The sequence below is a fragment of the Hibiscus syriacus genome, unplaced genomic scaffold (genome assembly GCF_006381635.1).
Source record: "Hibiscus syriacus cultivar Baekdansim isolate YM2019G1 unplaced genomic scaffold, ASM638163v2 tig00111105_pilon, whole genome shotgun sequence".
NCBI lineage: Eukaryota > Viridiplantae > Streptophyta > Magnoliopsida > Malvales > Malvaceae > Hibiscus > Hibiscus syriacus.
This window is the reverse complement of record NW_024062987.1, coordinates 2702756-2774844: the sequence shown is the minus strand read 5'-3', so window position 1 is coordinate 2774844 and position 72089 is coordinate 2702756. Positions and strand designations below refer to the sequence as shown.

Genomic DNA, 72089 nt, shown 5'->3' with positions numbered 1-72089 from the left:
TTGCTCGTGCAAAAAATTCGAGACCGTTGGACTTCCGTGTCGCCATCAACTTCACATTTTGAAGCAATTGGACTACACATATTTGCCCGAGACTTTGATTCAAAGTAGGTGGACTAATGATGCGAAGGCTTCTGCACCCAGCTATGTTGATTTGAATGTGTCTCCAGAAGTGATGCAAATGGAAAGGTTCGCTGCTCTACGTTCAACGTCAAGTAGGTTATGCTACATTGCATCAAAGACAGACGAGTCTTTCAAAACCGCAAGAGATGAGATGAAAAAACTAATAGAAGAATTAGAAAACTCGTTTGGTTTGAATGATTCAGTCAACCAGAGCATTGTAGTAAACAATGTTCGTGACCCTCAACGAAAACAACGCAAGCGAAAAGAAGTGCCGAAGAACAAGGTAGAGAAGAAAATTAGGCGATATGGGTACTGCAACGGTGAGGGACATAACAAACTAACATGTCCTCAAGTCAAGCTCAGTTTGAGTACAAGCACACAGCCTACATCAACTGATTTTTTCGAAGACGGAATGGAATGACAACGATCTCCATATATCATAAGTATCAACATGACTCCTATTGTATGTACATATAAATATTTTGAATGAAGGAAGAAAAAACGCGTTACTTAAAATTATCTATTACATTATAATTCTGGGTTCCAATGTTTTTCAATCGACACTTTTTTAAATGGTATCGACACATTTTTCTTCCATTCTAGACATAAAGTACAGACACAATATTAAAAAGTGTGAAAACTTTGTTGTGGATATCATCGAAAACAATGCTATAGTCATGTGTTTCGATACATTTGCAAGCAGATGTAAAATACATTAGTATTGATATTTCAACAATCCTCAAATGTATATGTACACATAGAAGCAAATATGGAATAATTAATGAAAATATACACACAATATAATCACACCAAAATATAAATACACAAGAATGTTCAAATAATGTACAGACAAACAAAATTAATCCGATGAAAAAAGGGTTATTTCTAACGAAGTCCGGAACATTAGAGGCCTTCAACAAATTTTCCAAATACTCTCGTATGTTTCCGCCTTTTTCTGAGGACATACATAAATAATTTCAATTATCAAACTAATGAGGTGCAATTTTACTAACAATAAACTAAATTCGCATAAGCATGAATAAATTTGTGTCATACCTAGAGAATTGTCGTTCGAATGGGAAGCAACGTCAAAGGTATGTGGACATATGTAATTGTATTTCTATATAAACACATAAGTTGTTAAAATAATCAATGTCTGAACACCTGTTCAACTGGAAAAACATATTGTATAAATGCAACTTACCGGATTATAAATCATTTTTTCCGCTGAATCATCGACCAAAAGTGTATTTAGCTCGTTAAAATCTGGACACGTGTTCCAAACATCATTGAGATCTTTACAGTAGGTAACATAATCGTATGTTTTGCATTTTTTTTGATCCTGTTCACAAACAGTCGAACATAAATATGTAGGAATCATAGACAACGAAAAGTCAACAAACTGTAATGACATTCATCTTACCCACACGAATAGAAAATGCTCGGAAAATACAGGTAGTTTCTCAAGTACACGGTCGACGTTATGCCTGAGATTGTAATCAAGTTTGAATGTTAACATTCAAATGTATATTAACGATTTTGACTACAGTAATTCAATTGCTTCAAACATGTTCTAACCTCATCTTTGAAGACCAAAGGGCAACAACAAAATTGTCGACACAAAATTGCATAAATTCAAATAATCATTTTCTGAGGACAAAATCTACAACATGGAGAAAATGAGATTAAAGTTCTACGCTTATATGTTAAAATAATGGATACAAAAGAATAGAATTAAAACCTGCAGGCAGTCTTGGGATGTAGGCAAGGACACCATTGAGATCAAAAATTAAAAGTTTTCTTGAAGGCGGCGTTGCAGACACGATATACTTGTTTGGATCATCATCATCATCATCATCATCGTCGTCATCATCTTCATCGTCAGCTTCATCGTCATCATCATCATCATCTTCATCGTCAGCTTCATCTTCATTGACCGCTTGATTGTCCACATCTGTTAAAAGAAAATAAAATATAGTTCAGAACTTGTAAATGTTAAGAAACATAGATAATGAATTACCTAACTCGTTTGATGTCGTTGACGTAATTTGTTACGCAACATGGAGACTTCATGTTGCAATGATGAAATATCGGATCGCATTCCACTTACAAGGGAATCAATATGCTCCCGAAAATTGACGATGTATTCCATCACGGTCTTAATTGTGACATCCTTTGCAACTGGAGCTTCTTCCATCATTGCGTCTCCACTTGGTTGCTCTTCTTCATAGCCAACGGGGTCCATTTCCTCCCTCTCTTGATCTAATCCGACCTCCTTGACACGCTTCCAACTGAGTTTTTCAACAAAATCATATCCCGCTTTTTTAATAAATACCATGTCAATCTTGAGGGTTAATCGAACAGGGGCGTCATGCGAAAAATCAACTTCCTTCTTCTTCAACAGATGGGTGATGACACATCCATATGGTAGTGTAGTTGAAATTGTTGCTCCCTTTGTGACCATATATACAATTGTATTAAATATGAGTTTTGCAATGTTTGGAGCCGTTTTGGATTTATACTTTGATATCCACCAATAATCGCTGTCTCGAAGCGTTGAATGTTTTCCCCCACTAGGCCGGATATACCATGTGAGCATTTTGTGAAACACTCTCGACTCTACATCGAGGTGAATTGGGCTATTTCTAGCAACCCGTTTAATTGTAGACCAATCTACACCATTTTCATCTGAATCCCCTGTATTCGCTACACCTAAACCCTCCGCAATAGTTTCTGGAGATATATATATATCCTTCCCCATGACATGTGTATTAATTCCTATTATATTAGTCTTATTAGGCTCGTGCTGTAAGGAAGCATTGTTGTAGAAGACTCTAACTAGGTTGGGATAATATCTTGGTTCTACACCAAGGAATTCAAGCCAACCCCAAGATGTAAATGTGGATTTAAAACTAAATGCATATTTATCATCAAACAAGAAACCCAAGTCAATGACACGTTCGGGACGAATCTTTCTTACTTTAAAACTCGTCTGCCATCTTTGTTTCTCCATATCGGATCTAAAGTTCAGAGTTTCGAAGGACCTGATTTCCTCAGAAGAATCGTTTGTTATAGAAGGAGGTTGTGGTTGAGAAGAACTGGGTTGAGAAGAGCTTTGAGAAAGACCGCGCTTCTGACGCTGACGTTTTGGAGCCATTTTGGTTGGATGCTATTACAATGGAACACAAACACATTCAGGAAAAAAACTCCAATATAGAAATCAATCAAACCCATAAAATATCGATAAATTTACCTAAATATCTGATCGTCACTTATGATAACGCTAGAAGAAAGAGGAAGAGTTATCTTCTGTCTGCTTGCCTTTATGTTTAGGGTTTCTCGTTTTAGAGTACTATATATAGTGAACGGTGGAAAAACACTTGATATTTAAATTAGTATCGACACAAATTAAAAAAATGTCGACACATTATTTAGACATATTCTCTCATAAAACCGGTATACTTGTACCAGTTAGATTGAAAAATTATATATTACATTATACTTTTGGTTTTCGATGTTTTTGGGATCGACACTTTTTATATATGGATCGACACTTTATGGTTGCACCCTGTTTTCCATTCATTCTGGACCAACAATATCGACACAAACTAAAAAAGTGTCGACACATTATTTAGACATATTCTCTCATAAAATCGGTATACTTGTACCGGTTAGATTGAAAAATTACATATTACATTATACTTTTGTTTTTCGATGTTTTTGGGATCGACACTTTTTATATATGGATCGACACTTTATGGTTGCACCATGTTCTCCATTCATTCTGGACCAAAAATATCGACACAAACTAAAAAAGTGTCGACACATTATTTAGACATATTCTCTCATAAAACCGGTATACTTGTACCGGTTAGATTGAAAAATTACATATTACATTATACTTTTGGTTTTCGATGTTTTTGGGATCGACACTTTGTATATATGGATCGACACTTTATGGTTGCACCCTGTTTTCCATTCATTCTGGACCAAAAATATCGACACAAACTAAAAAAGTGTCGACACATTATTTAGACATATTCTCTCATAAAACCAGTATACTTGTACCGGTTAGATTGAAAAATTACATATTACATTATACTTTTGTTTTTCGATGTTTTTGGGATTGACACTTTTTATATATGGATCGACACTTTATGGTTGCACCCTGTTCTCCATTCATTCTGGACCAAAAATATCGACACAAACTAAAAAAGTGTCGACACATTATTTAGACATATTCTCTCATAAAACCGATATACTTGTACCGGTTAGATTGAAAAATTACATATTACATTATACTTTTGGTTTTTGATGTTTTTGGGATCGACACTTTTTTATATATGGATCGACACTTTATGGTTGTACCCTGTTTTCCATTTATTCTGGACCAAAAATATCGACACAAACTAAAAAAGTGTCGACACATTATTTAGACATATTCTCTCATAAAACCGATATACTTGTATCGGTTAGATTGAAAAATTACATATTACATTATACTTTTGGTTTTCGATGTTTTTGGGATCGACACTTTTTTATATATGGTTCGACACTTTATGGTTGCACCCTTAATGTGTATCAACATGACCCTTAATGTGTATAAGAAACATGTACAACAACATACTGCTAACTTTTCTCATCTCATTCATAATTATATTCACATACAAAATTATAAATCGTATACAAAATTATAAATCTTATACAAAATTAACCCTACATTTACATCATTGCATCCTTTTGTTATTCTTATGTATCATGGCAGCTTTTGTTATCTCCTGTCTTCGTTCATTTTGATTGTGGCTTACGAGATCGTTTAATATTCGCGATCGATCCCAGTCTCCAACAACCTATATTCAAATTGTCAGAACGTTAAGTATTGTCAACTACATCATTCAATCTACGACTTTTAACAATTTTACCACAAACGAATTTTTCTTTCCACTTACAAAATCACCAGTTGCCCCTGTAGAACCGATCGATTCCATCCACATCATCACATACATGCCGCAATCATGTCTGTTACAAAATTTGAAAACCACACATGTCAATTATGATGAATACTGCATAAATTAAGCTTTCTATTTGTGATAACATCTCATACCCATTCAATTGCTTATTCTTCTTATGCTCCACAAATTTGAAATTTTTCAAGGGATACTTTCCTAGAGATCCACAGGATTCAACCCAAATGTGTTTCTTATTATAAGAATCTAATATTTTAATCTGCATTAAAATAGAAGAAGTTATGATCCAACAAAATTATGCATTATAATTTACATAATGTCCTTTCATACATACATACATACCAATCTCTTAGTATCCTTCACTCTCTGTTTAGCTGCTTCAGTTGTAAACATACTATCATATATTGTTGCAACACGATCTACCATATCCAACACCAACAGATACCAATGTGAATTATGGTAGTTTATTGTGATCATGATCTGCAACAAATTTCACACCCAATTTGACAAAATTCAACATTCTATATCCGAAAACATCATTTGCAATTGGTATGGTGTCTTACCTTCTCACAGTCGGTGAATTTCACATAGTTATTCAGTATGGGACCCCAGAAGGTAGCAATACCCTCAACACTTTCTTTGTTGTTGGCATCCAACGCCTGCTGCTGCAATTACGCAACAAACATTATTAATTTACCGTCTATAACACTACTTATCTCCATTTATTAATTTAACTCACCGCTAAGTGGTATGGAAGGTAGCCAATCCTCCGGAGTGACTTCTGAGAATCGTAGCATACTGTCCAGGCGAGGAAATCAATAACCTAACAAAATTAATTACACAATCAGAACATATTCAATAAGTTTTAACATTTTCTACTTTCTACTTACCACACCGCCAACCCATTCCGTAGGCTTTAACGTTGCAACGTCGTATACACTAGCGAATTGATTTCCCATTGAGATTACAGAATATCTGTATGAATCATTAGGATTAATATGTTGTCATGAAATATTTAAATATAACTCACAAAGCAATATATTTCACTTACTCCGATTCTAACTCACTATTCCATAAATAATCACAAATTGCAGCTTCGATGTCATCAATTCCGCTTGGAATATCCGCTTTTTCAACCTACAATTTTGCATACAAATTTTTGTCACAACAACATAATAAAAATCAAATTCCGCTTCTTCTTCTGGGGTGCAGGACATTCCGAATCCAAATCTGCTGCTATAACACTCTCCGATGTATAAATGACATCGACTTCCTTCCTCCTCATTTCTTCAATCTCTTCTTCTTCCTCCTCCCTATTTTCTTCTTCATATTTTTTCAGTTCATCGTATTTTTTTTCTACATAGCTCTTCATCTCTTTTATTTCACCCTTCAATTGATCTCTTTCATCCAAGTATTTATCAACCACCCCCTTCACCCCCGTAAGTTCACTCCTCAATTCCACAACCTCCTTCACCACTCCCTCAAATTTTTCACCCGTCACCATCTTAATATCACCCCTTAACACCCCAACTTCTTTCACCACTTCACCCCTCAACACCTCTACTTCTTTCACCACTCCATCTATTTTTCCTTCCACTACCCCCTTATGCCTCTCAAGTGTATCTTCGACTCTCTCAAGTTTCTCTTCGACTCTATCAAGTTTCTCTTCGACTCTTGATTGTCTTTGCATGATTTCAAATTGGATTTTTTTGATATCAGCCAATTCAGACATCAAAATGTCGAAGTTACTCTGTTTTCCCTCACCGTCGTCCCACTCACCGTCATCCCCCAATACAACCATCCCTCCTTTCTTCTCCTCTGCCTCCACTGCCTCCTCTACATCCTTGCCAATAACCTTCAAAATTAAATTACAATATTAAGACATTGATTATATTCTTAATATTATTTAATTACATTTATTACCCTTTCTTGCTTCTTCGCTCTATCCAACTTCAACTTCACCATCACTCTAACCACATCTTCCTTCCCCCATGCACGGATGCGTGCCACTCCGGTTCTTTCATAAGCCGGCACTGCCTCACAGCCCGACCAAAAATCGAACAGTGCAACCTGCATTTATAATAAAATTTATATTTTTATATAAAAACTTACAAAAAGTTCTTCAACTCATTTACCTCTAAGATTGCTATGCACCCTTTGAGGTATCTCTGGCTGCCCTTTTTAAAGGTGATTATTGATTCAATCAATCTCGAATGGATATATTCAGCCCAATTGAATTCACCCTTCAAGCCTTCATCACAAATGAGCTTCATATGTTCTTTGTTCGTTGACGTATTACCCGTTGGACAAAGAAAGATACCGACAAGGTATAATAGAACTCTGGCATTCAGCTCATCCCCAACGTAAGATCCACTTTTTATTTCCTCTTCAATTTCAGCATATGTCACCTTATGCTTCAAACCATATTTGGAGGCAAGTGCTTTCCAGTCCTTACTCTTACAGACTTCTACAATACTTTTTCCTTCAATTTCTACCCCTAATACGGCTGCAACACATGGGATCCCGAGAGGAAATAAAAAATCACCATATTTAGCAATACATTGTCTGACATCAAATTGCGCCATCAAGGATCGACACAATTCCCTCCGAATAGGTCGATCCCTTACTCCTACCAACGATCCAAAACCTATTTCTCCCAGCACATTCAACTGACCCTTCTCCTTAAGGTGTTTAATTAATAAATTCACCCTTTTAATGCTGCATCTTGTCGACACTTCCTACATTTTTTAACAATATATAATGTTATAGTTCTTATATATTTTGTATCAACGTATTTACAAGTTTAATGAATACCTTATTTTCATGTGCTTTCCTCCGTTCTTTGTATTCTTTACTATCATTCCTTGACTGTGTGATATAAGGTTCCTTTTCAGCATCACTCATTGAATTCCATTTGGACCTCACATCTTTTGTCACCTAATATAAAACATAAACGTTTCTTAATCAATACATTAACACTAAATACTACTCAATGTCAATTTCATTTTACATACCGAACCGCTCTGTGTGCCATCTTCCTTTATCCTTTTGCATTCGGCCATACTGTCAACATTTAAAATTTGTAATCAATTTAAAGTTTATCGATACTTTAATCCAATTACCGTTTCAACAATAATAACAAAAAGACATTGATACTTACTAGAAGTACATATATCCACCATTTGGTTGCTTTCGAGTCTCGACCTCAATTTCAAAGTCATCTGCTCCACCAACAATTTTCCAACCCATTGACTCTATTTTTCCTTCATATATTAGTTTACGCAAATCAAATTATTTTGTTACATACACTTTATTCAATATACAAATATAGATAACTACTCTTGTGGTAAAACGGTTTTCTTCAAAAGAATTTGAATGGCCACACCAAAATGTGTCGGCACATTTATACAACCTATAATATCATTTTCTACCTATAATATTTAATAAAAGTATCGACATTTATATTTTTCCTTGAATACCACTTTCTACCTGCAATCGGTCACAAATGCTTCTTTACTCCAAAACCCCAAACAACACATAAAAACTCTATCGCGATTACTGTAATAATAAAAAATTAGGGTTTCGACAACATACTTTTCGATTCGACTGCAGCAACAAACAAACAAACTTCGCTTTAGAAACGCCTTCTGAAATGCAGCAACAATTACGCTTCGATTTCAAAAACTCGTCTGTTCTATCTATTTTCAGAGGATATTTAGCTTATATTTTCATCGGATATGTTATTTATATTTAATCGATACAAATACAAAAGTGTCGATACTTTTATGTCAGGTGTCGATACTTTCGAAAGGATAATTACCTATTTCTTTGAAAGTGTCGATAATTTATTACACGTACTTACGAAAGTATCGACACTTTCAATATATCCGGTATCATTTTACCGGTTTTATCATTTTGATACCGGTTTTATCATATTTTTACCTGTTATATCGTTGTGGATCGATATATTTTTTTAAAGTATCGACACATTATAGGCGCTAAAACTGCTTCTCTTTTAAATTCACAAAGTGTCGATCCTTATATAAAGTATCGACACGTTCAATATATCCGGTAACGTTTTACCGGTTTTATCATTTTGTTACCGGTTTTATCATATTTTTACCTGGTATATCGTACTGGATCGATACATTTTTTAAAAGTATCGACACTTTATAGGATTTAAAACTGCTTCTCTTTTAAATTAACGAAGTGTCGATCCTTATATTAAAGTACCGACACTTTAAATGTATCTGGTAGCGCTTTACCGGTTTTATCATTTCTATACCGGTTTTGTCATAGTTTTACTTGTTATATCGTTTTGGATCGACACATTTTTAATTTGGATCGACACGAACCGGTAGCACAATTTTTTAACATTTCTTCATGACTTAGACCTACTTTTATAAGTATGGACACTTTTATAAAAATGATATATACTTTTTTTAAAGTTATGTAATTTATGTTTCAATTTTTTTTAATAGTGTTTCATGTTTTCCACCTACAATATTAATTTAATAATTTCATTTACACAAAAAAAATTATTTGATTGTTTTGATATTTTATAAAATATTATTTAGAATTTAAATTTAACAATATTAACCAAATATAATAATAAATATGTTTTCCACAGTGAAATAAGTATGGACACTTTATAAAAATGATATATACTTTTTTTTAAAGTTATGTAATTTATGTTTCAATTTTTTTTAATAGTGTTTCATGTTTTCCACCTATAATATTAATTTAATAATTTCATTTACACAAAAAATTATTTGATTGTTTTGATATTTTATAAAATATTATTTAGAATTTAAATTTAACAATATTAACCAAAGATAATAATAAATATATTTTCACAGTGAAATAAGTATGTACACTTTTATAAAAAGGATATATACTTTACAATATAACAGGTAAAAATATGACAAAACCAGATTTATTATGACAAAACCGGTAAAATTTACTTGATATGTTAAAAGTATGGACACTTTTATAAAAATGATAGATACTTACCGATAACCAAAGTTTATCGGTTACTAAATTTTTTAATAGTTTTTCATATTTTCTACCTAAAACATTATTAGTTGTCAACATAATAGGTACCGCTAAACCGAATTTATTAAATACATTTTAATGTATCCGGTAATACCATATATTAGTCGTATATTAACCCGCCTTTCCTGAGACAATCCCAAAGTAGGCAGTAAGATAACAAAACCCAAAACAGCTTGCAGCAGAGTTATCAGGAGGACCAATGGTAAATTAACACATGTGCATCTGAATGATCATGGTATCAATGGCTATGATTGCTAGTTGAAGAATCAACAAAAAACTGCTACTATGAGTAGTTCATTTTCTACATCTCTTAAAGGTAAAAGTATGTGTTTAAACAAAAATATTAGAATGTCATGAAAATAAATTTGGACAAAATATCTAAAGTTTTTTTTTTCTCAATCTACGGTGATTACAAGTAATAGTATATGTTTTAAAGACTCTCAATTATCTAACAATAAACGTTTAATGATAACAATCATACTTTTAATCACTGATGTTGTTTGATTTGTGCAAAAAGTATGTTTTTCATTTTACAAAATTCACTAATTTTATTTAAAAGATAAATATCCTAAATTATAATAAATATTTATAATCATAATCGTAAATTACACATATAAATAGGAAATTTTCTACATAAAATTAACAACATGAGATCACATAAGGACTGTGCATGGAAAGATTTGAAAACCTAATGAAAACTCAAATAAAGAAAGATACAAAACAGATCTGATTGCATCGATAAACGAACCATAAAAGGAATCAAACTATTAAAAGATCATCGATAAAACCATAAATCAGAGTTGGGCGAATTAAAAAAACTTTCGATGAACACAAATCAAGTATCCAAATCCAATCTGAAGATCCAAAGTAGACAAAATTAACATGATAATAGATAAGCTTCATCTTAATTAGTTGTGGCGATGTCGAATCAACCCTTGAAAAGATAAATAAAAAACAATAGTCAAACAGCTGAAAACATGCCAAAAGACATAGAAAAATGTATCATAAAAATAAAATGAAAATGTATCATTAAAAAAAGCTTATTGAAAATTAAAAAAAATGAAGATGAAATATAAAAAATAAAGGACAATAAAAAAATATTCGACGATTGACAACTAATATTAAAATTAATGTCACTACCTATAAGCAAATATGAAAAGAATAAGTACAGATAATATAATACAAAAAAAGTATGTTCTTTTAAAATATAATTAGGATTGGGCTTTAATTTCGAGGTTAATATCCGGTCCAATCTGTTTCTCAAAGTATTAATTTTTTGTTCATATATATTATGTAATTTAAACCATATGAAAAGTAAATCTTTATTTACCATAATGTGAATATAAAATTTTATATTAAGTTGCTTATATTTACAAATTTAATAAAAAAATATATAATTAATATACTTTCATTAAAATGAAAATAATATAAATAGGTCTAAACGTGCTTGAATTAATTGTTTATAAATATAAATTAAATTTTAAGATTAATAACTCAGATCAAATCGAAACCAAACAATCAAATATAATATTATTACCGTTTATGAATCTGGTCTACGTAGTAAAAGTAAAGGTTGTAATGGCAATGGTTAATGCAGCCCAGGGGATTAAAAAGCTCAAAGGTAAGAGAGAAAAATGCCTCGGCCCTCAGCCACCCTTTTTCGCTGAACTTTGCATAGGAAGCATCAAAAAAGAATTTTCTTTTTATTATTTTATTTTTAAAATTTGAAAATAAAATAAAATATTAATGCTAATTATACACAATGGTGGAGCCACGGTTTGGTGAGGAGGATCGCAAGAACTACGTCAGCGAGAAAGGGCGATGACGAGGGGTTAAGGTTAGGATTTTAGGGATTTTGGAGATTTTTTATAATTTAAAAGAAATTATTTTTAGGGATTTTGGTTTTTTTTATATTTATAAAAAATAATTTCAAAAATCACATAATTGGGACACGTGTCACTTAATGAAATAAATTAATTTCATTGACGGCTTGAAGACCTAAAATGATAATATTTGTAAAGTTAGACACCGAGATAAATTAAAAAGTACTTTAGACACCTATTCGTAAAAAGAGATATAATTTGGACACTTATTTTATATTTAAGCATTATTTTAAAAATAGATAGGTTCATGTTTAGGTCTTCTATTATGTTTTTTTTTCAGAAGACAATAATTTTATTAAAAAATATAAACTATCTTAAATTATAATAAATGTTTGATCATAAACATAAATTAATTATATAATTAGGAAATTTTCTTATAACCATTAATAAAAAAATCAACATAGTTATAAAAAAACAAAAACATGCCTTAGAAGTAAAAGAATACATGACATAAAGATATAGTTATAAAAAAAATAAAAAAAATGTGATCTAAGAAATTAATAGAAAACTAAAATTATCGACGATGATGCCCAATACAAAGGTTGATTGTTTAAATATACTAAAAATTATAATTTTTAGTATGAATAAAGTAATCTTAATGGTTAAAGGGATGATTGTTATCCTTGAAGGTCTGAAGTTCAAATGTGACGTCTAGAGGGTGTTTAAATATTCACTGCCAAATTGTTTAAAGTCTTTCGAATAAATAATATTTTATAGTAACAATTTTAAAATATTATAATAAAAACAATATTAACAAAATTAAACTCAACAAATGTTCTTGCATTTTAATTTATCATAATTTGATTCTTATTTTTATATTTGTATTAATTAAAAATATTTTTAGTTTGGTTTGTAACACTCTAATCCAGTTGGACTCGAAAATCCATGGATTACAATGTTACATGAGACTACCGAAATAGTCAAAAATTTTCTTTTAAAACTGATTGTAAATCTCTAAAATTTAGACATTCATAATGTAATATAAAAATATAGTAATAAAGTGGGTTTACAATTAATGGGGAGCTCCCAAAATACATCCACAAAAATAATACAAAATACTGAGTTCCAAAAAGAGTTACAATTGAAAACATAATACGGGTCCATAACAGTACATGCCCTCTAAAGTTGACTCAGGACGTACTTTGAAAGGTCTTTGAAAACCTAATGAAAACTCGAATAAAGAAAGAAACAAAACAGATCTGATTGCATCGATAAACGAATCGTAAAAGGGATCAAACTATTGAAAGACCACCGACAAAACTACAAATCAGAGTTGGGCAACGTGAAAAAACTTTCGATGAACACAAATAAAGTATTCAAATCCAATCCGAAGATCCAAAGTAAACAAAATTAACATGATAATAGATAAGATTCATCTTAATTAGTCGTGGCGATGTCGAATCAACCCTTAAAAAGATAAATAAAAAACAATAGTCAAACAACTGAAAACATGTAAAAAAACATAGAAAAATGTACCATAAAGATAAATGAAAATGTATCATTTAAAAAGCTTATTGAAAATTAAAAAAAATGAAGATGAAATATAAAAAATAAAACGACAATAAAAAAAATATCGACGATTGACAACTAATATTAAAATTAATATCACTACCTATAAGCAAAGATGAAAATAATAAGTACAGATAATATAATACAAAAAAAGAATTTTCTTTTTATTATTTTATTTTTAAAATTTGAAAGAAAAAAATATTAATGTTAATTATATACAATGGCGGAGTCACGGTTTGGTGAGAGTTGACACGTGCCTATCATGAAAACCAAATTTTCTTTTATTAATTACTCATTTCACTGACGGTGTCTATTCTGGAATTTGAGTTTTCTCGATTAATTACTTATTTCATTGACAGTGCTCACACTGAAAATTTATTTGTATCCACCCCATTTAAAAATTTTATGTTGCTAATATATGTGTGTCTACACTCAAAAATATTTCTGGATCACCATTGATGAGATATGACACTAAATTATATCTAAACATAGAAATTAGGTTTGAATTTTTAAGATAATATTATTAAAAGAAATAATGAGAAGATTATCAGGAAAGAAATATAATCTTAATTATTAATTTTAACTTAGTAAAAAATCTTGCACGAAACAAGTTATATCAAAGTTAAAAAATTGTTGTTATTTCTTGAGGTTTATGTTTGAGCACCGAAAATACCAAAGAAATAAGTGTTAAATGTCTAATTATTTATAATTATCTTTGAACAAATACTACTTTACACTTACCCAGAATGATTAAAAAGTTTATTCAAAAAAATTAAATTAATATAAAATTTAAAAATGCTTTGTATGAGTTGATCTTTCTCATATATTAGTTGCCCATTAATAATTTAGTCAAAATTTAAAATGGGAGAATATTCGTAAATTGACTGTATATGCTTTCTATTGCGTATTTGTTTGGATTATATAATAAATAAGTATATAAAATATATCATTTTTATTTAAGTATATAATTTTTTTATCAAAATATATACTTAATTTTTTTTGTTAAAATATGTACTTGAAGTATTCAATTTTTTCATCTAAACACTTAAAATATTTTTTAATTAATGTCACATGCAACTTTTTTAAGACTTAAATGAAAATGTTTAAATAGTTTAAGTATTTATTTTGACTTAAATAATTTAGGTACCTATTTTGATAAAAAAAAACTTTAAGTATTTATTTTGATAAAAGAATATTTTAAGTACTTAAACGAAGAAGATAGTATACTTTAAGTATTTATTTATAAGTATACTTTATGTAGTTATTTATAATATAATCCTATCTCTTTCAATAACAGTTAAAACACTAAACATGTGGGTATCTAAATTGAAAAAGTAAACGCATTGTTATTTGTTGAAGCTCGTCCATTCTTTTGGAAGGCAAATGAGAAAGAAAGATGTTTTTCTTTATGTGACTGAGTATTTTTTTAAGTCGTTTCTTTTATTAAAAGTGATAGTATTTATTTTAAATTTTAAAGATTTTCAATTTTTTGTTAATGGATATTCAAATATTTTATAATTATTAATATTTTAATATAAAATATCTAAAAATAACAATTTATTCCTTAAACACTTAGGAATAGAAATGATGAGCAGAGATTATGCAAAGTAAATTAAATTAAAATTATATACATATATATATATATAGTTACACAAAAGTAAAACTAATATATCATATTAAAAGTTAAAATTAATTTATGATCTTAATATTTATTATTGATATACTTTACACAGATAAAACTCTTAATTAAATTGTGTTACTAAATCAATGGAAACTAACTCAAATAAAAATAAATATTTTTATATAATTTAATAAATAATATTATAGGACATATACTGATAGTTTTTGAAAGTAACTTCTTCCAGCTAATTAAAATGATTATTTGATAAATTTTAAAAAATAAAATACTGAAATTTTAGTATTGCATTTTATAATTATTGAGTTTATATTATAAAACCGTTTAGTATATTAATACAAATTAGATACGTAATATACTTATATTGTTGGATAATGATAAATTTAAAAAATTACTATTTTTTCAGATAAAATTTGGTAAAAAGGCACTCTAGGTCCTCGAACTTAAAAAAAACAATTTGGCCCTCATCATTTTTTCCGATCAATGTGGCCCTCGAACAAATTTCAATGTAGCCATTTGACCAACGGAAACCGTCGTTGACCTACGGAACCGTTATGTGCGGCTGACGTGGCACGTTTAGTTGCCTAGTTGACGTTGATTGTGTTAAAATGTTTAAGCTAAATTGGAAAGAAAGCTAATTTTAAAAAATTATAAACATGTGATTTGTTGATAAAAACCCTAAATTCGCATTTTCCCCCTCTCCACTTTCCAAAAAATTCATCTCCAGTCTCACCCCATCGTGGTTTTGAAGATCAGCAACTATTTTGGTTTACTTCCAACAACGTTCACCTGTGAAAACAAAACACAAAAGTTAAACAAAACAGTTCAACAAAGTTCAGAAAACAATTTTTTGAATCAAACACTCAAACTAAATGTTCAACAATGTAAAAAAAACTATTTTTCAAAAGAAACAATCAAATTAGATAATGATTCTTATCTCTATAATATTTCCAGTTTGCACAAACACGAACCAAAAATGTCTCGCTTTTGGGTTTTTCATCCAACGAAAGATTCATGCATGGTTCGAATCTAAATTTTCTCGATTTAAGAAGGAATCAATGTTGGTTTTTATTAAGGGTTTCAATCGGGGTTTTCTAGGTTTAAGTTTCGATTCAAGGGATGAAGAGGAAGATGATTTTGAAAATGAAGATTCAATTTTTTAAGAACAAAAACCAAGAATCACTCTTTTGAAAAGGAATATGATTTTTGAAGGAAAAAACCAAGAAATTGAATCATCTTCAAGAGGTTTTATTAAGGGTTTTAATCGGGGTTTTCTGGGTTTTGTTTCTCAGTTTCCCTTCAAGAGGTTTTTTGATTCTTCGTTTCCATTTAACGTTCGAGAAGAGGAATAGCGTACCCAAGAAGCTTAAGGTTTTTAGTTTGAGAAAATAACTTCAGTGACCGAAAATACCTTATAATATACGATTTTAACCAACTTTTTTTGGATTTTCAAAAATGACCAACAAAATCGCAACGCGAACTTCAATTTCGCAACATAGGTTCCAAATTCGCAACATAGGTTCCAAATTCGCAACGTGAATAGGTTAATCGCAACGATAATATGTAAATCGCAACGCGAAAGTAAAATTCGCAACGCGAATTTATTTTTGAATTTGAAACACAATATTAATTTCGCAACACAAATGTAAACAATATAATCGCAAATCATAACCTAAAACCCTAAATCACAACTCAGTCCCATCTCCATGTCTCACTCTCTACGACGACATCTGTCCCCATATCCGGCGAAATTCGTCCACATATCCGGCAACCCCCTCTATCTCCATCTGTCAGAGCCACCCTCACAACCATTCACAACCACAAATGGAAAATCAACCACCGAGGGTTAGTTTTTTTTAATTATTTTTTATTTTTTATTTTTGTATTATTATTAGATTTTTCATGTTTAAATTGATGATAAATTTACTGGTAATTTCAATAATAGATTAACCATTTCACTTAGATTGTTTAGTAAATTCATTCAGTTTTTGTCTTTGTTTTGTCTTTAACCCTGTGAAGTTAGTATTTGCCTTTGTTTTGTCTTTTGGTTGAAGTAATGCAATTCATTCAAGTTTCAATTTGCAGAAGAATAGTTTTTGAAACTTAAATTCGCAACACGAAAATGAAAATCGCAACGCAAAAATTAAAATCTCAACGTTGCGAAAATGAAATTCGCGTTGCGATTTTCATTTTCACGTTGTGATTTTAAGTTTCAGAAACTACTCTTCTTCTGCAAATTGAAACTTGAATGAATTGCATTACTTCAACCAACAAACAAAGACAAATATTAACTTCACAGTGTTGCGAATTTAAGTTTCAAGAATAAACTACTACTCTTTATGTTGTCCTTGAACCTGCACTAAACCTATATGTTGTCCTTTTATGTTTATATAAGTGTTTATTTCTGGAATGTTATCTGATGCATTTTGTGAACTATGATAGAATAATGAATACCGTGCTAGTTTGAAACATATTTGACTTTGTTTTCACTGTTTAATATCATGTCTGTTTATAGTGTATGTTTTTTGTATATCTAACTTGGTATGTTATTATTGTTTTTGTTAGGAATTTTTTTCGGCTGCATTTACTCTAAGGAATAAATTAAGCCTAGCCAAAACAATTGCTAAGACACTTACACCTGTACAAAGAAAATTATTTGAGGATACTTGCTTCGGGCCATGGCTAAAAGTACAACATGCAGGTGGAGATGCTATGTTGACCCATTTGTTTCTTCAGACCATGACTAACGATCTACCCGAGAGGATACAACGAGGTGATGAAGAGATATGGTTTCATTTTCCACTGGCGTATACTTGTTTTTGGCGGGAGGAGTTTTGCTTAATCACTGGTCTACGCATCGGACACGATGAAGTAGGTCGGTACACTAGTCATATCGCCCGCCCATCATGGTTATATCGGGTTTTTCATGAGCTGGCAAAGGCAAAGCCCAGTTTACACGTCGACGACTTGAAAAGATTACTTCTCCGAGGTGGTTTTACTCGGATGGATGACCTCGATGTTGTCCGAGTATGCCTTTTATTACTTTTGAATGCCAGATTTTTAGGCAAAGAGGGCAGACAACCTATTTTTGAGGACCTAATATTATTGGTAGAGGACCTAAATGCATGGAATGTGTTTCTGTGGGTTTTATATCTATGAAAAACTACCTGGAAAAAGTTGTCGTCTGCCTTTGAGGACCGAAAAAGTTTGTGTGGCCATGGTTCCAAATACAGTTTGGCAGACTTTATAATTAATTATTTAATAATTACTAATGTTTGTGTATTATATTGTTTGTAGATTTGGATATTTGAGGCTTTTCCCAACATGCGGACATATGCAATCAAAAAGTCAAATGATATTCCTAGGGCTATTTCCTGGATGAGGATGCGACGGTTGGATTGGGAAGAGTTACTACCATATACGACGATGAATGATGTAAGTTAACACAAATAATACCATATATAAACAACTTATTACTAGTAGACATTTAACTTTGTTTGAGCTTTTATATTGTTAGGAGGCCAACTATCCATTACAGAGGCTGACACCCATAGAGGCTGAGCTTGCCACTGATTGGTGGCAAGCTAGTAAGTGTTTTTTTATGGCACGGATGATGAGCAACCCCCACTTCGAGAGCCATCACCTGATCGACCCGATACTATACCTCCACAACGAGAGCCATCACATATTCCATCACATCATCGAGCCTCTTCTCCACCATCACCTCATGATAGGCGACCGACAAAGATGCCACGACATTTATCTCCCTGTTCTCCACCTTCACAGGATGAGTTAGGGGAGTTACGTGATGAGGTCAATGCTTTGCGTGAGGAGTTCAGTACTTTATGTGACGACAATGGTGCATGGCGTGATGAGGTGCGGTCTTTACGTGGTGAGGTAGAGGTTTTACGCGATGACAATGGTGCTTTACATGGTGAGATATCTACTTTACATGATGAGGTAGCCGCTGTACGTGAGATTGTTGTATCGTTGCAGAATGAGGTCCATACTCTACGCAATGAGGTAAGTTTGTTTAATACTATACTAAAAATGTAAATAACATTTTTTCGGCATTATTTATTTGTTTATTTACTGATTTATGTATTAATTTATTTTTAGCGGTCCGATAAGGTAGATGCTTTACGTCGGGTTTTTCTTGCACGACGGGGTTCATGCATCAAACGTCGTGTACGTTCTATTACGTCTCCGTTCACCCCAATAGTGCCAAGACTCCGTAAGAAGAAGCTTGAAGCACCTGTCATCGTTCAAGAGGCCTCTCCTATCGTTCAAGAGGCCCCTCCCATCGTTCAAGAGGGCCCTGTCATCGTTCAAGAGGTCCCTCCCACCGTTCGAGAGCCCGATTCACATGGCATAATATGTCGACATATTGATAAACCCCCTCACGTGCCCGACATGATGGATGAGAGTTGGCTTTCGTATGAGTTACTGGTCAGTACCATTCCGATATCTGATGTGGAGATGAGAACACTACCAGACATAATTCTGGATAATACCCTTTGGGCTAAGACCGTAGTTGATTTTTATCTACATGAGCGGAGCCAGGCGTGTTACGTTGACATATGCAAACTCGACGATGATTTGCATTTGTTTCTTGATCGGTCTTGGTGGGGTGTGTTATTAGGGGTTGAAGATAATGGCTATTTCAAAGGGGGTAAGTCTTATATTCTTCTTATATTGCATTTTGATTAATTTTTTATTTAAATTTATGAAATTCATTGATATATGTATTTTTTTATAAAACATCATATTGATGCATGGGCGTCACGTCTTCTGATAATAAGGAAATTGAAGAAAATAAAAAATACGTGATGAACTATTATGCCGACATATTTTCACGTAGCTCATTTGAAGGATCAGAGCCACACTTTATACGTGTTGGGTAATGAAAAAGCTAAACTTTATCCTGCGTGTGGGAGATCGATAAGGTTAGTATTTATTTTTGAATATTTTAAAGGTGTTCATAAATAAATTTTTGATGTGCGCAATTGAATTATTATTTATGATTGCAGGTGTTTATCCCTGTTTTGGAACGTCGTCATTGGCTTCTCGTCAAGCTTCAGCTCCCATCCCTGAAGACAATGGTATATGACAGCATGTTGAATTATATACCATTGTCTGATTTGAGAGATATTATTTGTAAGGGATGGAGCGCTGATTTGGCTAAATACTTGGATACGATTAATTATTGGACTAATTCTGGAAACAAGAAGCCAAAGAAATTCAAACTTACAATGATCAGAGATGAGACTACGCCATAACAAACGTATGGAGCCAAAGGGGATTGTGGTCCTCTCGTATGCATGTGCTTGGAACGTTTGACGACAGGAAGTAAACATTTTCTACCTCCCACAGATAGAGATAGAGATGCAGTAGGCATGTGGTTTCGGCATTTTATGGCTAGAACGATATATGTGAGACGCTGCCTACCTGCATCCGCGTGCTGAAAGTGTGCATAAACAATTGGTAAGTTTGAGCAAGTGTTGTTAAAATATATTCTCGTTGTTGGTTTGAAAATGTTTGGTTAAGTACCTAGAATTCAATAATTTGTTGTTTGTTGGTTTTAGATGTGTAGAAAGTGTTGTTTGAGCAAATGTTTGGTTTCTGCAGGTTAATCCTGATCCTGAAGTGAGCTGTGTGAAATTGATGTATTTGTGCATAAACAACTGTCTGGGGTACACTTTTTTTGCTTGTTTAATTGATTTGTAAAAGTTGATTTGTTTAATTGATGTGTAAATAATTCTTATTTTTTGCTTGTTTAATTGATTTGTAAAAGTTGATTAGTTTAATTGATTTGTTGTTTAATTTCACTCTGCATTATGTTGAATGCAAAAAAGACAAGAAGGTACACTTTCGCAACGCGAAAGTCAAATTCGCGTTGCGATTTTGACTTTCGCAACAATCGCAACGCGAATTTGATTTTCACGTTGTGAATTCAAGGAAAACACCTTTAAAAAAAGATAGAAGATAACAATCTGATAAGTGTAAATAAGAATTGTTTTTTTTTGTTTAATTGATTTGTTGTTTAATTTCACTCTGCATTATGTTGAAGGCAAAAAAGACTAGAAGGTACACTTTCGCAACGCGAAAGTCATTGCGATTTTGACTTTCACGTTGCGAATTTGACTTTCGCGTTGCGATTTTGACTTTCACGTTGCGAATTTGTCTTTCGCATTGCGATTTTGATTTTCGCGTTGCGAAAGTGTACCTTCTGGTATTTTTTGCCTTCAACATAATGCAAAGTGAAATTAAACAACAAATCAATTAAACATCTTCGTGAATTTAACTTTCGCGTTGCGAATTCAAGGAAAACACCTTCAAAAATATAACAGACAACAATCTGATAAGTAATAACAACTGAACAGATCATAGCAATGTTCAATCTCAAGTTACTAATGCATGTCTAACTGAAAATGTATGCATTCACACATAAAATACACATAATACAACGTTTGCATTTAAAAATCACCTAAGTTAATAAGTCCCAAAAGGTGAAGTCGATTGTGATTGAGATTTTGATTTCCTTTTGCTTAGCACCATATGAGCTTTGGATTTTGATGATGATCCATATTTTGCTAGAGGAAAAGATAATTGTGATGGCACTGGTGATCCACAGGTCAACCTTGTATGACCACTTTCCTTGCACCGACTACATGTTGATATCCTCTTCTCTTCACCCTTAGACGGTATACGATCGTGATTTTTTGGTCGGCCAGGTAGCTTGCTGTCCATGACTGGTGGCAAAACTGTTTGTAAGTCATCTGGTATGTCCCACTTAGAAGGATGTGGAATAGGGTAGACAATCTCGACATAAGTCTGTCGATATACTTCTGTAGTGTAGCAATCCATATCGTATGCGCTTGAATCATCTTGGTTTAGATGAAGAGCAACTTTTATAACATGGCCACACGGATAACCAGATGTTTGCCATTTCATACAACTACAAGTCTTTGCATTTTGATCGACAAGCCCATTTAAGTTATTATACAATACTTCAAACAAAGTGTTTGAACATGGTTTAACTCTCCATGACGTTAACTTCACAACACGTTTCATTATCTTTTTTTCAGTCCGTGGTGTAACACGACATTCCAATGTTCCTGTAAATTTAAATAAATAATACTTAGTAAAATATTTAAATTAAATATGATAAGTTACGAATTTAAAGAAATAATACATGCATGGTTTCTTTTCTTGTAGTACCACTGTTGAATAGAGGCTCGAAAAAACTACATTAACATAGTAATGGGTAATTTTCGGGAATGACGACTTAGATCATTGATTGATTCTGCACTATTAGACGTCATGAAACCATACCTTGCTCCAAGTTGATGTACTCTTGACCATCTTTCAAACCCGATATCTTCTAGTGTTTGAGCACATTGAGGCAAAAAACGTCTTAAACAATTTATATGCTTATTAAAATCCACTTCCCGATAAGCTTTTACAGCCTTTCAGTATGTCCATTTGTGATTTTTTATACCAGCATACCTTGATTTTAGATTTATGTATAAATGAACACCACAAAGTTCATGAAAAGCATATGGGAAACACCTTCTAACAGCGTTGTCAATTGAGTTTGCCCTATCGGATATGATTGTCAGATTGCTAATAGAACCTATACAATCCCTAAGATGCCCCATAAATCATGTCCATGAATCAGAGGTTTCAGATTTGCCAACCCCGTAAGCTATTGGCAGTATCCCATTGTTAGCATCCATGGCTACTGCTAATAAGTTTACTCCAAGGTATCGACCTTTCAAATGTGCTCCGTCAACTATAATAATTGGGCGCATGCAAGTAATAAACGAACGAATCTACAAAATAATATACACAAGAAATATAATCATTTAAACGTGAAATGCATGTAACTAAAAAAATGAGTCAACAAAATTATATTGATTTACTAACCGCAGCACCAATGGCGATAAACAGCAACTCAAAGCGTCTATCTCTATCTGTTTTGATATGAGTTACCGACCTGGGATTTTTCAGCTTTAAATTGTGACAATAAGCCGACAATTGGGCAAACGATGCTTCTGGCGACCCCCTCAACAATTCCAAGGCATAACATTTGGCTCTCCAAGCTTGAGAATATGAGATACTAATCTTGAACCGAGAATTCATGTCATTCATATTTTCGTGTCCTCGATATACCCTGCCATTCAAAAACATTAATTCAGCCAGAAAACCACCCAACACCTTTTTGTTTGCCTGTCTATGGTGAGGAAAAACTTGGGTTCTTGAATATGTATGTTTATCAATAAAAGTCCTAACTTGAAACATTTCGCAATCTTTTATCCTCTTTACAATCATACGCCACATACAGTTTTTGTGTAACAATCAACTGCTATCTTTACCAACTCTTCTTCCGGTATCTGAAGTAATTCTGGCATATTCCAGTTATACTCCCGTGGCATTTTCTTCTTTTTCTTTTCTCCGGGGACTTCTTCTTCTTTTTCTTTTTCAGGGTTATATGAATTACAGAATGGATGTTCAACATGTTCATTCACAGTCGTAACTTCCTCCTCATTATCATAAACAACATCTTCGGTGGCAGCGACTGTTTTATCATCAAAATTTGGGTATTGACCAATATCAAAATCATTACACACAGGGTTTGTTTCTTCTTCTGAAACATCATCAAAATCCGAGTATTGACCAAGATCAAAGTCCGGGTATTGTCCAAGATCAAATTTCGAATACTGACTAGTACTCACAATTTTTTCTATTGGCTCATCATCGTCTAACTGGTCAATACGAAAATCGAAATTTGGTGCTGAAAGTTTATTGAGATTTGGATTAGGGAAAGGTTGTGGGTTTTGAGATTGTGTTTGGTATTGGAAATGTGGTGAAACAAAATTTTCTTGGTGATGAAATTGTGGTAAAACCATTAAATTTTGAGGTTGTTAACAACGTTGTACATTGTGAGCACCATAAAGTGGGGTTGAAGCACTTAGTTGATTACTACCCGCTAGTGACCCAACTTCACTACTTCTAGGTTCAACAACATATAATGTAACATCATCTTGCGAAACACTAATGTAAGCAATGAATTGTTCAACATCTTTATTGTCGGTTAACAAATAAACTTTACATTTTCTCTGATAAGATAGCCTAAATCCACTTAGAGGCTCTAAATTCAATTTCTTTGCAACACGTAACATAAGAGTTTCATAAGTTAACTTTTTTAATGACAGTTTTAGTTGAATATTCATGGGTAAAGACATATATTGTAAAACACCATGAACATTCTCTCATGACCCTCCAAAACACAAATCTATCCAAACATGATCAATATTAGGTGATTTCATTCTACAAATTGTAAATTAGTTTACTAAACAAACGAGCTATAAACTAGATATCATCACTAACTTCGAGAAAAACATACATTTATTAAGTTGATAGTTGATAATTTGGGAGGGAAATCATTGAAAAATTATATAGAAATAAAATTATATAAAAAAATTAGAGATGGGGAAGGATGTCGTTGGATATTAGAACGGATGTCGCCGGAGAGAGTGATAGATGGAGATGGAATGAGTTGCGATTTAGGGATTTAGGTTATGAGTTGCTGCTGCTGCGTAGTTTATATACCCAAAACATTTGTGTTGCGAAAATAAAAGCTGTTGCGAAATTAAAATTCGTGTCGCGAATTCGAAAATCTTGTTGCGATTTCAAAATTCATGTTGCGATTTAGTAGATCTTGTTGCGAAAAGGAAACTTGTGTTATGAAAAATAAATTCGCGTTGCGATTTACCTATTCGCGTTGTGAATTTGACTTTTGCGTTGCGATTTACATATTCGCATTGCGATTTACATATTATCGTTGCGATTTAACTATTCCCGTTGCGAATTTGGATTTCGCGTTGCGAATTTGAGATCGCGTTGCGATTTTGTTGGTTATTTTCGCAAATCCAAAAAAAATTGATTAAAATCGTATATTATAAAGCATTTTCGGTCACTGAAGTTATTTTCTCTTTTAGTTTATGTTTCCAATCATTTTATTAATTGTTTTCCCCCTCAGCACTTCCACAATCAGCGTCCACTTAGCAGTAAATGAGTGAGCTGGGCAACTACATGTGCCACGTCAGTCGCACATAACGGTTTCGTTGGTCAACGATGGTTTCTGTTGGTCAAATGGCCACATTAAATTTTTTTTATAGTTCGAGAGTTACATTGAATGAAAAAAACGGTTATGGCCAAATTTTTTTTTTTAATTCGAGGACCTTAAGTGACTTTTTGCCATAAAATTTTTGAACTTACAGTCCTATTTCAAGACTTTATTAAAAAAATATTTTTAGGCACATAATCTTGAAACAGAAAGATAGCTTGAAAAAGAACAGGTAAGCGTCGAATTGAAACGTTACTCGTCGGATAAGAATGATGTAAAATCATGACACGTGAACGGTTGTAATTCAAGCTCCGTCGTCCCTTGGGTCTATAAATTCGAAGGCCCTCACTCGACTCGAGTTTTGCTTCTTCTTCCTAGCATCTTATTTGAATCTAAATCTCTTCAATCAGTGAAGATGTCTTGCTGCGGAGGAAACTGTGGCTGCGGATCCGGTTGCAAGTGCGGCTCTGGCTGTGGAGGGTAATTCAATTAGTTTGTTTTTCGTTTCAAAACATCTCTTTTACATCATTCAAACCGTGGTTGATTTTGTTTATACAGATGCAAGATGTACCCAGGCATGACGGAAACGAGCTTTGTGGAGAAATCCACAACTGAGACTGTCGTTCTTGGCGTGGCACCCCAGAAACCGTACGTATAACAAAGATCAAAACAAGCAAAAGCAAACTTCTGATTTTAATTTTTTCTTGTTTAATTGGTGCAGATACTTTTGAGGGACGTGAGATGGGAGTTGGGGCAGAGAACGGCTGCAAGTGGTGGAGACAACTGCACCTGCAACCCTCGCAACTGTAAATGAGGGGCGTCTCTCTCTTTTCTTGTGCGGCCATTGGTTGCTTGTTTATTATCCAGGGATTTGCTTGTAACGGCCATGGTTGCTCGCTGTGTGCTCAAATGTTAAAGTGATGTACATCTTATGTAGGTGGGTTGGGTTCTATGAAACTTGATTTGCATGGTTGCTTGTAACGGCCATGGTTCCTCGCTGTGTGCGCAATGATATATTTTTAAGTATATATTTTCACTACAAAATAATTTAAATATCTAAATAAAAATACATTATCTAAATAATATTTTAGATACAGAATTTTTAATCGAGATAAAAGTATATGTTAAAATATTATCCGAGGCCAAAAGCTATATGAACTAGGTAACGTTTAATGGTAATTTGTACTTTAGATTATTGAATTTAATTTCAATTTTTATTTAGATTATAAATCTTTAATTTAATTTAATTATATTATTCAGTTTTTATTATTGATAAATTAAATTACTTTTATTAACAATACTAAAGAGTAAAGAATTATAACAAACTTGATAGTTCTACCTAATATATTTTCACAAATCATTCATTACCTAGTGTGTTTAATTAATAATTTAAATAATTTTTAGTTTTATTTTCAAACATTTTATTTAAGTAAACTTAAAAGAAAATTAATCTTTTATAAATTACAACAGAGAATTATTCAAACTGTAGTTGTATTTTATTTGATGATAATATAATAACCAGGAATTGCACTCTAAATTTTTCCATTATAATTATTTAATAATATTAGTATAAATATTTTTTGAATTGCCTTGAATAGAAAGAATCCTAATTTTAAATTAGATGTACAATAAAGAAGACCAGAATCAAACGATATAAATTAATTAAACTAAAAAAATAGTATAAATTAAAATTCAATAATTTAAATATAAATTAATCTAATATTTACTCGTTCCCTGTTCCGTAATCCCTACCATCATTCAACTTGATTAGTCCCACGTCAGAATTGGCTATGAACACAGGGTGGCAAATAGAATCGGGTGGGTCATGTAAATTTGTTGCACATTCGGACAATTGAACGGCAAAAGGCTAATTATTTAGTCTAACACAGCACAAAGCAAATTATTTAAAGATGGTTTAATTCCCAAATAAGTGTCCAAACTATGTCTTTTTTGCCAAATAAGTGCCTACGATTTTTTTTGTCCATCCAAATGCCTAACGTTACAAACGTTACCCTTTTAGATGCCCAGGTCGTCAACGCCGTTAGTTTTTCCTGTTAAGTCCCACATGTCAACAACTGGTAATTTTGAAATTTATTTTTATAAAAAAAATTTAAAAATATTATATGTTTATAAAAAAAATTCCTAACTTTTCTTATATTATAAAACAACCACAAAATACTAAATCCTAACCTTAATCCATCGCCGGTGCCTTCTCCGGCCACCGCCGCCGACGTAGTTCTTGACATCATCCTAGTTATATGTCGTCATATTTGTCGCCAATTAACCATCGAAATCGCGTGGGATCACGATTTTTTCTTAAGGTTCGTGAGATTTAAAACGTCGATTTGTGGTCGACTAATCGTCAACCGATCACGATTTCATAAGGGTTATGGTCGTCGAGGAGATGGGAGGCCAGGTGGAGCTTCTTCGTCGGTAAAGGGCGGTGATCGACGTGGGTTTAGGGGTTGAAATGAAAGTTTTCAAAGTTTAGGTGTTATTTAAAATTTTATGTTTTTTTAAAATATATAATTTTATATTTAAAATTTTTATATAAAAATTTTAAAATTACCATGTGTTGACACTTGTCACTTAAAGGGAAAAACTAACAGCATTTGACGATCTGGACACCTAAAAATATAACGTTTGTAACAATAGACACTCGGATGGGCCAAAAAACTGTAGGTACTTATTTGACAAAAAAGGATAGTTTAAACACTTATTTTAGAGTTAAGCCTTTAAAGACCTGTGACATTTATTACAGTGACTTAAAACTTATCACATTGACGATAAGTTCAAATGAAATATAATTTTTATTCAAAATTGTTAATATAATAAATTCTAATAAAAATATATTTTATTAAAAATCATGACAAATTTTTTATTCAAATGAAATATTTTATTAATATGATAAAATTTAAATAAAAAGATATTATTTGAATAAACTCATCTTTAACATGACAAATTTACCATGTACCGTTACATTTACGGTAATATACAAAATAAATTTAAAAGTGACCTATTAAACCAATTAATTTTTACGCCTAGTCTAATGGACCCAAAAGAAACCCAATTGTACTGCTCTTTTGGTCTTAGCTCAGTACAATAATAAATGTACTGCACTAATGATGACTTTCGAGAAGTTTAACTAGACCAAGAAGATAAAGATTCGTAGAATATTAACTACCTCTGTCCCACCAATCATGTCACAATTAGAAATATAAATATTTATTTATTTTTTTAATAATTTAAGACAATTATAAGATAATTTTCTTAAATCATCATATATTCAAAATACTATTTTTTTCTGAAATCTAAAAGACTGTACTTCACATTCAAATCCAACAGAATAGAATGTTGAACAAGAATTTCTAAAAGTAAAAAAAAAAAATAGGGACAATACAAGTAACAGCCGCCGCCGCCGCCATTGAATTAACCGGGAATAGCTGAGATCTCGTGAAAATGTGCAACCATGTACACAGCATATTACAAACCCATCAAAATAATAGAAAATATAATGAGAAAATGTTGAATAAAAACAAGAGTAACTCCGACAGAGACCGTCTCCCATAAAATCCGGTGATTCAATAATCATTTTCATTAACAAAGAGTAAAAATACGCAAAGAAAAAAAAATAGAAAAGCGCTCAATCTGCTAAAATGACCTGATTACCAATATGTCTACCCAAAACGGGCACTCGCCATCATCATTGTGCGAGACCCTTGGTTTGTGCAGTCATTTACGGATACCGGTAACCTTCAGTTTTGTAGAACCATTTTCTAAGCAATTTGATGTCTTGCAAGAGATACAGAGAAACAAAAAAGAGGCCAAATATTAACCGACACCTTGATCATGAAACCGAGCTAAACCACGAAGAAGGTACCAATGGTTGTTTGGCCTAGAACCTTTGAACTCCGATCAAGACCATGAGAGGCAACCTATTAATGAAAGAACATATTATTACGAGCATGGTCATCGGAAAATATAAAACTCTAGCGTCATGGACAACAAATACACAAGGGAAACAAAGGATTTAGAAATTACCATGTAAGTTAGAGCAGCATAACGTTCCTCGTTCAAGTACAGTGGTTTTCCTCTACGCATTTTAATATCCTAAATATGGAAGAGACGTAGAATATCACAAATAGATCGTAAGAAAACCCTTCCATATGATATGAAATGCAAGTACAAATTAAAAATGAAAACAAACACATACAAATTTAAAGTTCAAGATTCAGTCCCACGACACAATTAAGAATTCTGGTATCTCATAAAGTTTCAACAAGATGAATAATTTTCGAGGGATACTTACACCTATATATGGTTTTACAGAAACAAAAATATATCAGCTCCAGAATCTCTTAAAATTTTGTAAGGATCAATCAAGTATATTAACCTTTCTTAATAAATCCTTCAGAATTTCCCAAGTTGCTTCACATTGAATTGCAACGTAGAACCTTGGTGCAAAATTTCCCATGGCTCATGAATTACCAAACTTAGTGTGGTCGATACTGATAAGGAGATAACACAATCATAACCACACTTCGTCGGTTCCAGTAGAAAAGGATGAAAGTGCAATATGTTTGTTTCTATTACACTTGACACTAACCAATATTTTATCTGCTTCGACCTCAAGTTACCAAATACATGATTGTTACAAACTTGGATAATAAAAAGTATGCTTTACCTCTTCCCCAAAAGCATCCAAATATGGAGAAGGCCAAGGAGCTTGACGTGCACATCTTTGCAGCAGGATCGTTGTTCTCTGTTACAACAATAAAAAACTATTAGCCACTCCAAAAGAAATAGGTGAAACTTCCGAGCAAAAACTAGGAGATCAATACCCTTATCAACAGAAATACACCGATACCAGCACCACAGTTCATTGCATGAGCCATGCATCCACTTTCCCTATTAAGGCAAATATTAAAGAAAGAGATCAGTACTTTAGATTTACTAAAGAATCTAAACAATCAAAGTACTGGAGAATAATGGATAAATGCACACGTTAAGCACAGAATCAGCAAAAGAAAAGGAAGTTGAAAATTTACCTGCAGCATGATTTCCAACTTGGAGAGCATAATCTACCACACAAAAGGCATAATGCAGGTTCATCAAGTGTAGCCTTGCAATCAGGGCAAGACTGCTTTATGTACCTGTTGAAACGGATATATTCTCATGAACTTCATATACTTGAAAGAGGCACAATATCGGCATGTCTATGAATGGATATTGGAACAAACCTTTGTAATAGGTCTTGATAAACATGAGGCAGGTTCATCAACTTAAATGGAACTGCAGGATTGCAGTAGAAAACATTTTGGAAACTGCCGGTTCCATATACCATTTTGAAGTGATAAAACCATTTTAATGCAAACGGTTGCAAGACTTCATCCTCAAGAACAACATCTATAGGAGGAATCTTAAACATCTTCTCTAGTTCTTGTATTTCACCAAGCTCCACTGAAGTACTTTCAACTGTATCCATCATATCAGTTGTCACATGAGACGACTCCCACACATTATCCCTATCACAAAATGGTGCTGGGGCAGAAGAGAAAAGCAATTTCCACAACAATGCACATCTCCGCAAGTATGGGAAACTCAATCTTCGAATCATTTCTCTAATATCACAAGAGTGGTCTACACCATTTGACATAAAATACCAGTGAGCACAGTCAGGTTCTCCAAGAACACCACAGATATCAGTAATTAGGCGATGATGAGAATCTAATCCATTGACCTTACAACCAGGTCTCCGACAACATACAATTAAAGCCTGAAATGAGCAAACCAAATTCAGAAATTTTATTGCAGTGCCAAATTATAGTGAATAATAATTTCATTCATAGAAAATGACTGCTTTAAGGAAAATTTCAAACAGTCAATGCAGTCCTTTGAAACAAATCCCTGAAGGAAAAATATTACACTGCGGTAAAGTCTTGGATTTCCTATGGTCTTAATATTCAAGTTGGGCCTCCCCACCTGCCAATTGATTTTAGGTTGGATGCTTATCATATCAAACCCCAGGTTCTGTTATGTTGTTATTGCATGTAGTTCTGCCTAATATCCCTTCCAAGTGTCACATGGTAGGTTCTCCATCTTCACTTACCTGTGCTGGTGCCATTAAAGTGGTCTGAATCAAATAGGTTAACTTTTCAATTTCCAGTATTCCTTATATTCAAATTGGGTCTCTTTGTCCACTGTCAATTGGTTTAGGTAAGACGCTTAACATGTTTCTTAGATAAAATCATACAAATATTTCCCAAGAAAGCGTCGATATTTCTTCATACTGTTTCATTTGACCAGAAACATTGTCTGTAATCAAAATTTCTTTTTCATGTTGGACCCCAAAAAGTTCAGAAAAGAAAATCATCCTAGTAAAGGAACCTACATGAAGGGAGATAGTAGCAAACCTGAATCACAGAGACAACATAGAAGAGATGCACAAGGGATAACAAGGACTCCTCACATGAGAAAAAGGGGCAGGGAAGACAGAAGAGAACCCAAATCAATGATGAGAAAGGGTCACGAGCAAGAACAGGATCAGATGCTCGATTCCATAATTGAATATCAGGATATAACACTTCCTTATCATCTTGTTTCAAGATATTTAGAAGATTGTCTGTCAATATACAATCAAGAGTTCAATTTATACCACAAGAATCCAAAAGTAAGACAACTTATAATTGTATTTACAGTTAATGCCAAATATGATAAACATCCACCAACACACACGCACATGATAATTGACATCCTCCCATTCACTTTTTTATCCCTCTTAGGTCCCTTTATCCCTGCTATTGGTTAAGAAGAAAAAGGCCATCTCCTTGGAATGAGTAAGTTTTATCATCATGCTTCAGTTTTAGCAATGACCTATTTCAATTTTTTGTGACTCAAACCGTCAAAAGACTAGAGATCCTTCAAAACACACAAGCAGCATCAAACTTGGATAAACCATGATTTCTATTTGTTAAATATATCTACAGCATCAACAACTTAGTATAAAAAAATTCTTCATAAATGTTCCAAATTTCAAGTGGATCTCAAAGCAATAATGAGTTAAAACCATACCTTCTTGTTTATTTGAGGTGCTGTGGTTATCAAGGCCAACCCCAGAGCAAATAGAGACAGAAAACAGTTGAAGACCTCTATATCTTTGAAGAGCAAGAAGAGAATTTGTACCGCTCAGGTTCTGGACAACTCTTTGCAACAAGGAAAATATAAATTCACTAGAAGATTTGAACTCCTTATACAAAGAAGTAAGAGTATAATTTGTGGCCATGGACGTCTTTCCACTGCGAGCAGCAATTTCTGTTGACACAAGCGAATACTTGAGAGTATCCCACAAAATTATTGAGAGGCTTAACCTTGGAGATCCTAAGAATCTATCCCGCTTTTTCGAAAAATACATTTTAGACAGCACCCGAGATACAGACTCCAGATCCTGACTTAAACTTCCTTTTCTTTGAAGAGAAAGAGCTTCAAAGTAATGAGGTCTCCCAACCATCTTGGCAGCGGTATTTAGAAGACATAAACCCGGCTGAAGCAGAAGGGAAACAGTTTCTTTGCTTACTGAAGATTGAGAACCAAAAGAAGGCATTTGATAAACAGTTGAAGTCGTAGGCTTCCTTCCTGCCTTTTGGAAAGTCCCACACACTACAGGCAAGACAGAATTTGCTAGTCTACGACACACAGGGCACAAAAACTCTCCCTGACAAAAGAAGTACAAGTTCAACATCAAATGTAAGATAAGGTTTTGCAAAAGAATATTTTTTTGTGAAACTAGTACCTGATTAGGATCCACAATATGTGCACCCTCAAAGAAACTCCTCCGTGCAAATCTGCAACCACAGAGCAAGAAGATATCTTATGCACTTTTATGCCAGATAACTTCTAGGCAGGCATCATTTAAAGTCTCCAAGCTAAATTTCTGCACCTTCTGGTTTCTTGATAAATGAAATTACAAATAAACTTCAAAACCTATTCAAATCATTAACTCAAGAAGCTTGAGGATTTAAAGGCACAATGAGATTGAAGTTAACCTGGACTACCAAGGCTAGGAGCCTTTCAATGGCAGCAAATTTAGGCATGGAAAATTCCAATTATGTGATTTAAGCTCCAAATCTATACTTTTCAGTAGAGAACACTTCACCAAAAGTACAATATGAAGTCCAAACAATGAACTAAACTTTAAGTTAACACCTCATAATTGCTTTGAGAAAGATCAGGGTATATTGTTGCATGAGCCATTGAATTCTCACTCTATTATTTACATTCAGAATAATGTTAAAATAAAAACGCAAAACTATCAAATAAGAACTAAAATAATATTTTTAGAAGACTTACCGTTCCTTCAGTGATGATAAATAGCGATCAAGACAATCCTGATGTACAGCATGTCCACAGGAAGACAGATAAATTCCATCACAATCTAATGAGCCAAATCCATCATAAACAAGAGGCTGTGAAGTAGATTCCGTCAACTCTCTATTGATATCAGTGTTTTCAGTTCCCAAAGAGTTTTCAATTGTCTCATTTGAAAGTGCAACAGTGTATTTTCCAAGTATGTCAGATTCAGCATCCCTGCGGTTTTCTGAGGAACATTCAGCAGCAGAAGATGCTTCATATGTTCTAAAGCTTGAGTTTAACGAAATATCATGCATTTCGTTACGAATAGATATGTACATATCTTCCTCCACCTTCCCCGAACTATATACACCACTATCCCTCGCATCAGTAGACATGAAAGGTGCTTGAATGCTCCTCACTGAAGGAAATCGAGACTTGAAAAACTCAAGAATGGCATTTACTTCCCTATCTTGCCCCTGCTCATTATTGTTAGACTCAACAACTGAATTTTCAGTCAACCGCGCTGAAAAAGAAGCCAATCCTGAATTGCTGGCAGAGGCATTTGATCCCGACTGATTGGTCGTCCTATTTGTGGGAATATAACCTTGCTGCTTGTCTGAACATTGATCCCATGATGGAGGTCCTCTATCAACAAAGCTCAAAAGCCTAGATTTCTTTTTTCAAGAAATAGTAAAATATTAATTCTTTAAGGAAAAAAGAAGATTCTGTTTGTCGCAAAGTGATGGGTAACCTGAAGACTTAAGTCTAAACACTTACTTGGAGAAGAATCAAGAAAGAAACAGGATCTTTGGAAGTAGGATCATGGCAAAGGGAGCAACTCTGTTGCAAAGCACCTTCTGCTTCATTTTTCATGTCAGAATCAGAAACTTCTGCTTCAGATTTTGTATCATCAGCCGCAGTTGAAATGATGCTTGACAAAAATTTAGACTGTTCTGCTTTCATTTTTGCCTGCAAGAAGAATTACAGATTCAAATCCACAAACTAACACACAGATTATGTCCCATTTTTCTTCAACTTTCACATACTGATTGACTCCACTGTTACCCAAAGATAGCAGTGAGGAACTGGCACATTTAAAGGATCTATTCAGTTTGTTTAATCAACAGTCACGCAACGCACCTAGCACTTAAAATGCAGGAAACTGTCCATTCAGCATTTACTACAAGCTTTCTCACTAGGCCAGGAAATAAATGAACATGGCATAATCCAATGAGTAGGAATCCCCCATTCTGAGGTGAAACCAAGATCACTTCTACAAAAATACAAGATTCAGAAAAGCGATATTGGACTCTAGTTTAATTAATCCTCATTTTAAAGATCTTATAAAAAAAATCCTCATTTTAAAGGAATCACAGAAGAATTTTTTATAAGGGCCAAGTATTAAACATCAAAGTTTATGTTAATAGAGGAGCATACTGCTATAGTCAAGATTGTTTAGGTCTTTCACCAACATCCTATCAGACTTTTTTCAAGATTGCTTCACTCACCATTATGGCCGCTTGTCTTTCACGAGCTTTCACCTTGCGCATCTCACTATCAGAGGCTGAACCTGACATACTTCTCTCAGTATTCGAAGTAGATTCGGACAGATGGCTGACCACTTCAGGCGCAAGTTGTTGCAGTATGGTCATGCATTGGGAATCAACTCCAGCAAACTTTTTCAATAAACTTTCAATCAGAGGAGAGAAACTGCAGTTGCTGGATTCCGTATAACTGTTTACATTGTCTTTCCGATGCATTCTCATTAGTGCAACAAGTAGTGATAACAAACTCTGCTTGCCAGCACCATAGTTTAATGACTCAATAATTTCTTCACTAGCGAAAGCTAGAATAGAATTTGAATCTCCAATATGACGTTCTACACCACCAGATCTATTCTGCTGCAAATAAATGTCTAATGCTAATGAAAGCAAGTGCAGTGCTGTCATAAGGATACCATCAGGAGCACGTGATTCAGTAAATTTATCAGTAAAAACAGAATAAAACATCACTGCACGAATAATCTTAAGGGTCTCTCTGCATGTTGCAATCCTAGCAACTCCCTCAAGAGGAGGATATATGTTTGCCCACTTAGGCAGCTGAGTAGTCATTGCTGGAACACCACAGAAACGCAAGTATCTTTCTTCTGCGACCTGCAAATCCCTCGAGTTCCAACAAGGGTGGTATAAATCCAGCTCCTTCCAATAGGCCCAACGCAATGAATACATTCCCTAGCATAACATCAACATCATGAAATATTAACAGGTCAAAAGTATTTTGACAACCCATATCATTGAAAGGATATATAAGACCACAAACTCCAACCTGATTAAAGCCTGATGGATTGGAGTATACAGCAACCCTATCTAAAATTTCTTGAAGCTGGTCAGATTTAGAAAGGTCGCGAGGTAGAGATTTCACTAGTTGACTGTGAGTGGCATCTCCAATGGCTAACTTATAAATCAGTTCTCTTTTCAAACTGTCAGCAGTGCTGCGTCCACAAAATCGCCTTTCTAGTAAAATTTGCATGATTAAAGTGAGCATTTCCTGAACAAGAACCGGCTCGTACCTGAAATACATTACCATTTAGCATACTAATAGTGTCTCATAACATCAAACATAAATTCAGAATCTTATGTCCTTATGTACGCAAGGGAGTGAAAATGTCCGGACCATCTTTGCTACTTGATGTCATTTCCAAAGCAACAATAAATTGACGTTTCATGCATGCAAAAGAATGATTTCACTTCAAAAGGGATTCAACATGCTCCTGTTGAACTTATACAATAGGGATATAATTTTGGTTTTTGCTATTTAAATTACTTGGACCAAATTACGAAAGGTATTTACCCTATGAGCGGCAACCAAGTAGCAAAAGTAGCATCCTAGTATAGTATTTATAAGTATTTAAATGATGTAAAAGTAGGTGTAAATACATACTCATTTGACCTTTCAAGGGTCAGAGAAAGGTAGTTTGAAAGCCCAAAGCGCTCTACAATTCTCTTAACATAGAGATCAGGAGGAGCAAGTGCCGCACAGCACTGCAGCAAGAATAGATCAAGCTCCAAACCTTGTTCAGTCCTGCAAGAAAAGAGCATCAGAACTTGACAATTAAGAAATGGAAACTTAGGGGACTTCTTCCCACTAGTTATGCACAACAAATAAAGCAAATTTAACCTACCAGCGAACAAAGCGGTACCACTCAGCATCCCCATTCTTCCGCCACATTCCAGCAATAACTTGAGCATAAAATACCCTAATCCTTAAGGGATGCTCCATAACAGATGCAGAGAACCCCAAAGGGTTGCAGCCCCTGAGGATGTGACCAAAGAAATCTGCATGTGCTGATAACGAACTTGCTGAACAAGCATTTGTTATATTTGGCAATGAAGATTCACCATAATAATTTCTCAATGCCTTCTGCAGAAGCAAGGAAAATAATCGATATAATGGAATGTGAACAGATATCTCTTGTGAACTAACATCATAAACGATATCTGGCCATTCACACAAGCTCAAAACACGCAAAGTAGGTAGTTCTACGCCACATTCTGTCTCCATGGCACTGACATCACCTATATAACCACATGCAACTGGATCAGTTTCAGCTGGCATGCTTTTACTGTCTGAGCCTCTACTTTTGTCCATATCATCACTTGCTTGATTTCCACTATATACAGGAGAACATTGTGAGCTATGATTCTCACTTGAACCAGTTAGCTTCCCAAAGTATTTTCCTTTCTTAATGTCGTACAATGTTTTCTTTATTGCCCGAAAATTGCTATCAGAACTGTCGCTACTATTTGGAGAAGATAAACTCTGAAGAGCAGCAGAGGTACCGCCATCAACTTCTAGCCAAGCCTCCATAGCCCTTAAGCACTCCTGTATTAACCAGATGGCAGAGGAGGGAATTAAAAGATGAGATACGGAGTCGGATCCAATTTCGGTAGTCTTTGAAACACTCCTTCCTGTTCGACAGCAAACAGAACTCTCTTGAGAGAGCCTTCCTACTTTTGCATGCCTTATGCTATCTCCATCATCCACATCTTGCTTATAAGCATAAGAAAGAATATTTTCCCTTTCACTTGAGGCAACTGCAAATGCCCCCTCTACCAGAAGGGAATGAATATTGGAAATAGAATAGCTTAAAACAAAAGGCATAGATTCATTTTCTTCTTCAATATGGAGGCCGATTTCCCTCTTAATAGGGTTCATCCCTTGCACAAAAGTCAAAAGCTTGAGCCAAGTTCTTAAAATGTCCTTCTGCTCATGTATTGCGTATCTGGAGACTACATCATGGCTCAAGACAACCCGAATATCTTCAATTACACGGTTTGTGGTGTCGTATAAACTTCCCCACTTAGCAGTCTGCAAAAGAACAAAACACAAAAACTTATATATGCCGTCAAAATTCTAGCGCGCTACTAGTAAAACAAATTCTTCAATAACCATTTTCAGGAGTTATGTTTTATTGCAATAACCAAAATGACATAGAATGTGAGAAAATCTCAGTCTCTGTTATTTTTTATGCCAAAATTGTATGCCCTCCTGAAATTATGACCTATTTCAATAAGAAAAATGGAAATTACCTGCAAACGTCCATCTTCTCTAGCACAAGAAAGAAAAATGTCTCCCAAGCATTTCAGTAGCATGTCCAATAGGTTCATCTCTTTCACGAGGCGAGGAGTTAGCGTTGGCACTGTGAATATTTGGACAGAGAAAGTTGAGATTAGTGGGTACTCATTGAAAATGCTGTCACTTCCCTCTTTTATGACTTCACTTATAACAGTTGGGTAGTAACTTAAAAATGCTTTCGAAAATTCATTTTTGAAGACGGGATCTGCCAGCAATTTCAGCAGCAATTCATGGAGTTTCTTTGCAACACCATCACCAACAAACTTCTCTGCTCTGACCAGAAAATCCAATAAACCATCTAGAGAAATTACCCTCCTTGCCACAAAACTGAGCAAACTGTCACTATACTTGCAAAATTCTATAAGCATCTCAACGACCACATAAGTAAGTTCATTTGCAGCCTTCCTCTGTTCAGCACCACGATTGGTTGCTCTCGTATTTTCATGAAATACACGTTCTGCTGCAAAAAGCTTGTTTTTCCAACAAATAAAGAGTGCATCAAGCACTGGACCAACAGATTTTGCTATGCTATCACCAAGTGGTTGAATCTGTTCTGAACCTTTATGCTTCGAGCAAAACCCCTCCTGTTTCCAAGCTGTTTCATCTCCACAATCACAGCAACCACCACCTGTATATATAGTTGAGTAGTCATGATCCTTATGATTCCCATTCTGGAAACAGGGAACACAAATAGCACAAGTCGGATCATGCTCACATGTCCGGCACCTATACGCAATGTCATTCGATCCCCAAACTGCACCACAAACACCGCTTTGACCAACACCCGAATTCGCTAGGTTTTTCAAAGCATTCATAGGTTCATCCTGAAACATCAGCCACTGTAACCAAACCATACTCTCTCGGAACTGATTTTTCATATTCAAACACATCCATTCCTCAGTATCTTGTATAGACTCCGCCACATCTTCATCTGCAGGTAAGATTGCAGAAACTACTTCCGGCAACAATAACTCGTTACCATTAACAAAACCAACTATCCCCTCATAAGACCTTTCGAGGTACTCCATTGGAATCCCTATAGCAGCTAACCTCTGATTACAAAATCAACAGTTCTTTTCAGCTTATTCATTTCAACATCAAAAAATTTGGGACGTACGAAATTTAAAAAAATAAAATTAAACTTCAAAATTTTCACATTTCACCTGATTGAATGATTTGAAAAATAAAATAAAAATTAAATAAAGGACGTACCCTTAGGACTCGATCACGGGGCTTAATCGGCAAAGAACCGGAAGGCGATTCCATTTTCTTACGGAAAATTAAATGGCAGTAACGAAGCAGCCAATCTGCGCAAGACAAGCACGGCCCTAATCTGGAGCCTCCTTCACTCCCCAGGTTTACTTCTTCGATGAAATCTTTATCTAATTTGAAATAATCCAAAGAAAACCCATAAACTTATCAGGTCCCTGAATCGCTGACGATTGATTCCCACTCCTTCAACTAGTCGTTCACTCTGGGCAAAGCAATGAACCAAACAGGCCCTTCGGTTTCTCTCATGCTTTATATAATTATTGATTTTTATATCTCTCTTCCCTTAACTTCTTTTTCTTCAAGGCGATGGTTCTAGATTGTCTGGAATAATATGAGGGATAGCGTGTTCCCGCTGTCGTCTGTTTGGATAATAATTATATTAATCCCCTTTCTCACTTCTCTAAGAGCTTCTTCCTTGTTGCATTTGGGCACATCGACAAAATCAGTTTTTAATATTTATATTTTTTATGAAATTGATTCTTATTCTTTTCTTTATTTAAATTTGACTTTTAACTCGTTAGAAAATAATTTCATTATTTTTTATGATTTTAAAATAATAATTTACATATAAAATTATTTGTTTCATGTTAGATTGATACATAATTTATAATTATAAAGGGGGTGTTTGACAAACAACTAATAGTTGGTAGTTGATTCTAGTAGTTGGTTTGACCAACTGATTTAATTAACTATTTATATAAAAGTGTTTGGTAGAATTTAGCTGATATATGATACGGGTAAAATGACAAATAAGAGTATAATATATTTAGTTGTTAAGTACATACATGTTTTATAATACTTTAGTCTTTATTGGGGTGAAATTATTCGGATAAAATACTTTTGATAATAAATTAAAATTCCTTAAGAAAATTAGTAAATATTTTTTAAAATTTTAAATGTATTTTTAAAATTTAATATTTACAAATATTAACCTTGTGAGATTGATACATACTATTAACTTTGTATAAAATATCAACACTACATTTTTTTTACTTTCATGTTTTGTTATATATTCTTAACTAAAATATATATTCTTAACTAAAATATATTTGAGAATCTACAACTAAAAAATAAGATAATAAAATAAAAATTCAGCTTAAATATATTAGGATGAAGGCTATTTCATTATATAAGAAATGATCATCCAGCTCAGTTGGTAGAGCACAAGGTTTTTAACCTTGAGGTCGTGGGATTGAGTCTCATGGAGGGCATTTTATAATTCGGAGGAATATGTCATTTAACATCTTATTTTGCAATTAGCTCTTCTAAGCCATTGGATTTTCTAGCATTTTCATTTTAAGTTTATTTTGCACAAAAAACTCTTTTAAAAAGATGTTTACCAAACACTAAAACTGGATAATTTAACTATCAATCAAATATTTATGTTTAAATAAGCTAAAAACTCTTTAAAAAGATGTTTATCAAACACCCAAAAATATTTTTTTGAATAAATAATTATAAAAATATTTAAAATATAAAAAATATACATACATATGAGATTTTATGTCAATCTCAACAAGAATTTATCATTCTAGTTAATATTTTTATTTTTAAAATAACGATTCAATTAATTTTAAAATTTAATAGTTAAATTCAATATTTATTAGAAAAACACTAAGAGTCAAATTTAATTAAACATGAAAATAATACTAAAATGAGAAAAAATATAAATATTGAGAAGTAAATTTATCATTATGGCTTGGATTAAATTTTAAAAAAATCTATATTTTTATTACAAGTTAATTTAGTTAAAGTATATTAATATTAATATGATTATATTATTATTTATATTTTTATATAAAATACTTTAAAATATAATTTAAAAATTAAATATATAAAACTATATAAAATTTTTTTATTACTTTAGTTATTAAATATTTAAAACAGTTTTAAAATATTTTTTACCACTTACACAGTAAAAGTTAAAAGAGAAAAAGAATTTACTGTTCTTTTCGTAAGGGATTAAAAAAAGATTAACCTTCGTTTTCTTGCTTTCTTCGAGGTATTGGGTTTTAGATTTTTTTGACTCGCGAAATAAAATGAAATTGGACCTAAAACCAATGGATATATGTGGGCTAAGAAACTCAGTCTTGAAAGGACTTCAATGATTTTTTTGTGTTGGCTCCATTAAGTCAAGCTGAAAAAATTAATTGGTGCAATAGGTTAGTTCGGAATTTATTTTTCAATCTGCAATAAATGTTACATGGCAAGGTATGTTAGAACCGAAATTATAATAAATATGAACAATAATTAGGATCTAATCTTGTCATAAAAATTCTCTTACGAGATAAGAGTAATACAAGTTAATCTATTTCTTGGGGATCGCTACCTCTTTATATAGATTGAATATGAGGTTAATCTTTTAAGTATTTATAATTATGTCCCTCATCAAATTATGAATACAATTTATGGTATCTACACTTTGATTCTATGACACTTTAATAATATAACACATGTAACATAATTGATCACTTAATTTTGTGTCATACTTTATGATAATATTTTACATTATACATACGTGCCCACAAATATGGATTTTAATCCAACAGGGTAAACTCGTCACTTCGGCGTAACGAGTTTTAATCAAATATATTTTTTATTAGAATTTATCATATCACAATAAAAAATTTAAATAAAAATATATTTTACTAAAACTCATCATATCGACGTGATAAATTTCAAATCATGTAATAAACACTATAGATCCCTAAATAACTTACTTTGTATTGTATTGGACTAAGTAATTAACTCACCTGCTGTATTGAGCCAATTTTACTATTTTATGATTCCTTTGGTGGATTTAGAATATTCGACTCGTTTAGAAATAAATTTATTTAATATTATGATAAATTATATGGTAACCATTTGGTCTATTAAAATATGATATAATATTTTTTCACTTAATTTTTATAAAAAAAATTCCAATAAGATTTTTTTTTATGAAACACATATTTTACAAAGGACGTGAGTATTATAAATACTATTTAATGGATGTCTTTATGACAAAATTTTGCCTTTCATTTTTTTTAATCCTTAGGGGCGTTTTATCGAAGGAATGTAAAGTTAATTTTGAGAATAACATTATTGGAATTCAATATTATTATGAGAATGTTGTATTGTATTGTTTGATTTGTTTAGTATGAATGTAAAATTATTGTATTTGATTGAAGGAGTATAAGATTACTTGAATGCATATTTTACCAAATTATCCTTGTGATACACACACACACACACACACACACATATATATATATATATATATATTTAAAAAAACTAAACTTTAATATTAAATTATTAATATTTGGATGAAATATAGAAATATTTTAATTATTATACTATCTAACTTTTGGAAAAAAATACATTTAATATATAATTAGTGTACTAAACTTATATTTTTAAATGATTTTCATAAGTATCATATATATTTATCTAAAATATAATATAATATAAAAAATAATATCATGGTCTCGAGTGGATAAAAATATTATTTTTCAATAAATAAGATATATTTTTAATAACTTAAAATTAGATATTATTTTAAATAATTACATTTTTTCAATAATATTATTTTTTTATCTCATAAAATTATAAATAATTGATATATTAGATATAAAAAAATATAAAATAATTTTAAATACTCAAATTTATTAATATTTTACTAAATTAAACTCTTTATATATTATTATTATGTTTATAATTTCAAGTAAACTACAAAAAATAAGAATTGGGAGGGATCGTTATAAAAAGAATTTATTAGTTTATGGGTATTATGGTCCAAAGTGGTGGGGATTTTTTTTACTAACTAGAATTGTAAATGAGACGAGGCAGATCGCGAGCTACTCGAGATCGACTCGGTCAAGGCTCGACAAATACTTGGATCGAATGGACTCGAGCTCAAGCTTGACTCGAATTCTTAACGAGACTGAAACGAGCTACTTGATACTCGACTCGAAAAGCTCGTGAGCAACTAAAAAATATAATGTATTAAGATTTTAAAAAAAAAATAAATTATTAATAATATTAACATTTATGTGTTGATTTTTTTTAAATACAATAAGGTTTCATGTATATAAGTTTCAGGTTCAAGTTTGAGTTTGAGGCTTTAATTGAGTTAAGTTTAATATTTTTTTTTTCATTTCGAGCTTTCTTGAGCTGTTCACGGGTTTCAGTTTAGGATTTCAAGTTCGAGTCGAGCTTAAAAATTTTAAGCTCGTGAATTTTTGAGTCGAATTGAGCTTCATTTCAGAGTTTTCGAGTAGAGCTTAGCAATACTCGAGCTCAACTCGGCTCGTTTACACCCTTACTATAAACTATGAATTTAAAGGTAATAAAATTTACACGATTTTAACAAAAAAATACTACTATTAGGAACATATTATTCTTTGATAATAATCTTTTCATGAACTAAACATGGAAATGTAAGTCCGAAAAAAATAATAATCTCCTCTAATAATGATCTTTTTAGTGAACCAAATCTTCTATCTTCGTATAACCCTTCACAATTGATGATTTAGTGGCTATATACAAACTTACGAAATATAGACAATTGAAAAGTAATATCCTCTTTTTTATATTAATTATTTATCTCTTGTTTTTATTATAATTTTATGATTTCACAACAAATAATTTTTATTATTTTTCTTTTAATTATAATTAATTTGTTCATTTTCGAAATTAACATAGATAATAAAAAATTTATAATAAAAAATACCATTCAAAGTAAAGAAATCTTTCACATTAGTGCAAATTCAAGTGTTTGCATGGTAATTCTTTTGTGTAGTAATTATCAACCTAAAAAACTAATTAATGGATTTTATTACACACGATTTGTACTTTCATGCTAGTCTCAACTTACAATGATCCTTACTACAACTGTGGTTTTATTGACCAAACTAATTATTGAGTTGGTTTGCCATTTTTTGAAGGTGCAATGTTACCCTTGTTGAAAGCAAAAAGCAAATACTAACATATATAGAAGGAAAAGGTAAGGTAAAGTTAGGAAGGCAAATCAATCGAGTTTGAATAAATAATGTTATGTTCATATTTGTTTATTTATCTTTTAAAGTGTTCATATATGGTTCGTGTTCATTTAAAAATTTTATATCATATTCTTTTATTTATTTTTGAATATATTCGTATTCATTTATATATTGTTCGAGAACATGTTTGTTTAATATTCACAAATATGTTTATATAATGCTGGTTTATATGTTGAATTTTTTATTTTACCTTTACATTTGCAAGCTAAAGAAAATGGTAAAATGACATCACTAGTGCTTAAACACCTTAAAATTCACAGTTTAAATTTTAACTTTTATCATATGTTCAATTTAGTTAATATATTTACCAATATTTAAAATGCAAAAAAAAAGAGAATCATGTAAATAAGCTTATTCACAACATAAATGAACGAGCTCATAAACGAGCTTGTTCGTGAAAATATACGAACTGAACACATCTTTATTTATGTTCGTTCATTTATTAAATGAACAAAAACAATTTGTTCATATTCACTCATGCTTAACAAAAGAACATAAACTTACATTATACAAACGATTGACGAATAATTAATTGTAGGTTATTTATTTAAATCCCTAGATAAAATACGCCAAATAAGGTGAAAATCAAAAGAGTGGAACCATCAGCCACATAAGATGGAAATGTAAGGAGACGAAAGATAAATAGAGAGAACTAGGGGTACTTATTGAGCAAGTCGATCGCGAGTTAGGCAGTGTTTGACTCGTGCTCGTTAAAAAGATTTTTTTGTTCGATGCTCGTTGAGCTCGTTAAAATTTTGCTCGACTCGTGCTCGTTTTAAAAAAAACTTTGTTGCTCGTTAAGCTCGTTGCTTCGAAGCTCGTTACTCGCCAAGTTGCTCGTTAAGCTCACCAAAATTTTCATCTTATTTTTAACTATAGGTAAAATATACTAATACTATATAAAGCTTAATATAAACGTAAATTGATAACTTTAATTAAAAAATTATCAAAAGAGTATATGAAACAAATTCAAAGTCTAAACTCCAAAATAAAAATCAACAAATATATTAAAACAATAATTAGGGTTTAATTTTTTAGTGCAGTAAGATAGTAATTATTAATTAATAATTTAGTAATTTTTATCATAAAATTAATAGATTAGTCATTTATCATCTATCGGTAAATTAGTAATTTTTTAATGAAATAATTTTTTAAGATAATTAGTAAAAAATTATTAAAAAATTAACAAACTGTTCATAAACTTATCGAGTCAAGTGAAACTTTGTTCGACTCGATTAGTTAAGATCTCGAGTCGAGTTCAAATCAAATCAACCCGGTTCAAATTTTTATCGAATTTTACTATTCAACTCATTAGGCATCTTAAAAGTGAACAAGCTAAGCGTGAGTCTACGGCACCACATGGCTTTTGTGCGCCATCTACCGACATTAAACTCGTACACTTGTTACTCTTTCACAGCATTACCACACTACCGTCAATTGGTTTTTTATACAATAGGTATTCATAAAGTCGGTCCCAATAAATCACATTTTTTTTATAAATCTGGATATATAAAAGTAATATTTATTTAAAATTTTTAATTATTTGACAACGAACGCTCATACTTATAATATATGTAGTGTTTGAATTTAAAACCTTAAATTATAATAACAATTTTTTTAATTACTAAATTCACTTAATTGCTATCAAAACTCAGAAATTGATCGTCATCATGCACTCCACACATTCTTATTCTACATCATCCACCAACTTACCCATAATTTATGGAAGTCTTACTTTTAAAATTCCAAATTCTTAAAGATTATGAATTAGTACATATTTAAACGCAAAATTCTAAGAACATTAAAAAGTAATTTAATTAATAAAAAATAATTTAAGAAATAAAAGTTTTTAAGATATATGTATATATTTGTTTGTGTGAACAATACTTAATTTTATAGTGAAATGCTTTGTTTATATATAATTTATCTTCCTTAAATTATATTGTTTTTAATTTTTTTTTGAAAATTAATTAAATTTATTAGAAATAATTATATTAACTGACCTTTTAAAAAATTTATAAAATGTGAAAAGATAATAAAATTACAATAATATTTAACTTCACTTTTTAAAAGGATTAACTTGTAATTTCTCGATTGATTTAAAATCTTTAGGAAAATATCAGTTTTAGTGTTGATCACCAACTATTTTTTTTTGGATAATTAATATTTTTATTACCCAAAGGTGGCAGAAACCTGCTACAAAATCAGTTCAGACAGAGGAAAAGAAGAAAGAATCAAGGGTATCCTATGAACAACCAAAATTAAACTATACCCCATTGATTACAAATATCTAAATTAGTGCTATATAATCTGTTGATATTTCTATTGCTTAAATGAGACCCTATAATCTGCTTAATTTCAAGAATAATAGCGTCCTAGGGTCTGCAAGTATCTCTGAAAAGTCTTCGATTCCTTTCCTCCCATATAATATAATTGAAAGCGCACCAAGAAAGTTTGAGGATAACAGTAATGAAAGATTTCCCTTTCCATGTTGCTGTTGTCCAAGTCAGTAGATTAGACCAAGTGAAAGGAGGTTTTTTGATGCATGAAAGAAGAAGAACGAAATTCCAGATTGAAGAAGATAGTTTGCATTCTGCAAACAAATGGTTTATGGTTTCGCATCCATCAGAGCAGAGGATGCACTGGTCGTTGGTAACAAGCCCGAACCTCAGCAGCCTTTCTTTGGTGGGGAGGTGATCCTGGATTAGCATCCAAGAAATAATGTTGTGTTTAGGAATGTGAATGGGAAACCATATGAGCTTTTGCCAGTGGACTTTGTTGTGTTTATTAACTCCTGAAGTAAGCAGTGGATAAGCAAGATTTCGAAGCTTCAAATTTTTTCTAAAACTCCAACTGAAAGTAGGGGATTCTTCCATGAACCAGAAATTCAAATGCTTGATAATATAACCATGTATCCAAGCTACCCATAAAGAGCCACCCTGAGCAAGAATATTTTTGATAAGGTGGATCATACAAACTCTATTCCATGATTTAATGTCTTAGAGACCTAAGCCTCCTTCAAATTTAGGTGTGCATACTTTTCCCCAGTTGATGCGAGCTCCTGAAGCAGGAGTATCCAATCCTTTCCAGAAATAACGAGAGCAGATTTGCTCGATTTTGTTAATGATAGATTGGGGTAGAATCAGCTGCCTACACCAGTAATTAGCGACGCTGAAGAGGACATTTTTAATAAGCTCAAGCCTGCCAGCATAACTCAACTTCATCCTCGACCATTTATGAAGTTTGTCTTTAATTTTATCAATAAGAGGCTGACAATCTTTTAAAGAAAGTTTTCTGGTGACCAAGGGGATTCCCAGATATTTGACAGGCAAAAGACCATGCTTAAACCCAGTAAAATTAATAATATTATCAACAGAGGGAGCAGAGATACCAGCTGTGAAAATCTCACACTTGAGAGCATTAAGTTCGAGCCCATAAATCTCATAGAAAGAGTAAAGAACAGTAATTATACCCACAGCAGATTCAAGATTACCTTTGTAGAAAATTAACAGATCATCAGCAAAAGTAAGATGAGTCAGGCCAATTTTCTTACACTTATAATGGAAACCAATTATCCCTTTATCAGCAGCTTTATTAAGAAGATTGGAAAGAACATTCATAACAAGAACAAACAAAATAGGGGATAAAGGGCCACCTTGTCTAAGACCCTTGGCTCCTTTGAAAATCCAACCAAGCTTCCATTAAAGGCAATAGAGTAGGAAGCATTTGAGTAGCAGGCAGTAATCCAGTCGATGAATTTACTAGGGAGCTCTAAAGCCTTGAGGATGATAGGAATGAAGTCCCAGTGGATAGAGTCAAAGGCCTTGTGAAGATCAATTTTTAGAGCACACCTAGGAGAAATATTTTTCCTCCCATAACCTTTCACTATTTCTTGAGCAAGGAGGGTATTATCAACAATATTCCTCCCTTTGACAAAAGCTTATTGGTTTGGGGTAATAATCTTGGGCATTAAATGAGAGATCCTCTTAACAATGATTTTTGTAATGGACTTGTAAAGTACAGAGCAGCAAGAGATTGGCCGAAAATCCGAGACTTTACTAGGATTGGGAATTTTAGGAACTAAGGCAATAGTAGTAGCATTGAATGCAGGGTAGATGAATGATTCTTGAAAGAAAAATTTGATTGCATCAATCACTTCATCTCCAATCACAGGCCAAGCTTTCTTAAAGAAAAGAGGAGTATAACCATATGGACCTGGTGCCTTGTCATTACCTTGGCTGAAAATTGCCTCTTTAATCTCATCATTAGTGATCTCCTTTGTCAGTCCCTCGTAGTCTTCAGATGAAGGAATAGGGTGCAGCAGACCTTTAAGTAAACTGGTTGAACATGCTTTAACTTTAGGGTCAGAGGAACCAAGCAGATTTTTGAAAAAATTAATAGTTTCATTAGACATGTCATCGAATGAGTCTAGTCTTCTTCCTTGATCATCAACTAAGGCTCTAATGGTGTCACATTTATTCTTGGTAGCAGTGACAGAGTAAAAGAATTTGGAGCACTTATCCCCCTCTTTCAACCAATGAGTTTTCGCTTTTTGTTTGAGAACCATAGCCTCGGCTTCCTCAATAGTATTTAGTTCTCTTTGCAGATCAAGTTCTGTTCCAATGGGCTCGACTCCTCTAAGGGTAAGAATATGTTGTTTTTCAATTTCATCTCTTTTACTTCTAATACGGGCGGAAATATCACTAAAATAATCCTTGTTCAGAATTTTTAGGGAGGCTTTGAGTCTTTTAAGCTTGAGAAAAATTTTCTTCATAGAGTTGCCATGACAAGATTGAAGCCAATAGTTAAAGACTGTGTTTAAGAAATTTTGATGAAGAGTCCAACAGTTGAAAATTTTGAAAGACTTGGGTTTGCTGAGTTGAAATTCTTTATTAAGAGTGACCAAAACCATGCAGTGGTCAGAAGGACCAGGAGCTAAAAATTCCACAAAGGATTGAGGGAATGATTCAAACCATTGAGAATTGGATATGACTCTATCAAGTTTTCTTGCAAGGAAGTTTTCTCTTTGTTTGTTGCTCCAATAGAAAGTAGGTCCAAAGAATGGATGGTCATGAAGTTGAAGATCATGAGTGAGCTCTTGGAATTCAAGCATGTCAGAAGAATAAAATGTACCTAAAAGTTTGTGATTAGAACTTTCATTAGGGTACAAAGTAACATTAAAGTCACCACCCAAGATCCAAGGGTAGTTAGGAAACCTAGTTTCTATACTTCTAAGATCCTGTCAGAGGCTTCTTCTTGCTATTCCATCATTATAACCATAAATTCCAGTAAGCAGGAAGTTGACATTCTTGTAGAAATATTTAACAGTAATACTTTGGGCAGCAGTATGACATAAAGCAATATCAATTCCCTTTCTCCATAGAAACCATATTCTCCCATTCACAGCATGATCATAGTTGCAAAATACATTCCATTTCTCAAATCTAGAAGAAAGAATATCAACAGATTTATCCAATTTAACACGGGTTTCAAGCAAGCAGATGATATCAATATTATTAAGAGTATCTATCCTAAGAACTTTGCCTTGTTTAAGAGGATTATTAAGTCCTCTTACGTTCCAAAATGAAATTATCATTTGGATTGAGGAGAAGGGGCTGTATCACCCTTTTTACTACCTACTATTGCACTTTTTGCTTTTTCAAGATGGGATTTCTTTTTAGTTTTGAGCTCTCTAATCAAATCTGTAACTCCAGAAGCTGCAGCTCTTGGTTTTTTCCCCTGAATCTCAGGCTCGGGTTGAGTCTCTTCAATAGAATTTAATATCTCAAATTTGTTTGAGGAACCCGCTAAAGATTTGGTGGGATTAATTCTCGGAGGTCTACCTCTATTCTTTTTTTAAGGAGATGCTAACTCATTAATAAAGATAGCAGATTTTGAAGGAATTTTGGGTACATTATATTCCACGTCAACAGATTCTACATCAGGAGGATGACTTATTTGAGCACTCAGGGAAGAAGAAACATTTCCAGTAAGTGGGAGTTCAGAGTTAAGTTGGTTTCCTGCAATAATTTCCTTAATAATGGAATCTTTAGCACTAACAGGATCCTCAGCTTTGGAGTTCAGTAAAGGATCAATGCAAGGAGTAACTTGGGGCTGTGAAGAGGAAGGCATAGATTCTTTTTTCCTCCATACTTGGCTAGTGGTGGAGGAATTTGGGTTAGACTTGCAAGAGTTTGTACTATGGCCGAAAATGTTACAGGACTTGCAGCAAGGGGAAGCCATGGGATATCAACAGAAACAGTAGCTTGAAGACCATTGTTAAGAATAACATCAATAGTCTTAGGGATCGAATCAGTAACCCTTATTTCAACACAGACTTTAGCGTATTCCAATCTAGTCTTAGAAGCTGTGACAGAATCCATTGACAATAGGAAGCCTCTGGCACTAGCAATATAACTCAATCCATCATTAGAGAACAGTTCAAGAGGGACATTGTACAAATGAACCCAAATCGGGATTCTAGATAAATCAAAGTGAAGTTTTTGCAAATTAGGTTCCCACTGTCTGAGAATTAAAGGTTTATTGTAAATATGCCAAGACCCATTTTCCATTACCTAGTCACGAGCATAATCGGATTCAAAGGAAAACAAATAGAGATTGAGACCTGTGTAACTGACCTGGATATTGGAACCTTTCAAGGAATTTTTCCATAAACCATCGATTATCCTTTGAAGAGTTGTAAAATTTGGAGCAGCCCCCAGAAATTACCCCACAAGGGAGTGCTTCCACTCAGAAATTCCACCTTCAAACACTTCAGGTGGAGGATGGACGGTCGGAACTTCATTTCTCTCGTTTGGGGGAAAATACTGAAGCTGATGATTTGAAGCACATCGGAACAATTTACGCCAATCCATTAAGGAAACACTCTGAGTGAGAAAACAGGCGAATAATAAGAGAGGACCGGTGAAGAGACGGGAGAGACGCCGGAGAAGCAGACGAAATCTCAGAACCCATTAATCCAGCTAACGTGTACCGAGGAACTGTTTGTATTCATTATTTTTCTTTTGCTTTATTATATGATACCTTTATTTTTCTCTCTCTTGTTTTCTATTTTTAATAATTCTACATTTATGATACATTTTTCTCTGCCTTTATGATACGTTTTCGGTCGTTTGATTTCTATTTTAATTTATTATTTTTTCAGTGTTGGATTTGACATCACCATGAGCCCACGACTGATCAAGATGACATTTTATTTGTTATCATGCTGATATTCCATGCTCTGAAATATCGGATTAGATATGGATACACAAATTCCGTTCATGGATAGTATTTTAATGTCGCTCAATTCTGATTTACGATTTGTTGATGGCATCTCTTTTTGTGGTTCATTTATCGATGCAGTCAGATATATTTGTATCTATCTTTTATCAGAGTTTATTTAGTTAAGCTTTTAACTTTTTTCTTGTATAATCCTTGTAGTTTCGATTGTGGTTGTGAACATTTATTTTGATTTGAAATATTTTTTATTTTTTATTTAAAATTAGTGGCTTCTATAAAAAAAAACCTGATTGATGTATAAAAATTATGTAATCTGCATATGTAAAATCATAGCAACGTTACTTAAAAAACCAATACTTCATAAAAATGGTGTCAGAAATTACAACTTCTACATTACAATCGTTAATTTGAGTGGCCAATACATCTTTTGAAAGCTTCAATACAGAAAACAGAGTTCGGAACAAGCGATTCATTCAATATAAAGGCAATCACTAAATGATCAAATGGTGCGGGCTACACGCTCACTTTGATGTGCAGCCGCCCATTGCAACTTTTTACCATTTCGGTAAATCCAATACCTCAATTTTTGGGATTTTACCCACCGACCAAACACTTCAAATTTCCCGGGAAAATGGAAGGGCGGTAAACAAACAAGTTAATTCAATCTGGGAGTTTCAAGCACGGAAATTCTTGGCCGCGAAGGTTTGGCCGAACTGCCAGTCAGCTGGCGCCACGTTACGAGAGGTGGAGGTTTGCCTGTCACTGCCCGTGACTCTAAACGAGAGTGCCTGACCTACCAAGCGGCGTTTGACTGCCAGTTCTGACCCCAGTTACGGCTCATGCTCAACCAACCGGTTCTGGTCCCCTTCACGCTCACCTTCAATATGTCCCATGCACCCGCGACGTTGGTGATCAGGACCAGATTGAAATAACGGAATCCGTTGATGGTGAATCTCATCCCCCTTGCTTTCGGCACGGAACTCTGTTTAAAAACCGACAATAAAATAGTCAATTAATGACAGTAGAAATAAAAAGGTCATTTTGTAATTTCGATCCCTTTATTGTATCCAACATTACACTTTAGTCCCTATATTTTAATTCCAAACCTTACTCACCTACGGAAGGAGACAGGTACGATACCTGCACGGTACTCAGTGATCTTGAGGAAAACAGGCATGGCGAGGTCAAAGTGAGGGTGTGGAGGGTTGCATCATCCGCCATTATCACTCGGGAGAGCATAGTTAGGAGGGCAAAAGTTAGTAGCAGTGGCCATAATGGAAGGACTCCCAGGGTGACACCATTTTGGGTAATTTGCACACTTAATCTCAAAGCAAGCACCGCAGCTAAGCCCATTTTTGAAGAGTGCCGTGCTTAAAGCCGCTGTGTTCACGCCATAGCCTTGGCTGTAGAGATTGCCATACCCACATGCACCTCCTAAAAAACACCCAACAAATTTTAATGGTTTTAGGAAACTTTGGTTGAAGTTGAGAGATCAAAACATTAGAAAGCAAATCACCCATTGTTCCTAAAACATCGCTGCCTCCGTAGAAGGTGGCATGGGCAGTTTCCCAAGCACCCCCGGAGTAGACTCCAGGGATTCTAGCATTCACCACCACAACAAGAAATATTAATATATTTCAAATATCTTTATTAAAATATTATTAGATTATTAGATTAATATTAAATACATAAATAATATTATTCATTATTAATAATTTAAAAATATTATTCATATGAAATTAATAAATAATATAAATTTTATTAACAATTAATTATATATTATTAAAATAAAAATATAATATTTTATATTATTATAATATAATTATTATATTATAATATTACAAAAATATTATATTATTATAAATATTAATAAATATATTTTAAATATTTTAATAATTGATATTTTGATTAAAATGATATTAACAAATTTTATTAATATTTAATTCATAAAATTATTTTGAGTATTTATTCTTTGAAGTGAAAAATTCGGATAATGACTTACGAAAAATCATATCGTAAGTATTTTTCAAGAAAACACAAAGGAAATTCTGTTGACCAGGAAAATGTTTTACGTTGACCAATCAGTTTTATTCCAGCCAAACATTGGAAAATGAGGAAAACGTTTTTCGGAAAATGAGGAAAACATTTTTCGGAAAATGTTTTACTTGAAACAAACAAACTCTAAGTTAAAAATAGTAGATAATTCCCGTGTCCCTTGCCTTTAGGGGTGTTTATTTTTCGATTTTAACCGAATTAACCGACCGAACCGAATTAGTTCGGTTAATTCGGTCAACCACTGAATTAGTTCAGTCGGAGAACAATTAATATTTTTTTCAATATTCGATTAACAGTTAATTCGGTTCGAAATCGGTTAATTAACCAAATTAACTGAAATTATTAAATATGAAATATATTATATATATTAAATACATATTTTAAGCTCAAACTCATTAAGAATTAAGACTAAATTATTTTTTTAACCACAATAAACTCATTAAATTATCAATACCTAATTAAAATTGTAACACCCGTAACCCGTATATTTAAACCTATACAGATTACGGATGTCACCCGAATTTCGAAAACCATTATCCAATTAATAACAATGATTTAAAATTTATTTTCTTAAAATGGTAATTGATATTATAAAAATATCATTCCATATAATTTATGATTCATTATAACAAATTTAATTTAAAAGTTTTTTTATGAATAGTGAACAATATCCGTGAACAGTAACAGTGAACAATGACGATGAACAGCGGGGGAATCGGTTCCCTGTAGGGGGAATCGGTACCCCATTTACATACTGAAAATTTTTGCTTAAAACGTGGTTAATGTTCATGCTATAGTATTTTTACAGTAACTACTACAGTAACTTTCGAAAATACATATAAATTCAATAAAATTCCATTTTGTTTACAAATTTGTTTAACAAAACAAATTAAACATTTATAAAATTACATGCCACTATTTAAATCAAATTCCATCATAGGATGTCTTACTGATATTGAAATATACTTCTCGATCTTTGATGACGCTCCGAACTCTTTATTCTATTACTGGCTTTTTACCTACACGTGAAAATCATCACACGCTAAGTATATACTTAGTGAGGCAATTTAAAACAATAAACAGTGCAATACAATTCATGCATGATTTTCAATGTCAAATTCAAAATGCCATAAAATCATTTTATTTGCATATCCAATATTTTACCAAGATCAATATGATATAAAATCTTTTACCATTTATCCCATAAGCTCGTAAGCTTATTTTACCAAAATACTTACCATTTAAATTCCATAAGCTCGTAAGCTTATTTTATCAACATACTTACCATTTAAATTCCATAAGCTCGTAAGCTTATTTTATCAATATACTTGCCATTATTCATAAGCTCGTAAGCTTATTTGCATACTTACCATTTATTAACCAATAAATAATAACTCATAGCCTATAGCCCAATATACAACCCTGAGGACCCTGGATATTCGAGTAATATTTGCACTATAGTGCTACACATAAGGTCGTGCCCACCATATACACCGAAGTGTATTACACATAAGGTCGTGCCCACCATATACACCGAAGTGTATTACACATAAGGTTGTGCCCACCATGTACACTTAGTGTCCTTACACACTATAGTGTAATATAAACCTGCAGCTGCTATACTCTATGGCATGCCAACTATACCCTGTCTCTCAATGACTTACTTATGCATATAGTCTATTTTATTCAATCCATCCATGGCAAAGTATATTATCAAATTTAACATTGGGCAGTTCATACCCGAAAACATTCATGGTAAAATATCACATTTTTCATGATCAATGCATTTTAATTTTATACTCTGACATATCAATGTCAATTTATAAAAATGATATAAAGTCATGCCGATATAAACAAGGTCGACTTATCGCAAGTCTTCCTGATGATGTATAAAACATCCATGTATAATTTCATGCATGTATTGCACTCACCTTGACACTTTATGTCTTTCGAAAATATATGAGCCTCACAATTGTCCACCAAAAGCCCTTTTATATTTGATTTGTTTCGATTACAAATCAATCAAAATCTGTATATATCACCAATTCATAACGATACATATGTTAGTATTATACTAACATAAACATATCCCATAATAACTCCATTTCTACCAAATATTAAACACTTAATATTCCTTTTAACATTGGAACCAGCCTTTCCAATTTACACAAAATGGTCCTTCACCATTTTATCTCTTAAATTCTTAATACCAAAATTCCAGCATTGTAATTACTATCATACAAATGCTTTACAAAGGCATAATTACATTTAAGTACCCCAACTATGAAATGTTGTACTTAAATCACTAATCTTTTCAAACTTCCAAAATAATAATTTTTCACATAAAACACTCATTAAAATTCCCAAACAACAATTTCCAGTGTAGTACATAAACTATACAACACTTATATAACAACCCATCAATTTTCCAAAATTTACGAATTTATCCTCAACTTTTCAAAACTTACGAAATGGTCCCCAATTTTTCTAAGGCTTGTAGAATACTTCCTTCATCATTTCCAACCCATATATAATTTTTCCATAATTTTTCTCACTCAAACCATTCATGGCCGAAATTTAAAGAACAAGTTCTAAAAAGATTAAACATGTTCTAATCATCATACATACTTGAATATGAATCTACAACCTCTAAATCATCAAAATTAATCATCAATTTCATGATTCTTTATATGAACACAAACTCTTAGATTTGGGATTTTTGAAATCCAACAAGATTAGAAAGCAATATTAGTACCAAATGATAGCGTTTTTCGCTTAGATCACTTTCCTATCTCACGACCTAACTCCAATTCTAAAGAAATTAGCTCAAAAATTGAAAATAAAATATTTTCTTACCTTCAAGCTTTCTCACGTGAAGATTCTGGAGAAGATGAACATTTAGCATGATATTTTAGATTCATATCATGCTTATCATCTTTTAATATAATATTTAAATCATTAACTTGTGAAAATACCAATATACCCTTAATATAACCTCATAATTACCATAAAACCAAGATACATATCCTTATCATCTTCAAAATCAATTAAATATCAGCCTTGTCATCTTTTAATAGTCAAAGATGAACAAATTAGTTTTTCACTTTACCGTTTTGCCCTTGTAATTTCCAAAAATTGTAATTCAGTCACTTTAATCAAACAATTCAAATTAAACATGAAATTAAACCATTAAATATTATTTTCCAACATTTAAAAAATGTGAAAATAATTTTTTTATTTCTTATTTTCGTAACCCATTTTTATTTTTTTTTCCAAAATTACATTTTGGTCCCTAAACTTTCTAAAGTTGATACTTTGATCACCAAACTTTACCAAATTTATAATTTGGTCATTAAATAAATCCATTTATGAAATAAAATTCTTTTTGAGAAAAATCACCACTTAATTCCTTAAACTTTTCCCAATTTTCTACTTTGACCATCAAACTTTCAAAATAATTTATATTTTGGTAATCGTCTAAATTTTTAGGGTATTACAAAAATTTTAACCCAAATAAAAAATATTGTTATTATATTCAAATTAATCTAGTTAAATAAATTATAAAAAAAATTCGGTTAATTTGGTTAATCGACAGAAATAACCGAACTTTGTTCGGTTCGATTAATATTTAAAAAAAAATTCAGTTCGGTTAACGGTTAAAGAAAAAAATTTGGTTAATTCGATTAATGGAAATTTATTTCGGTCGGTGGTCAAATTAACCGTTTGAACACCCTTATTTGGCTTTAACTCCATATGTGAATCAATCTTTCTATTGATGTTTTCTTCTACTTGTGGACCATAACATAAGCTCATTATCTTCTGTTGAATTTTTTTGATAATTTTGGAGATTTGATTGAGAAATTAATCCAAATGTTGTTGAGGAAAATGAGGAACCAATTGGTAGTTCATAAATGTAAAGACGTGCACAATGTTGGTGACGTGAATGTCCGAACCAGTCTAGCTCTTTATGGGCTTGCGGATATTTTAACCCAAATATGAAATATTTTCCTCCAATAGAGAATATCTTTTCAAAATCTGTTTTGGAATTAAAATGATAAATATTAAAAGATTCCTTTAATCAAAATAATAATTTTAGAAAGTGCTTAATTGCTTTATTCTCATTAATGCTTCATTAAGTCAAAAATTTCCTATTGTTCACAATGTGAACTCCTTATAAATATCGTGTTAACCTACTATTTAAACACAATTAAAAAACAACTCAAAAACCAATTCAAAGGAATTATTTTCTTTAGTTTAAATACCGCGTTAACCTACTAATTTAAACACAATTCAAAAACAACTCAAAAACCAATTCAAATGAATTCTTTTCTTTAGTTTTTGGTGATAGGCGAAGACAAGGAATAGTTCGTGATCTCGGTAGTTGTACTACTGTGCGCTGATCATCTCGTTGTTGTATCCTGGGAGACAAACAACCAAATGTCTCAAGCAACAAGGAGTAGCCAAAAATCTGTCTTAAGAAAACTGCGTAATTGTAGGCCTCAACTTATTACTATTCATATATTTATGATTTTCTATTCAGATTATTTAATCGAATATTTTCCATGTTATTAATTGTGTTTGTTTTATTCTTGATTCATTTTAAACACAATTCAAAAACAACTCAAAAACCAATTCAAATGAATTTTTTTCTTTAGTTTTTGGTGATAGGCGAAGACAAGGAATAGTTCGTGATCTCGGTAGTTGTGCTACTGTGCGCTGATCATCTCGTTGTTGTATCCTGGGAGACAAACGACCAAATATCTCAAGCAACAAGGAGTAGCCAAAAATCTGTCTTAAGAAAACTGCGTAATTGTAGGCCTCAACTTATTACTATTCATATATTTATGATTTTCTATTCAGATTATTTAATCGAATATTTTCCATGTTATTAATTGTGTTTGTTTTATTCTTGATTCATGTACACGAATTTTACGACGAGATCCTACTGATGAATTGAATGTTGTTTGCTACGACTTGTATGAATCATCATGAAAGCAAATTGTGGATTTATAAAATATTTGATTTTTATTTTCCTTTCGTCTTGGATTGTTATACCTCTAAGATTGACAAATTCTATCTTATACCTTTCTAAAAAATAAATAAATCTGAGACTATTCTAAAATTTTGAAAAATTGAGGTAAGCAAATAAATTCATTTTTGGGATTTATCCTTCCGTTTTAATGGTTTTGCTTAATTTCAAAGTGGACAAATCTATTTAATAGAAATTGTCGTTAAAGTAACATTGCTTACTATGTTTGAAACGTTGTTTCTTTTTTATAATAAAAAATAAGCGAGATTGATTTGAATATGTGCAATGGTACACGAGTTTTTTTACAAATTGCTTTGCAAGCTCATCTATGAACCAACTTGTGTAAATACACAAATGCATGGTGATTAGCGCACGACGACAAGCGCATGGTGATTTGACTTTTTAGCAATTAAAGAATCAATGTGATTCTTTCTATATTATGGTACTATTAGGGAATATCATTATGGTAAGATTTCGTTCATAAAAGTGCACGTGAGCATTAAACATGATATTGTTCATGATATTATTGTTATAGTATTATTATAAAATCTTTGGCCTATTAATATGACAAGAATAAAGAGTACCTTCGGTATTTATAATTATTGTTTGTGTTTTTGGAAACACTATAATTGTACTAAAAATTTCTTTTGAGAAATTTTATAGATACAAACAGGTAAGTTTAATATAAGGCTTTTGATTATTGGATTGTCAAAAGTAAAATCAAAGGATTAGTTCCTTTTGATTATTGTGTTGCAAAAAGTAAAATCAAATAATTATTTCATTTCGATTATTGGATTGCAAAAATTAAAATCAAAGGGTTCCTTGTGATTATTGGGTCAGTAAAATTAAAGGATCAATTCGTTTTGATTTCTGTTTGTTAAACATAACCGAATCATTGTGATATATCTGTTTTAGGTTTTAGTGTTACTAATCCCATCTGTTAACAAAATATAAAGAAATAAATCACTAGATTTATTTCATCGTAGAATCTTTTGTTGATTCTAAATATAAAGAAATAAATCACTAGATTTATTTCATCGTAGAATCTTGGGTTGATTCTAACTTTGTAATGTAAATAAATTATTGAATTTATTTCCTTGAGAATCTTGAATGATTTAACTTTTAGGAAATAATTGTTTGAATTTATTTCTTGAGAATCTTAATGATTCTACTTTGTAAGGAAATAAATTGTTAAATTTATTTCCTCGAGAATCTTGAATAAAGAAATAAATTGTTAAATTTATTTTCATATATGATTCTATCTTTTAAAATGAAATAAATCGTCGGATTTATTTTCCTATTTTGGAAAAGAAACCAAATCATTGAATTTAGTTTCATGTTTAGCATTTTGGATTTATTTTCCTATTTTATGAAAGTAAATAAATCGTTGATTTTATTTTCCTCTTTTACGAAAGAAAATAAGTTGGTGGATTTATTTTCCTGTAAATCTTATATGATTTTGATTTGTAAAAAGAAATAAATCGTAAAAACATATTTTATTGTCTTGAAAAAGGAAAAAAATTGATAAATTTGTTTTCCTAAAAATCTTATATGATTCTGATATGTAAAAGGATAAATCGTAGAATTTATTTTCCTGATTTGTAGAAGGAAATAAATCATTAAATTTATTTTCTTAAGAATCTTGTATGATTTTGATATGTAAAAGGAAATGAATAATGTAAAAGAAAATGAATCGTTGGATTTATTTTCCTATTCTGTGAAAGGAAATAAATCTTTAGATTTATTTTTTGGGGAATCTTTTATGATTTTTGTTTATAAAAGGAAATAAATCGTTTGATCTATTTTCATGATTTGCAAAAGAAATTAAACCGGTGGATTGAATTTATTTTCTTGGGATTCGAGTATGATTCTATTTTGAAGGAAAGAAATAAATCGTTAAGTTTATTTCTTTAAAATCTCAATAGGTTTGTAAAGTAAGATCTTGAAAGTAAATTTATTTTTGGAAATTAAATTCCTATCGTAATAATGAGTTTACATGATCTACTTTTACAAACAAGAAAGAATAAATATTTTATTACCTTCATTGGTGATAGCAAAAAGTATTGATATATTTTTGCTAAAGAGCAAAGGTGAAGCTATAGAGAAATATGTTCTCTATAAATTCAAAGTTGAAAACAACTTAATAAAATCATTAAGATGGTAAGAAGTGATAATGGTGGTGAATATATTGAACCATTAATTGGTTAATATTGTGCACAACATGATATTATTTATAAAGTGACACCATCATGAGATAGCAAAGTGGAAGAATTAATTCTTAAAAAGGAAATAATGAACGCAATGCTAAGAAGTTCTGAGTTATCACGGAACATGTGGGGGAAGCTGTTTTTCCAACTAATTACATTTTAAACAAGGTTCTCCCGAATAAATTGACAAGACACCATATGAGTTATGGAAATGTAGAAAATCTTTCTACAATTACTTAAAAATGTGGAGGTGTCTTGTAAAGATAATAATCTCATTATCAAAGGAAACGAAATCACAAATCGGTGGATTATATTGGATGTGTAGATTATAGCAAAACATATCGACATTTTGTGTATGAATCAAAGAATCTCGAGATTCACAAGAACACGATAACGAAATCAAAGAATATCTCTTTCTTTGAAAATATATTTCCTCATATAACTAAGAAAGATGATTGAAGACAATCAATAAAGATAAGTATAGATGTTCAATGAAAGGTTGAAACAAAGATATTGTCATTATGACAAATCACTGAAAATAAATTATGAGAGAAATGAGATATCCCATATATGCTCAAGAGTATGGATTGTATTATCCCAAGATCTTGCTTCCTTAGAAGGATACTCTGATGCCAGTTGAATATATGATATTCAAGATATCAAAGGCACAAGTGAATATGTTTCACATTAGGAAGAGAAGTCATGTCATAGAAATCTTCAAGAAAACGGTTATAACCAAATCCAAAATGAAATGAACGTTTGTAGCTCTAGACAAGTCTAGAGAATAATTTGAATTACTTTAGAATTTCATGGAGGATATTCTTCAATGGCCAAAGTTAATGCCCACAATATTCATATATTGCTAGAGCACTGAACATTATGTGTAATGGTAAGTTGTGATATATACATCATCAACACAATATATTTGGACAACTGTTTTTAAATGAAGTTATCATTGTTGACTTTCTAAGATCAAAGGATAATATCATAGATTCACTAACCGAAGAGTTAATATTGAGATCAAATTGAGAAAACATCGAAAGGAATGAGACTAAAATCCATGAAATGAAAGGCTTTATGTGAAGGAAAACCCTAGTTATTTCAAACTCTTGCAGAACCAGGCGATGTCCGTGGCTTTAAGGACATACCCATGAGAACTAAAATTCCTGTCAGAGAGTTAGTTGTGTGAAGTATATCATCGTTTACACAAACGGAAGAACAATTCAATGATATCATATCTACTGGTAAGCTAGTATAGTAAATATCCTGTCATAAGGGAAGGTTCAAAGGAGGACACCTACCTATCCTATGCAACTATTGATTGTAGAGTCTATCAGACTATCACCACATCAAGTCAAAATGATTTTGATAAATGATCACTTTCATTTATTTGGGGGATTGTTGGAAAAAATTGATAATTTTGGAGCTTTGCATGAGAAATTGATCCAAACGTTGTTGAATGAAATGTGGAACTAATTGTTGGTTCGTAAATGTGCAGACATGCACGATGTGGACAACGTGAATGTTCGAACCAGTCTAGCTCTTTGTGAGCTTACGAATATTTTAACCCAAATATGAGATATTTTCCTCAAATAGATAATATATTTTCAAAATCTGTTTTGGAATTAAAAGAATAAATATTAAAAGGTTTCTTTAATCAAAACGATAATTTTGGAAATTGCTTAATTGTTTGATTCTCATTAATGCTTCATTAGGTCAAAAATTTCCAATTGTTCATAATGTGAACTCCCTATAAAAACGTGTTAACCTAGTAGTTTAAACACAATTAAAAAACAACTCAAAACCCAATTCAAATGAATTCTTTTCTCTAGTTTTTGGTGATATGCGAAGACAATAAATAGTTTGTATGTACTACTGTGCGCTGATCATCTCGTTGTTGTATCCTGGGAGACAGAAGACCAAATATCTCAAGCACCAATGAGTGGTCGAAAATCTGTATGCCTCAGCTTATTAGTATTCATATATTTATAGTTTTCTATTCAGATTATTTAATCGAATATTTTCCATGTTATTAATTGTGTATGTTTTATTCTTGATTCATATACACACATTTTACGACGAGATCCTACCGAGGAATTGAATGTCGTTTGTCGCGACTTGTATAAATCACCATGGAAGTAAATTGTGGATCTATAAAATATTTCATTTTTATTTTCGTTTTGTCTCGTATTGTTATACCTATAACATCTTCAAAGCTTGTCATCAACCTAAAAGGCACAAAAGTTTCAGTATTTGCATATATATGTGTGTGTGATATACAAGAGCTTTTAGATATACCCTTTTACAGATAAGATATTAGAATAATCTTCTATGTGAAGAATACCATTAGAACTTCCATGGCCCCCATTTCATTGAGAAGAAACATACAAACAATTTTGCTGTCAATATAAAGATAGTTTCATGTGTTGATAAATGATAATAGTAACTTCTTGCAAGGTGATAAAGATCAATGTGACAATGAAAATGCTTTATGTGTAGAGCAATTTCTGTGAGCAGGCTTTTGCTATATCAGGCCTGAAGTTGTTCCTTTTTCAGTCGATGCTACCATCTCTATATACTTCAACAGCTCAATAGATTTTGCGTTGACTTATTCTGAATAAGAGGTATCATTTTTTTTAACATTTTTTTCCAAGGGAAAGGGAAGAGGAATTTACTCTTAATGGGTATATTATAAATTATGACAAGATGCTTTTTTTTTTTTTAAATAGAAGCATAATAAATTGACACACCATGCATCAATACTTTTAATTATAATAACAAGGTGTTTTTTTATATTTTTTGTGAATGATTTAATTTTATACTTCAAAATTTATAATATTTAAATACTTAAAGTTTCGACATAAAATTTTGCATTTATTTTAAGTGTGGCAAAAAGGTATGTAAGGTCATCGTATTTTAAAAAAAATCAATGTGGTCATCGTATTTTTTTACATCCAGGGTGTGTTTGGTTCACGGAATGTAAGATTATCAGTGGGAATAAAAGATTACCAGAGAATAGGATTACTGGGAATGTTACATTACTGTGTTTGGTTAGTTTGGCAGGAACGTAAGATTACAGTGTTTGGTTGAAGGAATAAAAGATTACTGGAATGTATATTTTACCAAATTGTCCTTGTTCTATATTTGTGTTTTTAACAAGTGAAATTCTAAATATTTAAATAAAAATTATTTATATAAAAATTCTATTTGTTGATAATATATTACTTGAGTATTTAAATATATCATGTATTATTTTTATTTTAATTAATATTAAATTTTACATAATTTAGGTAAAAATATATTACAATTTTACATCAATATTTAACTAAATGTTTACATTGTAGAAATTCTTCATAGATATTCATAATAATAAAAAAATGTAAATTATTTTTGTTATCTAAGATATAATATTTATTATATCTTCTATATATAATAATTTATTTATTTATCTTTTATATTTATACTTAATTCTTCATACTTTATCATTATTATTTATCTCATTAATTTATATTGCAAAAACATAATTCAAATAAGTAATAAAATATAACACTAAAAATCATATTGTCTATAATTCAAATATTTTTTTTCTATTTTATCATCTTTTCTCTATTTCTTCTACTGTTATCACTCAAGATAACAGGAAAGTTCATTACATAAACCATTGGCATTCACCGTTTCAGACAAATATTTTTATATGATTTATTTAAAGTTTAAAAATACTAATAGTTTAATGTTTTTAAACGATTTTGAATTAATTTGTTTTTTTAATGGAATAAAATATGCTCTTATATTTATTTATATTTATGAATGATTTACAACCACTACATTAATCGATTCTTGATTGAATTGGTTCGATTAAAGACCATATTAACAAGAAACCTAAAAAGAAATTCAAAAGCCATAAAATAACTTGTTCATCCGTCTTTTTTTATTTCAATTTTTTGTTTTTAAGTACAGTTCTTCGGATTTCCAATTTTATAACCACTGGATCAACCGACTCTCAATTGAATTGGTTCAATTGATCGAATTAAAGACCATATTAACAAAGAACCTAAAAAGAACTTGCTCATCCGGTTTTTCCTATTTCAATGTTTGGTTTTGGTTTTGAAGTTGCTCACAACAATTCTTCAAATTTCCAATTTTTGACAGATGAACCCCCAGACCAGCCAATTCTCGATTGAACTGGTTCAATTAGTCGGATTACGACATTAAAATTTTAGCAACCCACATGATAATTACGTTACATTCAAAATTGGTTGAGAGCATCACCCAAATAGCATTAAGTTCGACACATACATGTATCCAACAATAACATGTATCGGAGAAGCTTTTGTGAATTTAAAAATGCGAATGACACCATAACCATTGATGATTTTGCTGCCTCTTATGGTATCATTCCTTGATTTATTAGAATGCAATCTAGAAACAGAAGGGGTTACTAGAAACATAAGCATAAGTGGTTACCAGAAACAGAAACATAAGGGGTTTCCTTGGTTCCACTTATCAGGGGAAACCAGAAACAGAATGGGTTACAGTTACTGAACTCTACACTGAATGTTCGTATCGAAAATACAAGAATAAGAACACGATGCGTAGCAATAGAAACAACTAAAACATAGTTATTTTTAAATACTACAAGGCACAAAATGATAACAGACACCAAGCAATGTTTTGAAGATAACCATTGATCTAAAATATACATTTATATCTATATATAATCTTAGGCACCAATACGATGATGAGAAGTTGATTGGGTTAAATAAGATGTTCATGGTAGTAAAATGAAACAAATGAACGCAAAATTCTAACCAAATCCTCCTGATTTGTCAGATAGGAAATGTAAAAATCATGTATCAATATGAAGAAGATCAAGTTTCGAGTTCGAAAAATAGAAGACTGACCATATATATCGCCATAGATGTATTAAACCTGAGTCTAAATCTTCAATGCAAGTATTCTGTGCATATGGAGATTGTTGTTTTCCCGATAATTCATCAGCCATACCCAATCAAAGAATGGTTTAGATATGCAATATGGAAGAAAGCCCATAAAGTGCTCATATTTTAAGTGATAACTCTTAACTATCAAAGATTGTATAATAGTATAAAGCTATCATGAAGCATTAACAGAATAAGAATATTATCCATGCAAGGAAAAGGTTTTCATAACAAGATACTAACTGAAGGACCATAACAAGATACTAAGATTTGGCTTCAAAGGACTGCTATTATTCATACAAAATCTATCACGATTGAAATACCAAAATTATTTAGTAAGAACCTGCTCCCAGAGTTCTTCAGCCTCTTTGGTCCGACCATGCATTTTTGCTCGATCAGATATTGCTATTGCCCAGTTGTAGAAAGCCTGTTAAGCAACAATATTGCAACAAACCCAAGGAAAAGAATATCAGTAAAAAATATATACTATACATACTCATCCATATATGGGAACATATATGCATTATGCATCTCTACACTTATTTTTCTTGTCTATCCAGCTTTTTATATGGCTTATGCATTCTGCATCTCTACACTTATTTTTCTTGTCTATCAAGCTTCTTATATAGCTTATGCATTCTGAGAAGTCATCATGCCTTTTGTAATTGAAAACGAACTTAAAAAATCACAAATTCTCAGTGAGTTGAACAAGAACTCATACATCATGAAGTGTTGGGCAGAGATGAGTAGCCTCATCATACTTTTGACAAGCCTCCTCTATCAAGGCATCTTTAGAAGGCGAAGTAGAATCTGGACTAACATTATCTGCACTTTCCTGCAAGCCAAATAAGAATCACATGGACATAATGAGAAATCTATAATATTTTGCAAAGATTACATCATGTTTACATTCACAAACTTAAGCAGGAAGTTCTAGCAATATAAGAATTGGACATGATATATCATTTTGAATGATGTTAAGATAACAATATCAGAATGAACCAGCATCTCAAACCTGAAGAACCAATGCCCAGTTGTAAAGAGCATCATAATCTTCTGGGTTTCTCTCTAGCGCAGTAGCATACCTATAAAATTTGACTTAAAATTAGTACTACATAATAACAGAATCAAAGCAGCAACATATCATGTTCAATATGAATAATAAGTGTGAAAAATGTATAAAACAAGATGATGGTACCTCCTAGCAGCATATACAAGAATACGTTGGCGAGACCTGTCTTCCTCATCAGTACCAGTGACACTATTGATCAACTCCATTACAACATTGTTTTGGTAGGATTGTCATTGTCTGCTTTCTTGACTGAAGCATATATAAATCATGGAGTAGAAAATGATATCATTGTTGAGCAAAAGAAACATTATAAATACAAGAAGAAACAAGATGATACATATTTAGTTATTTACTCCTACAAGACCAAGAAATCTTTACTGCATGAATGGCGCCATGAAAAATAATATAAACTGCATTCTACAGACTGGAAGATCGCAAAATCAAGGACTCCTTAATCAAAGTTATAGAAAGCGTAAGATACAATTAATGTCTCACATGAAGTTGAGAATAAACTAAAAGGCTCACATACAACAAAACATACATGATTAGATTCTAACAATTAGGTTCAAGAGTAATGAAGAGTGAGATCGGATAACAGTCGCTCATCCGTGCAATAATTGAAGACGAACTCTTAGTCTAACAGAACGAGTACGCCTAGATGCATCTAGAAGTTTTTTGTGAAATAGCCTAATTAAGGAGGCGAGTCAACAGAGAATGCCAAAGATCCAGAGGTTTCTACATTGAAAGCTCGTTAGATCCAATAACGAATTAAGGAGAGTAAATTTTTTTAGCAACAGAGACTCGAAACGGATGAGGGGAAAGAGTACCTGTAAGGAGAGCTTGTATCATCTTCGTCACTTTTCAATTCACTTAGCAATTCTCTCATCGTGAAAGTTCGGTTCTCTTTATCTTTACGCAGCCCCGGACGAGCAACTTGATCGGTGGTTGCTTGGATCGAGCTCTCTGTGTCCGGAGTCGGCTTCGGCTCGACATCATTTACCCCCAGTTCCGATTTCAATTCCTCAACCAGTTTCGTTTCTGATTGTAATTCAGGCAGAGATTCCACTTTCAAATCCGACTCCGGTCCGGGTAGTGGTTGGAAACCATTCTGAAGTTTGGATCCCTGAGTCGTTTCGAACATAGCATTGAACGAGAGATTTTCGTTCTACGCCGAAACGGGATCGAAGAACAAAGAGAGAGAGCGCGAAGGCAAAAACAACAACGCTTGGGAGAAGAAGATATCGCTGAGGCAAACAGAAAAGAAGGGTATTTTAGCCCTTACCAAACGGGAATAGAAGAATACCTAACTGATGTGGGGGAATAACATTCCCAGAAATATTTACTGTTGGGAAAAAATATTACCCTCATTTGAGAAAGAATACCAACTAAACATGGATATCCTTAGTCGGGAAAAAAATATTCCTACTAGGAATCTTAAAATTCTCCATCTAAACGCCCCCCAATGTAACCCTCAAATTTAAAAAATAGATCTAATGTGATCTTTTGATCAACGATTTTCATCGTTATCGTTACGGTATTAATATGACACTTCACGATATTGACGTGATAATCCGCGATGACTAGTAACGTGACTGATGATGTGACAAACGAACTAAATTGATTTTTTTCGTTGAGTTCGATTATCAAATTGATTTTTTGAAGTTTACGGAGTTATTTAGATTTTTTAGAAAAAAATAAAAATATTTCTAATTTAAAATATAAAATTATTCAAAAAAATAAATATAAAAATATAAAAAAGTAAAAAGTAAATTAATAAAAATATATTATTATATTTTACTTCGAATTTAACCTGATATTTATTTATATAAGCAAGAACTTTTCCATGCGTTTGAGATTTTTTATTATCTATAATATTTATGTTTTTTAATTTTTCAAGGAATAGGAATTTGGTCTATATAAAATTAAAATGAAATAAAATAAAACTCAAATTAAAATTGACATATATAAACATAACAATATAATTATACTGTTACATAAAATAAAATTGACATTAGAATTCATCTCTAAATTAAATGAACCATTTACCAATAACTTTTTCAATCACTCTGGTTAATATAGATATTTTTAATAATTTAATTTTTATTTTCAATATTTTTATATTTAATTTTCTCAATATTTGCTTAATTTAAATTAAAAATTTAAAATATTTTTTCGGCTAACCACCATAGATTGTCATGTAAGTACCATAATGATCAATTATGGAAACCGTTAATCAAAGGATCGAATTGTGTCTGTTTTCTAAGTTTGAGGACCATATTAGATGTAAAAATACGAGATCCACATTAATTTTTTTTTAAAAGTACCAGAGTCTCACATATTTTTTTACCTTTTAATTTTATATTATGTTATGATTTTACCTGAAAAAGGTTAATAATTAATGTTGGTTCGAACCATGGACCCAAGCAGCATAATTTGCTTCTACAGGCCCATTTCAGTGTGGATTGTTATTAAATTGTTTGGTAAAACGAAAACTTAACTTCTCAAGACTTAAAAGCAAAAAATAAACAACATGAATAAATGAATTGTCGTTTAGTTGATATTTTTGAAGAATATAAATTTCAATGTACTTAACTATATTTTCAAACATTTGAGGACCTAAGCTCATAGTTTTTTTTGGATAAGCAATTTTATTAATATCCAATGGAGAAAGGTACATCAAAACATCCCAATTGAGGTAAAAAGCTATTTACAACATAAATGTTCAGTTTATACCCCAATAATTACATAAATTTACATTAACAAAGTCAGTTCTATTGATGCTTCTATCACTGAGTTTGATTCGAACAAGGTCCTTAATGGTCTTGAGGACTTGATCAGGTGATCTTGATTCTCTTCTGAAGATTCGTCTGTTTCTTTTATCCCAGATCGAGTAAAAGCTCATAGTTGAGGTAACTTAGCTAGTACGGTTAGGGTCCTTGCGGATGCTAATCTTAATGCAGTTTTACCCATTATTTCTATTAAACCAGATGCAACTCAATATTGCTTTGCTGCAAGTTTACACATCTTCGACCTTATTCCTCTAGATAAGCTTAAAACACATACATTTTTTTTAGATGAATATGTGCTATCATTTCAGAGCAAAACCAACACCAAACTTCCATACAAAGACACAGACAGCTAAAACCAACCCTGTACACCATAGCGCCCCTGCAAAAAAATTAAAAGGAAAACCTGCACCCTAAATTCACAAAGAAGCAAAACTATTTATCAGGAAAAACCTGCAAACACAGCCAGGAAATGGAAAAACAAAGCCCTGCAGCAAACAATAAAAGAATGGAAACCAAAACTATGCATCTATGCCCCAAACTTAACAGAGCGAACTACTGCCAGGCCCCCTAGCTTTAACCTTCATACCAAAAAACCTCAATCTCACCAACTCCCTTATTTGTAGGCTAATATCCTCAACAAATGCATACTTGCCTTGAAATATCCTTCGGACCTGCCTTGAAATATCCTTCGGTTACGCTCTTTCTAAATACAGGCCACCACACAATTCCAGGTCAACTTCAGAACAGTCGCGAAAAAAGCCCTCCCTTTCAAATGGTGACAAGCCCAAAGGAGCTCATGCTCCCAATCCATAACCCTCCTACGCAGCTGGCAAATCTGGAGGATACCTTCCCACACTGCCTAGGAAAAACCACAGTCGAAGAACAAATGGTCCCTTGTTTCTTGCTCGCTATAGCAAAGCACACATAGACCATCAACAACCATGCCAAAGGAGATGAATCTGCTTTTAGTAGGCAATCTATCAAGAACCGCCATCCAAGAGAGAACTGACTCTTTGGGGATGTGCCCCGGGTGCCACACAAGCCTATCCCAAGCCACCTTATCACGCCTTACCCTCAACTCGTTACAAATCCCTTGAATAGAAGAGCAAGGACTCCCAAGCAGCCCTTGAATCGACATCACCTTAGGACGAAGCCTCAACAAATTCCTCCACGTCCAATTACAGTTCTGGGGACACAACAACTGTCAAAAGGAATTGTTTTTAATAATATAAGCATGAATCCAATCATGCAAGCTTGAAACCTTCAAATCCTTAAGACCAAGCCCTCCCTCGGATTTGGGAGAACTTGGGACCTACTAACTCTAGCTCCTTTTGTAAGTTTGTCTTCACCCTTTCAATAGAATCTAGAACAAAGTTGATTTACGCGCTTAATGATCATATTAGGAATCATCATTTGAGCACTCCAGAAATTCTCAAAACACATGCATTGTCTGAATTAATACGTTAATTATAACAAGTCAAGTTCATTGTACTTCCATGCATCAAGCTGACCTTTGAAATATATACCTCCATTATTTGAAGACAAAATTATTAAATTACTTCTCATATATTATATTCATATCGTCATAAATACGGCCTTCAAGATCGATTAAGACAACACTGATTAAGCCATCTGAAACAGGGGAAAAATAACTCTTTTTACTCAAAAAAGGAAAATTTCCTTTATACTTTTTATTGGATTATATAAATATACATCGTCTGCCAAATAATAACAAGGAATTGGGACAACATCATGGGATCTAAGCTGTGACGGATGTTTCAACTGCAACCTGACCGGGATAACTGACTTCGGATTTCCGACCAGTTTCCCACAGCTCTGGTATTGCCTGCTTGATGTTGTGAATGCTTTCTAATGCATAATCTGCACCTTTGGGTCTCTGGGAAGTGCCAATCTGTATAAATTTTTAAATCCAACGAGTTAGTTTCATGGTTTTTTTTCGAGGGATTATGTATGCCAAGTAAAACAACAAGGTTTTCAAGGACTTGCCATCACAGTGTTAAGACCAACACATTTTCCGGCCTGGATGTTGCGGACGCTATCCTCGAAGAACAACTGAAACAGCAAAAATCCAATGAAGGAAAAACATTAGTAGACTGCAAAAACGCAATGAGTTTTGTAATGCACAACGGTGAATTTTCGA

At 32.3% G+C, this 72089-nt stretch overlaps 4 protein-coding genes, 1 long non-coding RNA gene and 1 pseudogene across 6 annotated transcripts in view; 1 reads left to right on the top strand and 5 right to left on the bottom strand.

Annotated features, from left to right (window-relative positions):
• The first annotated feature begins 25670 nt into the window (after nt 1-25670).
• Nucleotides 25671-25908, top strand: LOC120154196. Its single transcript, XR_005518857.1, has 2 exons — nt 25671-25782; nt 25861-25908. It is a non-coding gene; the product is annotated as an uncharacterized LOC120154196 (long non-coding RNA).
• Nucleotides 25909-28805: 2897 nt separating this feature from the next.
• Nucleotides 28806-39928, bottom strand: LOC120154194 (E3 ubiquitin-protein ligase PRT6-like). 2 transcript variants are annotated; one of them, XM_039166012.1, is made up of 17 exons: nt 39499-39926; nt 38241-39338; nt 36833-38019; nt 36592-36732; nt 35977-36220; nt 35160-35882; nt 34429-34620; nt 33649-34325; nt 33092-33143; nt 32374-33013; nt 31716-31924; nt 30543-31078; nt 30351-30455; nt 30144-30210; nt 29987-30064; nt 29344-29412; nt 28806-29237 (listed from the first exon to the last, which is right to left on the bottom strand). In XM_039166012.1, exons 1-17 carry the CDS (start codon nt 39550-39552, stop codon nt 29163-29165), a joined length of 6147 nt encoding a protein of 2048 aa, XP_039021943.1. In that variant the 5' UTR covers nt 39553-39926; the 3' UTR covers nt 28806-29162. The 2 variants fall into 2 exon arrangements, with proteins under 2 accessions (XP_039021943.1, XP_039021944.1); XM_039166013.1 differs by lacking the exons at nt 28806-29237; nt 29344-29412; nt 29987-30064; ... (1 more) ...; nt 30351-30455; nt 31716-31924 and having other exon boundaries at nt 30903-31078; nt 39499-39928.
• A 7044-nt stretch (nt 39929-46972) lies between these two features.
• Nucleotides 46973-49710, bottom strand: LOC120154136. The gene is made up of 3 exons (XM_039165954.1): nt 48619-49710; nt 47636-48292; nt 46973-47536 (listed from the first exon to the last, which is right to left on the bottom strand). Exons 1-3 carry the CDS (start codon nt 49708-49710, stop codon nt 46973-46975), a joined length of 2313 nt encoding a protein of 770 aa, XP_039021885.1.
• A 2733-nt stretch (nt 49711-52443) lies between these two features.
• LOC120154195 lies at nt 52444-53476 on the bottom strand (annotated as a pseudogene).
• Nucleotides 53477-66395: 12919 nt separating this feature from the next.
• On the bottom strand, nt 66396-67383 carry LOC120154135 (protein HLB1-like). Its single transcript, XM_039165953.1, has 4 exons — nt 67266-67383; nt 67083-67152; nt 66789-66902; nt 66396-66494 (listed from the first exon to the last, which is right to left on the bottom strand). The coding sequence occupies exons 1-4, from the start codon at nt 67343-67345 to the stop codon at nt 66396-66398; spliced, it is 363 nt and encodes a 120-aa protein (XP_039021884.1). The 5' UTR covers nt 67346-67383.
• A 4206-nt stretch (nt 67384-71589) lies between these two features.
• LOC120153853 overlaps nt 71590-72089 on the bottom strand; it is a 1939-nt gene continuing 1439 nt past the window's right edge. The window contains exons 7-8 of the mRNA XM_039165724.1: nt 71936-72001; nt 71590-71840 (exon numbers count right to left, since the gene is read on the bottom strand). Coding sequence (XP_039021655.1) covers nt 71688-71840; nt 71936-72001 — 219 coding nt within the window. The 3' untranslated portion in view covers nt 71590-71687. The remainder of the gene's footprint in view (nt 71841-71935; nt 72002-72089) is intronic.

Excerpts from the sequence above, each read along its gene's own strand:
- LOC120154135 (XM_039165953.1), bottom strand. The coding sequence starts at position 67,345 with ATGGAGTTGATCAATAGTGTCACTGGTACTGATGAGGAAGACAGGTCT. Across the intron at positions 67,153-67,265 it reads CTTGTATATGCTGCTAGGAG|GTATGCTACTGCGCTAGAGA; the intron begins GTACCATCATCT and ends CAAATTTTATAG. Across the intron at positions 66,495-66,788 it reads TCTGCCCAACACTTCATGAT|GCTTTCTACAACTGGGCAAT; the intron begins GTATGAGTTCTT and ends GTTGCTTAACAG.
- LOC120154194 (XM_039166012.1), bottom strand. The coding sequence starts at position 39,552 with ATGGAATCGCCTTCCGGTTCTTTGCCGATTAAGCCCCGTGATCGAGTC. Across the intron at positions 33,014-33,091 it reads ATATTGTGGATCCTAATCAG|GGAGAGTTTTTGTGCCCTGT; the intron begins GTACTAGTTTCA and ends TTCTTTTGTCAG. Across the intron at positions 31,925-32,373 it reads CACCTCAAATAAACAAGAAG|ACAATCTTCTAAATATCTTG; the intron begins GTATGGTTTTAA and ends GTATATTGACAG.
- LOC120154136 (XM_039165954.1), bottom strand. The coding sequence starts at position 49,710 with ATGCTTGAATTCCAAGAGCTCACTCATGATCTTCAACTTCATGACCAT. Across the intron at positions 48,293-48,618 it reads GGCCAATCTCTTGCTGCTCT|CTTGGTTGGATTTTCAAAGG; the intron begins GTACTTTACAAG and ends CTTTAATGGAAG. Across the intron at positions 47,537-47,635 it reads CTCGCATCAACTGGGGAAAA|GGTGGCTCTTTATGGGTAGC; the intron begins GTATGCACACCT and ends ATTCTTGCTCAG.